General features: G+C 51.9%; 3 protein-coding genes and 1 pseudogene across 4 annotated transcripts in view; 3 read left to right on the forward strand and 1 right to left on the reverse strand.

The window, feature by feature from the left end:
* The first annotated feature begins 2,807 nt into the window (after positions 1–2,807).
* LOC139226285 (pinopsin-like) lies at positions 2,808–20,230 on the forward strand. The gene is made up of 5 exons (XM_070856929.1): positions 2,808–3,039; positions 5,373–5,555; positions 9,937–10,082; positions 17,727–17,966; positions 19,752–20,230. The coding sequence occupies exons 1-5, from the start codon at positions 2,808–2,810 to the stop codon at positions 19,896–19,898; spliced, it is 948 nt and encodes a 315-aa protein (XP_070713030.1). The 3' UTR covers positions 19,899–20,230.
* A 6,543-nt stretch (positions 20,231–26,773) lies between these two features.
* Positions 26,774–58,406, forward strand: ppm1da (protein phosphatase, Mg2+/Mn2+ dependent, 1Da). Its single transcript, XM_070856930.1, has 6 exons — positions 26,774–27,287; positions 44,062–44,293; positions 44,466–44,590; positions 47,636–47,826; positions 50,823–51,062; positions 54,530–58,406. The coding sequence occupies exons 1-6, from the start codon at positions 26,921–26,923 to the stop codon at positions 55,046–55,048; spliced, it is 1,674 nt and encodes a 557-aa protein (XP_070713031.1). The 5' UTR covers positions 26,774–26,920; the 3' UTR covers positions 55,049–58,406.
* LOC139226881 (heterogeneous nuclear ribonucleoprotein A3 homolog 1-like) lies at positions 32,922–33,603 on the reverse strand (annotated as a pseudogene).
* Positions 58,407–66,868: 8,462 nt separating the features above from the next.
* The window catches only part of bcas3 (BCAS3 microtubule associated cell migration factor), a 936,691-nt gene continuing 933,010 nt past the window's right edge, over positions 66,869–70,549 (forward strand). For both annotated transcript variants that reach the window (XM_070856931.1, XM_070856932.1), the window contains exon 1: positions 66,869–66,925. The gene's annotated coding sequence lies outside the window, so the exon portion shown is untranslated. The remainder of the gene's footprint in view (positions 66,926–70,549) is intronic.

Here is a 70,549-nt window from a genome sequence, read left to right on the forward strand (position 1 = left end):
CAGGAAGCGGCTTTGCTTCAAGCTCTCGAATCTTCCAACAGAGCATCACTGCAGCTCCAAGGTTTACGGAAACGACACCGAGGCTGAGGGAATTCACCTCGTCATGAAAATCATCGACCACCCCCCAGCACTGAACCCCCCCCCCCACATCCTCATCCTCCCGCCCCCATCCTCCCATTCTAATCTACAGAAAGCCCCGTCTGTACGGGGGAAACAGGTCACAGCTGGGACAGAGGGTCGGGCTCAGTGCAATGGTCATCAGCGCCCTGGTTAGAGAGAGGGGATCAAATTAGTCTGAGCTCCTGATCACCATCAGTGATCCCCATTGGAGTATGTGTGTGTGTGTGTGTGTGAGCCTATTTGTGTGAGCATGCATATTCATGTGAATGTGCGTATGTATCTGTGAGTGTGAGTGAGTGAGTGTGTCTGTGAGCATGTGAGTGTGTCAGTGAGTGTGTCAGTGAGTGTGTCCGTGGTGTGTCAGGGAGTGTGTACAGTGTGTGCCTGAGTGTGAGTGCATGTTGATGTCAGTGAGCATGTGAGTGAGTGTGTCAGTGAGTGAGTGAGTGTGTCAGTGAGCGTGTGAGTCAGTGTGTGTGTCAGTGAGTGAGTCAGTGAGTGTGTCAGTGAGTGAGTGAACGTGTCAGTGAGTCAGTGAGTGAGTCAGTGAGTGAGTGAACATGTCAGTGAGTGTGTGAGTCAGTGAGTGAACGTGTCAGTGAGTATGTGAGTGTGTCAGTGAGTGTGTAAGTCAGTGAGTGAGTGAACGTGTCAGTGAGTGTGTCAGTGAGTGTGTGAGTCAGTGAGTGGGTCAGTGAGTGTGTGTGTCAGTGAGTGAGTGAACGTGTCAGTGAGTACATGAGTGTGTCAGTGAGCGTGTCAGTGAGTGAGTGAATGTATTAGTGAGTGTGTGTGTGGGGTGAGGACAGGACTGAGCTGAGCCACGACACCCCTCGCTGTTAACACTCCATGTCCCGGATCACCTGTGAACAAAGGCCTTTTAGAAAAAAACAGAAAATGCTGGAAATACTCAGCGGGTCGGGCAACATCTGTGAAGAGAGAAACAGAGTTAACGTTTCAGGTCTGTGACCTGTCGGCAGAACATTTGTCAGAATTTTGTCAGACCAGTTCTGAGGAAAGGTCATCGACCTGAAGTGTGGTCAGTCACTGTTGTAATGTGTGAAACACGGCAGCCAATTTGCGCACAGCAAGCTCCCACAAACAGCAATGTGATAATGATCAGATAATCTGTTTTTGTTATTTCATTGAGGGATAAATATTGGCCCCAGGACACTGGGGAGAACTGCTCTGCTCTTCTTCACAATAGTACCATGGGATCTTTTACATCCTCCTGAGAGCAGACAGGGCCTTGGTTTAACGTCTCATCCGGAAGATAGCACCTCCGACAGTGCAGCACTCCCTCAGTACTGCCCTTCCGACGGTGCAGCGCTCCCTCAGTACTGCCCCTCCGACAGTGCGGCACTCCCTCAGTACTGCCCCTCCGACAGTGCGGCACTCCCTCAGTACTGCCCCTCTGACAGTGCGCCGCTCCCTCAGTACTGCCCCTCCGACAGTGCGGCGCTCCTTCAGTACTGCCCCTCCGACAGTGCAGTGCTCCCCCACTACTGCCCCTCTGACAGTGCAGAACTCCCTCAGTACTGCCCCTCCGACAGTGCGGCGCTCCCTCAGTACCACCCCTCCGACAGTGTGGCGCTCCCTCAGTACTGTCCCTCCGACAGTCCGGGGCTCCCTCAGTACTGCCCCTCCGACAGTGCGGCGTTCCCTCAGTACTGCCCCTCCGACAGTGCGGAGCTCCCTCAGTACTGTCCCTCCGACAGTGCGGCGCTCCCTCAGTACTGTCCCTCCGACAGTGCGGCGCTCCCTCAGTACTGTCCCTCCGACAGTGCGGGGCTCCCTCAGCACTGCCCCTCCGACAGTGTGGCACTCCCTCAGCACTGTCCCTCCGACAGTGCGGGGCTCCCTCAGTACTGTCCCTCCGACAGTGCGGCGCTCCCTCAGTACTGTCCCTCCGACAGTGCGGGGCTCCCTCAGTACTGTCCCTCCGACAGTACGGCGCTCCCTCAGTACTGTCCCTCCGACAGTGCGGGGCTCCCTCAGTACTGTCCCTCCGACAGTACGGCGCTCCCTCAGTACTGTCCCTCCGACAGTGCGGGGCTCCCTCAGTACTGTCCCTCCGACAGTGCGGGGCTCCCTCAGTACTGTCCCTCCGACAGTACGGCGCTCCCTCAGTACTGTCCCTCCAACAGTGCGGCGCTCCCTCAGTACTGTCCCTCCGACAGTGCGGGGCTCCTTCAGCACTGCACTGGAGTGTCAGCCTAGAATTTGTGCTCAAGTCTCTGGATTGGGACTTGAACCCACGACCTACTGACTCAGAGACGAGGGTACTAGCCACTGAGCCACAGAGTCTAAGATTCCTGATTAATGAAAGCACTTTAACAAAAACAAATCCTCTTGAAGCTGACGATTATTTTAAATAGATGTTAAGAAAGATTACAACAGGGTCGTGAGAGAGATGCATTGGGTGATGTCCCTAAGCCGTTTGGGCTTTATAATAAGGTTTACCAATCCTTACTGAGCGCACGCTGTGGGACTATGACCAGCTAGCTCGACTCCCCAGAGACAGAAGGTGAATCACTGCACTCGGGTCCTGTGAATCTCCCTCTCAAGCATCGATGGATTTTTCCACGGTCCCCATCACCACTTCCAACGGGACAATCGGGGCTTTTGATGGCCCCCAGTGGCCGCACCTTGCCCCGAAGAGCACCTACATGGCCGTGGCCACTCTCATGGGCACCGTGGTCTTCTTGGCCACCTTTGTCAACGGGCTGGTCATCCTGGTGTCGGTCAAGTACAAGAAGCTCCGCTCGCCGCTCAACTACATCCTGGTGAACCTGGCCATTGCCGATCTGATAGTCACCTTCTGCGGCAGCACCATCAGCTTCTCCAACAACATCAACGGCTACTTCACCCTGGGGGAGACCGTGTGTCAGTTCGAAGGTTTCATGGTGTCTCTGACAGGTGGGTGATCCTGGGACGTCTCCAGTTCTCGAGGGAGGGGGTTCTTGCCCCCACCTTCCGTGACCCCATTTCTTGGCCATCACCGTCCCCACATTCGGTGAGTTTCCAAGTCAGACACATCCGGTTTGATCCCAGTTCTGTGCTGGGAACATTAGGAACGGGAGCAGACCATTCAGCCGCACGAGCCTGTTCCGTCATTCAGTCAGATTGTGGCTGATTTGTGTCTTCGCTCCGTTTGCTCCACCTCCTTTGATACTCTTACCTTACAAAGGTAAGCCATGGCTCAGTGGGCAGCACCCTCACCTTGGAGCTTGGAGTCAGAAGGTTGTGGGTTCCAGTCCCACTGCAGGAACTTGAGTACAAAAATCTAAGCTGACACCCAAGTGCAGTGCTGAGGGAGCGCCGCACTGTCGGAGGTGCTGTCTTTCGGATGAGATGTTAAACCAAGGCCCCATCTGCCCTCTCAGGTGGATGTAAAAGATCCCATGGCACTATTTCGAAGAAGAGCAGGGGAGATATCCCCGGTGTCCTGGGGCCAATATTTATCCCTCAATCAACATCACAAAAACAGATTATCTGGTCATTATCACATTGTTGTTTGTGGGAGCTTGCTGTGTGCAAATTGGCTGCTGCGTTTCCCACATTACAACAGTGACTACACTCTGAAAAGTTCTTCATTGGCTGTAAAGCACTTTGAGATGTCCGGTGGTCATGAAAGGCGCTATATAAATGCAAGTCCTTTCTTTCTATTTACAAAACTCCAGTCTTGAAAAATTCAATTGACCCTCGACCTCAACAGCTTTTTAGGGGAGAGAATTCCCGATTCCCACGGCCCTTTGTGTGAAGAAGTGCTTCCTGACATCACCCTGAACGGCCGGGCTCTAATTTTAAGGTCCTGCCCCTTGTTCTGGACTCCCCCCACCAGAGGGAATAGTTTCTCTCGCTCTACCTCATCGAATCCTTTAATCATCTTAAACCCCTCGATCAGATCCCCCCCTTAACCTTCTACACTCGGGGGGAATACAAGCGAGGTTTATGCAAACTTTCCTCCAAATTTAACCCTTTGAGGTACATCGCAATGATACGCCGATATCACTCTGGTGAATCTGTGCTGCTCCCTCTTCGAGGCCGAAATGTCCCTCCTGAGGGGCACGGCCCAGAACTGAGCGCAGTGACTCCAGGCGGTGTTTGCCCAGAGCTCTGTACAGCTGAATATTCCCCCCCATTGAATTCCAGACCCTGAGATAAAGGGCATTTTTTGATTGCTGTTCGTGTCTGTTTGCTCGGTTTAGATGATTTAGATGCTTGGACTCTCAGGTCAGCTGATGTGATTCTGGGCCATTATAGTCTTGCCGTAATTGACCTCAGTGCCGCTGTTTGCTATTCAATTAACCCCCCACCCCCCCACCCCGGGGGAAGTCCATGAATAAGGACGTCGGGGGAGGGTGGGTTTAGGTTCAGCCATGATAATGACGAGATATTGGCATCGATAAATGGCTCCTTGGGTGGAGCCCGGGGAGTGCCCAACACCTTCAGGAGCGGAGAAAACTGACGGGAGGGAAAAGGAATCGAGGCCCATTGGAGAACCACTGGCTGGGGGGTTGTGACCAGCGGGCACAAATTGATGATCATTGGCAAAACTGGCAAGCTGGAGATGAGGAGAAGTGTTCCAACGCAGCGAGTTGTTGCAACCTGAAAGGTCAGTGGAATTAGATTCACAGTAACTTTCAAAAAGGAATTGGATAAATATTTGAAGAGGAAAAACTGTGCAGTGCTACGGGCAAAGAGCCAGGGGGCACAGATTTAAAGTAAGTGGGCGGGGGTGGGAGGTTTAGAGGGGATTTGAGGGGAAATGTCTTCACCCAGAGGGTGGTGGGGGTCTGGAACTCACGGCCTGAAAGGGTGGTAGAGACAGAAACCCTCACCACATTTGGATGTGCACCTGAAGTGCCGTAACCTGCAGGGCTACGGACCGAGAGCGGGAAAGTGGGATTAGGCCGGGTAGCTCTTTGTCGGCCGGCGCAGACAGAATGGGCTTGAAATGGTCTCATTCTGTGCTGAAATTTTCGATGATTCTATGACTGGGACTAATTGGATAGCTCAACCAAAGAGCCAGCACAGGCACGATGGGCCAAATGGCCTCTTTCTGTGCGGAGATTTCTGCAAATCTCAACGGGGGTAGCGGGGAGGGGGGGGGGGTGTGGGGGCGGGAACAGGAAGAGTCGGGCAAACTGCGCCCTCCCGCCCAGGAGATGGTTTCAGACAGACACCACTGGAGTCCGCGGGAATAGAACGTGAGAGAAGCTGAGTTGTCGTGTCTCCTTCCCAAGCAGGTATTGTAGGGCTGTGGTCTCTGGCGATCCTGGCCTTTGAGAGATACATCGTCATCTGCAAACCCATGGGCGATTTCCGCTTCCAGCAGAGGCACGCGGTGTGGGGCTGCCTCTTCACCTGGATCTGGTCATTCGCCTGGACAGTGCCACCTCTCGTTGGCTGGTGCAGCTATGTGCCTGAGGGTAAGGAGGCGAGTGAGGCCGAGGCTCCAGTCCCCACCCTCCTACAACACGAATTACAGAGTATTACACAAGAACACAGGAGCAGGAGTCGGCCATTCAGCCCCTCGAGCCTGCTCCGCCATTCAATAAGATCATGGCTGATCTTCAACATCAACTCCACTTTCCCGCCCGATCCCCATATTCCTTAGTATCCAAAAATCTATTGCTCTCTGTCTTGAATATACTCAACAACTGAACATCCACAGCCCTCTGGGGTAGAGAATTCCAAAGTATTTACAGCACAGAAACAGGCCATTGGGCCCCCCCGCTCCGTGCCCAGTGTCCGGCCCCCCCGCTCTGTGTCGAGTGTCCGCCCCCCCGCTCCGTGCCCAGTGTCCGCCCCCCCCCCTGCTCCGTGCCCAGTGTCCGCCCCCCCCCCCGCTCCGTGCCGAGTGTCCGGCTCCCCCCCCGCTCCGTGTCGAGTGTCCGCCCCCCCCCCCTGCTCCGTGCCCAGTGTCCGGCCCCCCCCCCCGCTCCGTGCCGAGTGTCCGGCCCCCCCCGCTCCGTGCCGAGTGTCCGGCCCCCCCCGCTCCGTGCCGAGTGTCCGGCCCCCCCCGCTCCGTGCCGAGTGTCCGGCCCCCCCGCTCCGTGCCGAGTGTCCGGCCCCCCCCGCTCCGTGCCGAGTGTCCGGCCCCCCCCGCTCCGTGTCGAGTGTCCGGCCCCCCCGCTCCGTGCCGAGTGTCCGGCCCCCCCGCTCCGTGCTGAGTGTCCGGCCCCCCCGCTCCGTGCCGAGTGTCCGGCCCCCCCGCTCCGTGCCGAGTGTCCGGCCCCCCCGCTCCGTGCCGAGTGTCCGGCCCCCCCGCTCCGTGCCGAGTGTCCGGCCCCCCCCCGCTCCGTGCCGAGTGTCCGGCCCCCCTGCTCCGTGCCGAGTGTCCGGCCCCCCCGCTCCGTGCCGGGGTTTATGCTCCACACCAGCTCCCTCCCACCCTCTCCATCTCCCCCCATCACCATATCCTTCTATTCCTTTCTCCCCCATGTGTTTATCCAGCCTCCCCTTAAATACATCGATACTATTCACCTCAACCCCTCCCTGTGGCAGCGAGTTCCACATTCTCACCCCTCTCTGGGTAAAGAAGTTTCTCCTGAATTCCCGACTGGATTTATTAGTGACTGTCTGATATTGATGGCCCCGAGTTCTGGTCTTCCCACAAGTGGAAACAACTTATCTACGTTTACCCGATCGAATTCCCACATAATTTTAAAGCCCTCTATCAGGTCACCCCTCGGTCTTTTTTCTAGAGAAGAGCACCCCAGCCTGTTCAATCTTTCCTGATAGCAGAACCAAGAGGTTATACCCATCATTCTAGTAAATCCTTTTGACACCTTTCCCAGTGCCTCCAATTCTCTCACTCATTTCTGTAGCCGACCCAGTCACAGCACTTACACGATGTGACTTTTCTTCGAAAGAAAATCTGCGTATGGAGGTGTTTGTGTGGTCTCGTTCCCTTTAACTTTGGGCTCAGTGGGTAGCACCCTCGCCTCGGAGTCACAAGTTTGGTGGTTCAAGTCCCACTCCAGGGACTTGAGCACATATATCCAGGCTGACACTCCCAGTACAGTGCTGAGGGAGTGCTGCACTGTTGGAGGTACCGTCTTTCAGATGAGACGTTAAACCGAGGCCCCGTCTGCCCTCTCAGCTGGACATAAAAGATCCCATGGCCCTATTTCGAATAGGAGGGGAGTTCCTCCGGTGAACTGGGTCCAATATTTATCGTTCAATAAACATCACTAAAGACAGATAGGAATATAAGAACATAAGAAATAGGAGCAGGAGTACGCCACCTGGCCCCTCGAGCCTGCTCCGCCATTTAATAAGATCATGGCTGATCTGATCACGGACTCGGCTCCACTTCCCTGCCCACTCCCCATAACCCTTTATTCCATTATTGCTCAAGAATCTGTCTATCTCCGCTTAAAATATATTGAATCACCCAGCCTCCACAGCTCTCTGGGGCAGGGAATTCCACAGATTTACAACCCTCTGAGAAAAAAACTTCCTTCTCATCTCAGTTTTAAATGGGTGGCTCCTTATTCTGAGACTATGCCCCCTAGTTTTAGTTTCCCCTACAAGTGGAAATATGCTCTCTGCATCCACCTTGTCGAGCCCCCTCATTATCTTATATGTTTCGATAAGTTCACCTCTCGTTCATCTGAACTCCAATGTGTATAGACCCAACCTACTCAACTATCTTCATAAGTAAGCCCCCTCGTCTCCGGAATCAACCTAGTAAACCTTCTTTGAACAGCCTCCAATGCAAATATATCCTTCCTTAAATATGGAGACCAAAACTGTACACAGTACTCCAGGTGTGGCCTCACCAATACCCTGTACAGTTGTAGCAGGACTTCTCTGCTTTTATACTCTATCCCCCTTGCAATAAAAGCCAACATTCCATTTGCCTTCCTAATTACTTGCTGTACCTGCATACTAACTTTTTGTGTTTCATTTACAAGGACCCCCAGGTCCCTCTGTACTGCAGCACTTTGCAATTTTTCTCCATTTAAATTATAATTTGCTTTTCTATTTTTTCTGCCAAAGTGGATAACCTCACATTTTCCCACATTATACTCCATCTGCCAAATTTTTGCCACTCACTTAGCCTGTCTATATCCCTTTGCAAATTTTTTGTGTCCTCCTCACAATTTGCTTTCCCGCCCATCTTTGTATCATCAGTAAACTTGTCTACATTACACTCGGTCCCTTCATCCAAGTCATTAATATAGATTGTAAATAGTTGAGGCCCCAGCACCGATCCCTGCGGCACCCCACTGGTCACTGTTTGCCAACTGGAAAATGACCCATTTATCCCGACTCTCTGTTTTCTGTTAGTTAGCCAATCCTCTACCCATGCTAATATATTACCACCAACCTCGGGAACTTTTATCTTGTGCAGTAACCTTTTATGTGGCACTTTATCGAATGCCTTCTGAAAATCCAAATACACCACATCCACTGGTTCCCTCTTATCCACCCTGTTCATTACATCCTCAAAGAACTACAGCAAATTTGCCAAACATGATTTCCTTTTCATAAAACCATGCTGACTCTGCCTGACTGAATTATGCTTTTCCAAATGTCCTGCTACTGCTTCCTTAATAATGGACTCCAGCATTTTCCCAATGACAGATGTTAGGCTAACTGGTCTATAGTTTCCTGCTTTCTGTCTGCCTCCTTTTTTAAATAGGGACGTTACATTTGCAATTTTCCAATCTGCTGGGACCTCCCCAGAAGCCAGGGAATTTTGGTAGATTACAACCAATGCATCCACTATCTCTGCAGCCATTTCTTTTAAGACCCTAGGATGCAAGCCATCAGGTCCAGGGGACTTGTCTGCCTTTAGTCCCATTATTTTACTGAGTACTACTTCTTTAGTAACAGTTATTGTATTAAATTCCTCTCTCCCGATAGACCTTTGATTATCCACTATTGGGATGTTTCTAGTGTTTTCTACCGTGAAGACCGATACAAAATATTTGTTCAATGTCTCTGCCATTTCCCTGTTCCCCATTATTACTTCCCCAGTCTCATCCTCCAGGGGACCAACATTTACTTTAGCCACTTTTTTCGTTTTTATGTACCTGCAGAAACTCTTACTGTCTGTTTTTATATTTTGTGCTAGTTTACTTTCATAAGTAAAATATATCTTCCCTCTCTTTCTTATTTTTTTAGTCGTTCTTTGCTGGCTTTTAAAAGTTTCCCAATCCTCTGGCCTCCCACTAGTCTTGGTCACATTGTATGCCCTTGTTTTCAATTTGATGCAATCCCTTATTTCCTTAGTTATCCACAGATGGTTATCCCTTCTCTTACAGTCTTTCCTTCTCATTGTGATATATTTTTGTTGAGAGTTATAACGTATCTCCTTAAATGTCTGCCACTGCTCATCAACCGTCCCACACTTTAATCTATTTTCCCAGTCCACTTTAACCAACTCTGCCTTCATACCTTTGTAGTCTCCTTTATTTAAGCTTAGGACACTGGTCCAACTTTCTCACCCTCCAACTGAACTTGAAATTCAACCATGTTATGGTCACTCATTTCAAGAGGATCCTTTACGAGGAGATTGTTTATTAATCCTGTCTTATTACACAGTACGAGATATGGTCATTATCACATTGCTGTTCGTGGGAGCTTGCTGTGCGCAACTTGTTGGATATGTTGCTCACCCTTTCCCCCTGTGCCCCCTGCCCCCGCCGCCAAGATAGTTGGATTGTTCTTTATGCTTAATATACTGCACTATGTGCTCGCACTGTGTCCCTGTAGAGCGGGATCGCACTGTGCGGGGCAGTGTGGTGTGGGATCGCCCTGTGCGGTTATTCAGCACGATCTGTTTTGCGGCTCTAGGATTACGGACGTCCTGCGGACCCAACTGGTACACGGGCGGCACCAACAACAACAGCTACGTGGTGGCGTTCTTTGTCAGCTGTTTCATGACGCCCCTGAGCCTCATCATCTTCTCCTACGTCAGTCTCCTGGTGGTCCTGCGAGCCGTGAGTACAACAACAACTTGTATTTATATAGCGCCTTTAATGTAGTGAAACACCACAAGGCGCTTCACCGGAGTATTGAGATAAAAATTTGTCCGAGCCACATAAGTAGAAATTAGCGCAGGTGACCAAAAGCTTGGTCAAAGAGGTATATTTTAAGGAGCATCTTGAAGGAGGAAAGAGAGGGGGAGAGGTTAAGGGAGGGAGTTCCAGAGCTTGGGGCCTAGGCAACAGAAGGCACGGCCACCTATGGTTGAGTGGTTATCATCAGGGATGCTCAAGAGGCCAGAATTAGAGGAGCACAGACATCTCGGGGGTTGTGGGGCTGGAGGAGATTACAGAGATAGGGAGGGGCGAGGGCCATGGAGGGATTTGGAAATAAGGATGAGAATTTTGAAATCGAGGCGTTGCTTAACCGGGAGCCAATGTAGGTCAGCGAGCACAGGGGTGGTGGGTGAGCGGGACTCGGTGCGAGTTAGGACACGGGGCAGTGGGCACAGGGGGTGATGAGTGAGCGGGACTCGGTGCGAGTTAGGACACGGGGCAGCCGAGTTTTGGATCACCTCTAGTTTAGGGTAGAATGTGGGAGGCCAGCCAGGAGAGCGTTGGAATAGTCGAGCCTAGAGGTAACAAAGGCATGGATGAGGGCTTCAGCAGCGGATGAGCTGAGGCAGGGGCAAAATGGAGAACCTCACTGCTCCAATTCTGTGCCTTCTCTCCAAACGTTCCTGGCCCATTCAATGGGCACCATCAGCCCTCTGGTACCGAACTCGCAAACCTCGACAGTGGGTGTTGGCAGGCTATTCCACTATGGAGGTATCATTGACAGGTGCCCTCCCTCTCCCCCACCATCATGCCCAAGCCCAAGCCCACAGATCCTTTATCGGGAGAGTTGGTTGGTCATCAGGAGTAAGATTTTCCATACCTACTCCCGAGCCCAGGGTTACTGACACAACGGGTTGCTATTGCTCAGTGGGCAGCACTCTCGCCTCTGAGTCAGAAGGTCGTGGGTTCACGTCCCACTCGAGGGATTGAGCACAAAATCCACGCTGACACTCCAGTGCACTACTGAGGGAGCGGCGCACTGTCGGAGGGGCACTACTGAGGGAGCGGCGCACTGTCGCAGGGAGCAGTACTGAGGGAGTACTGCACTATCGGAGGGACAGTAGTGCAGCGCTCCCTCAGTACTGCTCCTCCGACAGTGCGGGGCTCCCTCGGTACTGCCCCTCCGACAGTGCGGCGCGCCCTCAGTGTCGGAGGGGCGGTACCGAGGGAGCCCTGCGTTGTCGGAGGGGCAGTACTGAGGGAGCGCCGCACTGTCGGAGGGGCAGTACTGAGGGAGTGCCGCACTGTTGGAGGGGGAGTACTGAGGGAGCGCTGCACTGTTGGAAGGACGGTACTGAGGGAGCGTCGCACTGTCGGAGGGGCAGTACTGAGGGAGCACCGCACTGTCGAAGGGGCAGTACTGAGGGAGCGCTGCACTGTCGGAGGGGCAGTACTGAGGGAGCGTCGCACTGTCGGAGGGGCAGTACTGAGGGAGCGCTGCACTGTCGGAGGGGCAGTACTGAGGGAGCGCTGATCCTATGACACTGGTCTGCGGTGTCCTGGGGCTAATATTTATCCCTCAATTAGCATCACTAAAACAGATTATCTGGTCATTATCACAGTGCTGTTTGTGGGAGCTTGCTGAGCAGAAATTAGCTGTCGCGTTTCCTACCTTACAACAGTGACTGCACTTCAAAAATATTTCATTGGTTGTAAAGCGCTTTGGAACATCCTGAGGTTGTGAAAGGCGCTATAGAAATGCAAGTCTTTCTTTTAACTATAAAGAGCCAAACAGCACCTCCGATCAGATGCAAACCTGGCCTTAATTTGGCACCGAATTGGCAATCTCACTCTGATTGGTTCCAGTCCTGGACCAGCAAACCCAGAGATCGGGAGTCCGAATCCCATCAGGGCAACATATGAATTAGAATTTGATAAATCTGCTAATCTGTGATCCGGCCCCGACATAAAATAATCATCAAAGTTACGGCATTGTCCTGACAATCCCAACTGGTTCACCAATGACCTTCAGGTGAAGGGACTGACCCAGCCTGGTCCCCACGTGTCTCCTGTCCCGCACTGACCGCTCCAGCCTCAATGTCCGCAGAACAACTGGACATGGGCAGTGAGTGCAACATTCTCAGTGTCACCCACATCCCGAGGATCAATAACAAAACACGGATAACTGGATTGGGAAATTGAAAATCTCACATTGGTGGAGTAAGAGGCACTTGTCTCAGCTCAGGGACAGTGTAGAGGGAGCTTTACTCTGTATCTAACCCCCTGTACCTGCCCTGGGAGTGTTTGATGGGACAATGTAGAGGGAGCTTTACTCTGTATCTAACCCCCTGTACCTGCCCTGGGAGTGTTTGATGGGACAGTGTAGAGGGAGCTTTACTCTGTATCTAACCCGTGCTGTACCTGCCCTGGGAGTGTTTGATGGGACAGTGTAGAGGGAGCTTTACTCTGTATCTAACCCCCTGTACCTGCCCTGGGAGTGTTTGATGGGACAGTGTAGAGGGAGCTTTACTCTGTATCTAACCCATGCTGTACCTGCCCTGGGAGTGTTTGATGGGGACAGTGTAGAGGGGGCTTTACTCTGTATCTAACCCATGCTGTACCTGCCCTGGGAGTGTTTGATGGGACAGTGCAGTGGGAGCTTTACTCTGTATCTAACCCCCTGTACCTGCCCTGGGAGTGTTTGATGGGACAGTGTAGAGGGAGCTTTACTCTGTATCTAACCCCCTGTACCTGCCCTGGGAGTGTTTGATGGGACAATGTAGAGGGAGCTTTACTCTGTATCTAACCCGTGCTGTACCTGCCCTGGGAGTGTTTGATGGGACAGTGTAGAGGGAGCTTTACTCTGTATCTAACCCCCTGTACCTGCCCTGGGAGTGTTTGATGGGACAGTGTAGAGGGAGCTTTACTCTGTATCTAACCCCCTGTACCTGCCCTGGGAGTGTTTGATGGGACAGGGTAGAGGGAGCTTTACTCTGTATCTAACCCCCTGTACCTGCCCTGGGAGTGTTTGATGGGGACAGTGTAGAGGGAGCTTTACTCTGTATCTAACCCGTGCTGTACCTGCCCTGGGAGTGTTTGATGGGACAGTGTAGAGGGAGCTTTACTCTGTATCTAACCCTCTGTACCAGCCCTGGGAGTGTTTGATAGGACAGTGTAGAGGGAGCTTTACTCTGTATCTAACCCCGTGCTGTACCTGCCCTGGGAGTGTTTGATGGGACAATGTAGAGGGAGCTTTACTCTGTATCTAACCCCCTGTACCTGCCCTGGGAGTGTTTGATGGGACAGTGTAGAGGGAGCTTTACTCTGTATCTAAACCGTGCTGAACCTGCCCTGGGAGTGTTTGATGGGACAGTGTAGAGGGTGCTTTATTCTGTATCTAACCCCGTGCTGTACTGTCATGTATGTAACCTTCATGTTACTGTAACCTTCATGTAACAACACTGTACACTGTATACACCTAAGTAATGCACACCTTGACCACAGGGGGTGAACTTCTGGGAGACACTCCTCACCTGGTCATCCAGGTATATAAAGGGAGGTCCCACGCAGGATCTGGACTTCTTTGTCCTGTGAATAAAGGTACAGGTCACAGAGTGACCTTGTCTCCGGTATGTGCCTCGTGTTGATTTACAGTAGAGTGTAAGGACAGAACATTTGGCGATGAAGATGGGATCCGGCCTACCGAATCCAAAATGGAGGCGATCCGTCGCCCGCCCAGGCCCGGCAACACATCGGAGTTGCGTTCATTTCTGGGACTATTCAACTATTTTGGGAACTTTCTGCCGAACTTAAGCACATTGTTGGAGCCGCTACACGTGCTCCTGTGTAAGGGTTGCAATTGGTTTTGCGGGGACTGTCAGGAACCTGCTTTGTTCTAACAAGTTGTTGACTCTGTACAACCCCTGTAAGAAATTGGTTTTGACATGCGATGCATCATCCTATGGGGTTGGGTGCGTGTTGCAGCAGAGTAATGATGAGGGCCAAATCCAACCTGTGGCTTAGGCTTCCAGGTCGTTCTCCCAAGCAGAAAGGGGATATGGGATGGTTGAAAAGGAAGCACTCGCATGTGTCTACAGGTGAAAAAGATGCACCAGTACCTTTTTGGCAGAAGGTTTGAGTTAGAAACGGACCACAAGCCGTTAACATCCCTGTTGTCCGACAGCAAGGCTGTCAATGCCAATGCGTCAGCTCCCATACAGCGATGGGCTCTCACGCTGGCTGCGTATGACTACACCATACGACACCGGCCAGGCACCGAAAATTACGCTGACGCGCTCAGCAGGCTTCCACTGGCCACCACTGAGGGGGCAGCAGAGCAAAGCGCTGAGATGGTCATGGCTGTCGATGCTTTCGACAGCGCAGGCTCCCCCATCACAGCCCACCAGATCAAAATCTGGACCAAAAGAGATCCCCTCCTATCCCTGATTAAGAAATGTGTCCTGACTGGGGATTGGGCGCCCGCACACGGAGCATGCCCTGAAGAGGTCAGACCGTTTCACAGATGGCTGGATGAACTCTTCATCCAAGTCGACTGCCTACTATGGGGTAGCCGGGTAGTCATGCCCCAGAAGGGAAGGGAAGCATTCATCAGGGATCTCCAGAGCGAGCACCCAGGCATTGTGCTGATGAAGGCCATTGCCCGGTCACACATATGGTGGCCGGGAATTGATGCAGACCTGGAACACTGTGTTCGCAGGTGCACGACGTGTGCCCAGCTGGGTAATGTCCCCAGGGAGGCCCCACTCAGCCCGTGGCCCTGGCCCACCAAGCCATGGTCACGTATTCACGTAGACTACGCGGGCCCGTTCATGGGCAAAATGTTCCTCATTGTTGTTGATGCGTACTCGAAATGGATCGAGTGCATCATATTGAATTCGTGCACGATATCCAGCACTGTGGAGAGTCTGTGTGCGGTCTTTGCGACCCACGGCTTGCCGGACATCCTGGTTAGTGACAACGGCCTGTGTTTCACTAGCTATGAATTCCGGGAGTTCATGTCAGGTAATGGCATCAAACATGTCAGGACAGCACCGTTCAAGCCGGCTTCCAATGGCCAGGTGGAACGTGCGGTCCAAATCATAAAACAGGGCATGCTCAGGATTCAAACACCCTCCCTTCAATGCCGCCTATCGCGCCTCCTGCTGACCTACAGGTCCCGACCGCATTCGCTCACGGGAGTCCCGCCCGTGGAACTACTCATGAAACGTACACTTAAAACTCGGCTGTCCCTCATTCACCCAGTCCTGCCAGACATTGTTGAGGGCAAGCGCCAGTCCCAAAATGAGTGCCATAACCGTAACTCAAAGGGGAGATGGATAGAAATCGATGACCCTGTATTTGTTCTTAATCACGCTTTTGGGGCCCAAGTGGCTTGAGGGTACTGTAATTGGTAAAGAGGGGAATAGGGTCATAGTGGTCAGACTCAACAATGGGCAGATATGCCGTAAGCATCTGGACCAAGTAAAGAAAAGGTTCAGCATGGACACTGAGGAACCTGAGGAAGATCAGGAGATGTTGCCCACACCACCGCCAGTGAACGAGCAACAAGAACCGCCAGCAGCATGCACAGTCCCTGCGGCCAGCCCGGACAGGTCGGAATCACCACAGGTGACAGAGACGCATGCCAAGGCTCAACAACCAGAGCCCCAACTGCGGCGCTCCACGAGAGAGCGTCGACCGCCTGAAAGACTCAATCTTTGATCCAAAGACATTGGGGGGAGGTGATGTCATGTATGTAACCTTCATGTAACTGTAACCTTTATGTAACAACACCGTATACACCTGAGTAATGCACACCTTGACCACAGGGGGTGAACTTGTGGGAGACACTCCTCACCTGGTCATCCAGGTATATAAAGGGAGGTCCCACGCAGGTTCATCACTTCTTGGTCCTGTGAATAAAGGTTCAGGTCACAGAGTAACCTTGTCTTCAGTATGTGCCTCATGTTGATTTACAGTAGAGTGTAAGGACACAACACTGTACCTGCCCTGGGAGTGTTTGATGGGACAGTGTAGAGGGAGCATTACTCTGTATCTAACCATGCTGTACCTGCCTGGGAGTGTTTGGTGGGACAGTGTAGAGTGAGCTTTATCTGTATCTAACCCCGTGCTGTACCTGCCCTGGGAGTGTTTGATGGGACAGTGTAGAGGGAGCTTTACTCTGTATCTAACCCCCTGTACCTGCCCTGGGAATGTTTGATGGGACAGTGTAGAGGGAGCTTTACTCTGTATCTAACCCGTGCTGTACCTGCCCTGGGAGTGTTTGATGGGACAGTGTAGAGGGAGCTTTACTCTGTATCTAACCCCGTGCTGTACCTGCCCTGGGAGTGTTTGATGGGACAGTGTAGAGGGAGCTTTACTCTGTAACTAACCCCCTGTACCTGCCCTGGGAGTGTTTGATGGGACAGTGTAGAGGGAGCTTTACTCTGTATCTAACCCTGTGCTGTACCTGCCTGGGAGTGTTTGATGGGACAGTGTAGAGGGAGCTTTACTCTGTATCTAAGCCCCTGTACCAGCCCTGGGAGTGTTTGATAGGACAGTGTAGAGGGAGCTTTACTCTGTATCTAACCCCGTGCTGTACCTGCCCTGGGAGTGTTTGATGGGACAATGTAGAGGGAGTTTACTCTGTATCTATCCCCCTGTACCTGCCCTGGGAGTGTTTGATGGGACAGTGTCGAGGGAGCTTTACTCTGTATCTAACCCCGTGCTGTACTTGCCCTGGGAGTGTTTGATGGGACAGTGTAGAGGGAGCGTTACTCTGTATCTAACCCGTGCTGTACCTGCCCTGGGAGTGTTTGATGGGGATAGTGTACAGGGAGCATTACTCTGTATCTAACCGTGCTGTACCTGCCTGGGAGTGTTTGATGGGACAGTGTAGAGGGAGCTTTACTCTGTATCTAACCCCGTGCTGTACCTGCCCTGGGAGTGTTTGATGGGACAGTGTAGAGGGAGCTTTACTCTGTATCTAACCCCGTGCTGTACCTGCCCTGGGAGTGTTTGATGGGACAGTGTAGAGGGAGCTTTACTCTGTATCTAACCCGTGCTGTACCTGCCCTGGGAGTGTTTGATGGGACAGTGTAGAGGGAGCTTTACTCTGTATCTAACCCCCTGTACCTGCCCTGGGAGTATTTGATGGGACAGTGTAGAGGGAGCTTTACTCTGTATCTAACCCTGTGCTGTACCTGCCCTGGGAGTGTTTGATGGGGATAGTGTACAGGGAGCATTACTCTGTATCTAACCGTGCTGTACCTGCCTGGGAGTGTTTGATGGGACAGTGTAGAGGGAGCTTTACTCTGTATCTAACCCCGTGCTGTACCTGCCCTGGGAGTGTTTGATGGGACAGTGTAGAGGGAGCTTTACTCTGTATCTAACCCCGTGCTGTACCTGCCCTGGGAGTGTTTGATGGGACAGTGTAGAGGGAGCTTTACTCTGTATCTAACCCCGTGCTGTACCTGCCCTGGGAGTGTTTGACGGGGCACTGCGCCAATCCCCAGCGCTGATCTCCCTCACGTTGATGAGCGCCATTTTCTTTAAGGAGAAAGCAGAAGATGCAAATGAGCAGTGCATTCCCTCCCTCCACAGGTTGCCCAGCAACAGAAAGAGTGCCAGACGACGCAGCGAGCAGAGCGGGAGGTGACCCGCATGGTGGTTGCCATGGTGATGGCCTTTCTGGTCTGCTGGCTGCCTTATGCCACTTTTGCCATGGTCGTTGCCGTGAATAAGGACATCAAGATTCACCCCACCTTGGCCTCCATGCCTTCCTATTTCTCAAAGACTGCCACTGTCTACAACCCCGTCATTTATGTCTTCATGAACAAACAGGTACGTCCAGTTCTGTATTCTGTTTTCTTCATCCACGGGATGTGGGTGTTATTGTCCATACCTAATCACCCTTAACTGAGTGGCTTGCTGAGCCACCTCAGAGGGCATTTAAGCGTCAACTGCTGTAATGTATTTGCTTCATGAGTTCTTTGCTTAAGAATTTATTGCAACACATTGCTATTAAGAACGAGTTGGTTTATTAACAAAGGTTTAACAATCACACTACACATTACCAGTTGATCCACTAGACTCATAACTGCATACCTCATCGTGGATGAGCTAGACCCTACTGGCTGGGGTTTTATTGAGTCTTGTGAACATCACGTGACTGGCTAAGCCACTCACAATGCAACAGCTCTACAACTATTTTGTAAAACCCATAAATCAAGTGTCCCCTTATTGAAGGGGGCCACTATAAACGACAATTGAACAAATTAACTTTTTACCATAACTTAAATCAAATTAAAATTTGGTTGCCGGGGGTGATGATGCACTCCAGTCCCTCCGGTGCCTACCTCTCGCGCAAGACCATCGCGTGCTCCATCTCCAGGGACACCCTGGCTTGAACGTAACCGCGGAAGAAAGGCAGGCAGTCGGGCTGAACGACCCCCTCGACCGCCCGCTGCCTGGACCGGTTGATGGCCCCCTTGGCCAGGCCCAGGAGCAGTCCTACGAGGAGGTCTTCCGACCTGCCCGCTCCCCTCTGCACAGGGTGCCCAAAGATCAGGAGTGTGGGACTGAAGTGCAACCAGAATTTGAGGAACAGCCCCTTCAAATAATGGAACAGGGGCTGCAACCTCGCACATCCAACATAAACGTAGAACACGGACTCTTCCAGAACGCAGAAATTGCAGGCGGCCTGGGAGTCCGTGAACCGACTTAAAAACCGATTGCACGGGACTGCTCCGTGCAACACCCTCCAAGCCAAGTCCCCAATAAATAGAGGGAGGACTCCTGCGTGGAGAGCACCCCAATGGGGACCCCTGCCTCATCCGGACGGCAAGATGGTGCGCCATGGCGTGTCCGGACGGAAGATGAGGATGGCAAAATGGAGAGTGTGTAAGAGCAGCCCGTACAGGAATCCCCTCCGTGCAGAACTGAAAGGCACAGAGGAGATTTCCCTCCAACTATTTTGTAAAACCCTTAAATCAAAGGCCCCCTTTTATATATTCAAAAAGGAGTTAGATGAGGTCCTTACTGCTAGGGGGATCAAGGGGTATGGCGAGAAAGCAGGAATGGGGTACTGAAGTTGAATGTTCAGCCATGAACTCATTGAATGGCGGTGCAGGCTAGAAGGGCCGAATGGCCTACTCCTGCACCTATTTTCTATGTTTCTATGTTTCTAAACGGGGGGGGGGGGGGGCACTAAAACTGACAATCGAACAAATCAACTTTTTCCCATAACTTAAATCAAATTAAAATTTGGTTGCCGGGGGTGATGATGCACCCCAGTCCCTCCGGCACCCACCTCTCGCGGAAGGCCGCGAGCGTACCGGTGGACACCGCGTGCTCCATCTCCAGGGACACCCCGGCTCGGATGTAACCGCGGAAGAGAGGCAGGCAGTCGGGCTAAACGACCTCCTCGACCGCCCGCTGCCTGGACCCTTTGGCCGTGCCCAGGAGCAGTCCTACGAGGAGGCCTTCCGACCTGCCCGCTGCCCTCCGCACAGGGTGCCCAGCAACAGCTCTACAAACCTGGGAGCATGTGCATACATTAACCCCCTTCCCTCCCTCTCTCCTTCTTCCTGACTTTAACTGGCTTTCCTATTTCTCCTCCCGGTCCAGTTCCGGAACTGCCTGCTGACCACGGTATGCTGCGGGCGGAACCCACTGTCCGTGGACGAGGAGACCTCCTCCAGCTCGGCCAGCGGGAGTCGCACCGATGCCAGCACCGTGTCCGAGGGAGGAGGCAACAGAGTGACGCCGGCTTGACCCCCTTCTCGGGTTCCAGCACCAGCCCCCTGGCCGAGCCTCGGGGAGAGGACTCTGGTCGATGGACTCCGAATTCCCGCCGCGATATCTCTGCACACGGCTTCACCTCATCTGTCGACAGCGAGCACTTGCATCTGATTTACCAGGACCCAGTGAACAGGACTCACTGAGCTCAGTGTCAATGTCAGGCCCTGGGAACACTTGCCCCACTTCCAGCCACCCGCTCACTGCCTCAGTCTCCATTCAGCCATGTTCATTGTTGCAACACCGCTGTTATCATGTAATTTATTGCCTGCCCCCCCAACACTCGCCACTTTAACAAGATCCCACTCCAGCCTAGCCTGCCCCCTCACACCCAGCTCCAACTCTGCACCATGTCTTGCTCCAGGGCTCCTGGTGATGTCCCCACCCCCCCCCCCCCCCCCCCCCCCCCACTCTCCTTCCCTCCCAAAGACTCCTGTACCTCCCAATACTTCCTGTCTCCCTCCAGCATCTGCCTGTGAAAATACCTCGTGTCATTCCGAATATGGCCACGTAATACTATGAGCCGGAGAGTGGGATTAGACTGGGTGGGATATTAAAGGGTACGGGGAGTGAGTGGGAGAGTGGGATTAGACTGGGTGGAATATTAAAGGGTACGGGGAGTGAGTGGGAGAGTGGGATTAGACTGGGTGGGATATTAAAGGGTACGGGGAGTGAGGGGGAGAGTGGGATTAGACTGGGTGGGATATTAACGGGGAGTGAGGGGAGAGTGGGATTAGACTGGGTGGGATATTAAAGGGTGCGGGGAGTGAGTGGGAGAGTGGGATTCGACTGGGTGGGATATTAAAGGGTACGGGGAGTGAGGGAGAGAGTGGGATTAGACTGGGTGGGATATTAAAGGGTGCGGGGAGTGAGTGGGAGAGTGGGATTAGACTGGGTGGGATATTAAAGGGTACGGGGAGTGAGGGAGAGAGTGGGATTAGACTGGGTGGGATATTAAAGGGTGCGGGGAGTGAGTGGGAGAGTGGGATTAGACTGGGTGGGATATTAAAGGGTGCGGGGAGTGAGGGGGAGAGTGGGATTAGACTGGGTGGGATATTAAAGGGTGCGGGAAGTGAGCAAGTGGGCGGGATTAGACTGGGTGGGATATTAAAGGGTGCGGGGAGTGAGCAGGAGAGCGGGATTAGACTGGGTGGGATATTAAAGGGTACGAGGAGTGAGGGGGAGAGTGGGACTAGACTGAGTGGGATATTAAAGGGTGCGGGGAGTGAGCAGGAGAGCGGGATTAGACTGGGTGGGATATTAACGGGGAGTGAGGGGAGAGTGAGATTAGACTAGGTGGGATATTAAAGGGTACAGGGAGTGAGGGGGAGAGTGGGATTAGACTGTGTGGGATATTAAAGGGTGCGGGGAGTGAGCAGGAGAGCGGGATTAGACTGGGTGGGATATTAAAGGGTGAGGTGAGTGAGGGGGAGAGTGGCATTAGATTCAATGGGCCGAATGGCCTGTTTCTGTGTGGACGATTCTGTGGACATTTTGTTGCATCGATCCATTTCCCAACACATTTGCCATTGTTAATGTTTGTCGATTCTCACGTGTTGTGATGAGGACCATCCTGTTTAGTGTTTGTGTGTTCCTTGAGCCAGACTGTACATTCTATGACTGACTCATTGTAATGCCTGATTCCTGTACATTGTCCAGTATTAGTGTGAGCAGCTGTTGCAGTAAACATCATGGGAATGAATGGGGCTTCTTTGTTGTCCTTTACTTCTCTGTCGCTCGTTATTGGTCCTGCATGAAACCGATCTCAGTGCGTCTGAAGTTTTTCAGTTGCCAGAGTCCATTGCACAATAATTTTGACATGGCCCAGTGCTCAAAAGTTGGAGTCCGTCATTTGCAACAACTTTAACGTAGTAAAACATCCCAAGACGCTTCACAGGAGCGCTGTCAAACAAAATTTGACACCGAGCCAGATCAGGAGGTATTAGGACAAAAGCTTGGTGAAAGAGGCAGATTTTAAGGAGTGACTTAAAGGAGGAGAGAGAGATAGAGAGGTGGGGAGGTTTAGGGAGGGAATTCCAGAGCCCAAGGCCCAGGCAGCTGAAGGCACGGCCACCGATGGTTGAGCGATTAAAATCATGGATAAGCAAGAGGCCAGAATTGGAGGAGCGCAGAGATCTCGGAGGATTGGAAGAAAAGGGTGGGTGGGGAGTCTGGTTTGCCGCACGCTCCTTCCGCTGCCTGCGCTTGTTTTCTGCATGCTCTCAGCAACGAGACTCGAGGTGCTCAGCGCCCTCCCGGATGCTCTTCATCCACTTCGGGTGATCTTTGGCCAGGGACTCCCAGGTGTCGGTGGGGATGTTGCACTTTATCAGGAAGGCTTTGAGGGTGTCCTTGAAACGTTTCCTCTGCCCACCTGAGGCTCACTTGCCGTGTCGAAGCTGCGAATAGAGCGCTTGCTTAGGGAGTCTCGTGTCGGGCATGCGGACAATGTGGCCCGCCCAATGGAGCTGGTCGAGTGTGGTCAGTGCTTCAATGCTGGGGATGTTGGCCTGAGCGAGAACACTGACGTTGGTGTGTCTATCCTGCCAATGGATTTGCAGGATCTTGTGGATTTCTCCAGCGCTTTGAGATGTCCGCTGTATATGTGGACTGTTTAATATCTTAGCCACCGCTCACTGTAGAAATACAGGAACGGGAGGCGGTTATTCAGCCCCTTAAGCCTGTTCTGCCATTCAGTCAGATCATGACTGATCTGTATATTAACTGCATCCACCCACCTTGGTTCCGTATCCCTTAAACCCTTTGCCGAACAGAAATCTATCAATCTCACTTTTGAAATTTGCAATTGACCCTCAGCCTCAACAGCTTTTTGGGGAAGAGAGTTACAGATTTGCACTGCCCTTTGTGTTTAAAAATGCTTCCGAATTTCATTCCTAATTGGTCCAGCTTTAATTTTATATATGGCACCAAAACAGGCCATTCGGCCCAACCATTTCATGCCAGATTTTACGCTTCAGTGCAGTACTGAGGGAGCGCTGCACTGTCGGAGGGGCAATACTGAGGGAGCGCCGCACTGTCGGAGGGGCAATACTGAGGGAGCGCTGCACTGTCGGAGGGAAAGTACTGAGGGAACGCTGCACTGTCGGAGGGACAATACTGAGGGAACGCTGCACTGTCTGAGGGGCAGTACTGAGGGAACGCTGCACTGTCGGAGGGGCAGTACTGAGGGAGCCCCGCACTGTCGGAGGGGCAGTACTGAGGGAGCCCCGCACTGTCGGAGGGGCAGTACTGAGGGAGCGCTGCACTGTTGGAGGGGCAGTATTGAGGGAACGCTGCACTGTCGGAGAGGCAGTACTGAGGGAGCGCTGCACTGTCGGAGGGGCAGTACTGAGGGAGCGCCGCACTGTCGGAGGGGCAGTACTGAGGGAACGCTGCACTGTCGGAGGGGCAGTACTGAGGGAGCGCTGCACTGTCGGAGGGGCAGTACTGAGGGAGTGCCGCACTGTCGGAGGGGCAGTATTGAGGGAGCGCTGCACTGTCGGAGGGACAGTACTGAGGGAGCGCCGCATTGTCGGAGGGACAGTACTGAGGGAGTGCCGCATTGTCGGAGGTGTCGTCTTTCGGATGAGACATTAAACCGAGGCCCTGTCTGCTCTCTCATGTGGGCGTAAAAGATGCCAAGGCCACTAATTTGAAGAAGAGCAGGAGAGTTCTCCAGGTGTCCTGGGGCCAATATTTATCCCTCAACCAACATCACTGAAACAGATTATCTGGTCATTATCACATTGTTGTTTGTGGGAGCTTGCTCATTATCATCATAGGTGGTCTTGCTCATTATCATCATAGGTGGTCCCTCGAATCGAGGATGTCTTGCCTCCACACCAAAAGGTTCACAGGTGTTTCAATGAAGGACCTGATATTCCAGGTCCCGAACTATATGTTGAAGGGTGCGTGGATTTTTTTTAACGTGTGGTGACCATTGAATTAATTGTGGGATATTGCTGTGCATTAATTGGCTGCCACGTTTCATACTTTGCAACAGTGACTACACTTGAAAAGTACTTCATTGGCTGTAAAGCTCTTTGGGACGTCCTGAGGTTGTGAAAGGCGCTATAGAATTGCAAATTATTTCTTTTTATACTCATCATCATAGGCAGTCCCTCGAAATCAAGGAAGACTTGCTTCCACTCTAAAAGTGAGTTCTCAGGTGACTGTACTCTCCAATACGGGAATTACAGTCTCTGTCGCAGGTGGGACAGACAGTGGTTGAGGGAAAGGGTGGGTGGGGAGTCTGGTTTGCCGCACGCTCCTTCCGCTGCCTGCGCTTGATTTCTGCATACTAGTTTGATGAAGTGAGTGAGTAGAGTTAGTGTTGTGGGCTTGTGAGCATGTATTCCCCCAATTCAGTGTTTGTAGCATGGATCTGTCCTCCCCTCCGGCCACTCCAAACCCTGGAGCTGCCTCTAATGTTCTCCCTTCTACATGTTATGTTTGAATGTGCATTGAAGATATTCAGCATATCCAGAAACACAGCGTCAGTTTCCACCATCATCAGCAGAGGCAGTCCCTCGGAATCGAGGAAGACTTGCTTCCACTCTTAACATGAATTCTGAGGTGGCTGAACAGTCCAATACGGGAATTACAGTCCTTGTCACAGGTGGGACAGACAGTGGTGGAAGGAAAGGTTGGGTGGGACAGGTTTGCCGCATGCTCCTTCCGCTTTTGACACTTTATTTCTGCATGCTCTTCGCGACGAGACTCAAGGTGCTCAGCACCCTTCCGGATGCACCCTCCATTTAGGGCGATCTTTGGCCAGGCACTCCCAGGTGTCAGTGGGGATGTTGCACTTGATCAAGGAGTCTTTGATGGTGTCCTTGTAACGTTTCTGCTGCTCACCTTTGGCTCGTTTGCCGTGAAGGAGTTCCAAGTAGAGTGCCTGGCATGCGAACAATGTGGCCTGCCCAGCGGAGCTGATCAGTTTCCACATGTACGCTGACAACACTCAGCTCTACCTCACCAGCATCTCTCTCGACCCCTCCACTGTCTCTTAATTATCAAATTGCTTGTCTGTCATCCAGTACTGGATGAGCAGAAATTTTTTCCAACTAAATATTGGGAAGACCGAAGCCATTGCCTTCGTTCCCCGACACAAACTCTGTCTCCTAGCCGCTGACTCCAGCCCTCTCCCTGGCCACTATCTGTTGCGGAACCAGACTGTTCGCACCTCGCTGTCGGAGTTCACCCCGAGATGAGCTTCCGGCCACACATCAGTGGCATCGTTAAAGCCACCTATTTCCACCTCCGTCACAATGGCACCCATCAGAAATCAGGTGCTGTCCTCCAAGAGGACCAATGAGAAATCAGGTCTTGTCCTCCGTGGACCAGTCAGAAATCTGGTCTTGTCCTCCAAGGGGACCAATCAGAAATCAGGTGTTGTGCTGCAAGTGATTAATGTGCAAAGTTAAAGCACATGGGATTGGGGGTAGTGTGCTGACATGGATTGAGAACTGGTTGTCAGACAGGAAGCAAAGAGTAGGAGTAAATGGGGACTTTTCAGAATGGCAGGCAGTGACTAGTGGGGTACCGCAAGGTTCTGTGCTGGGGCCCCAGCTGTTTACACTGTACATTAATGATTTAGACGAGGGGATTACATGTAGTATCTCCAAATTTGCGGATGACACTAAGTTGGGTGGCAGTGTGAGCTGCGAGGAGGATTCTATGAGGCTGCAGAGCGACTTGGATAGGTTAGGTGAGTGGGCAAATGCATGGCAGATGAAGTATAATGTGGATAAATGTGAGGTTATCCACTTTGGTGGTAAAAACAGAGAGACAGACTATTATCTGAATGGTGACAGATTAGGAAAAGGAGAGGTGCAACGAGACCTGGGTGTCATGGTACATCAGTCATTGAAGGTTGGCATGCAGGTACAGCAGGCGGTTAAGAAAGCAAATGGCATGTTGGCCTTCATAACGAGGGGATTTGAGTACAAGGGCAGGGAGGTGTTGCTACAATTGTACAGGGCCTTGGTGAGGCCACACCTGGAGTATTGTGTACAGTTTTGGTCTCCTAACCTGAGGAAGGACATTCTTGCTATTGAGGGAGTGCAGCGAAGGTTCACCAGACTGATTCCCGGGATGGCGGGACTGACCTATCAAGAAAGACTGGATCAACTGGGCTTGTATTCACTGGAGTTCAGAAGAATGAGAGGGGACCTCATAGAAACATTTAAAATTCTGACGGGGTTGGACAGGTTAGATGCAGGAAGAATGTTCCCGATGTTGGGGAAGTCCAGAACCAGGGGACACAGTCTAAGGATAAGGGGGAAGCCATTTAGGACCGAGATGAGGAGGAATTTCTTCACCCAGAGAGTGGTGAACCTGTGGAATTCTCTACCACAGAAAGTTGTTGAGGCCAATTCACTAAATATATTCAAAAGGGAGTTAGATGAAGTCCTTACTACTAGGGGGATCAAGGGTTATGGTGAGAAAGCAGGAATGGGGTACTGAAGTTGCATGTTCAGCCATGAACTCATTGAATGGCGGTGCAGGCTAGAAGGGCCGAATGGCCTACTCCTGCACCTATTTTCTATGTTTCTATGGACCAATCAGAAACCAGGTCTGGCCCTGCAAGGGGACCAATCACCATCCAGGGTGTTGCAAATAAGCTTTGAGGGGTGGTTGCGTGATGACGTAAACCGCGATGGATATGTGTGTGTGCGCGTGCGTGATGACGTAACCGCGATGGATACTTGTGTGTGTGCGCGCGCGTGCGTGATGACGTAACCGCGATGGTTACTTGTGTGCGTAATGACGTAACCGCGATGGATACTTGTGTGTGCGTGATGACGTAACCGCGATGGATACTTGTGTGTGTGCGTGCGTGACGACGCGCGGGCGCGGTGACGCAAGAGGCTTTGGCCGAGCGGCCGGGAGATCAACAATAGGCGGCGGGAGGCCCGGCCGCTACACACCGAGCGGGAGCGGCGTTAGCGGCGGCGGGACCGGGACTGGAGCCGGGGCGGTAGCGGTAGCGCAGGATGTTTGGCGCCGAGCGCAGGCTGTGGGCCGGCGGCCGCTTCTCGCTGCGGGTGAGTGTGCACTCGGACCAGGGCGGCCGGCGCTACATGGAGGACGTGACCCAGGTGGTGCTGGAGCCGCCGGCGGCGGGGCCCGGGGAGACCGACCCCACCGCCACCAGCCCCGCCGCCGGCTCCCGGCCCGGCGTGGCTTTCTTCGCCGTCTTCGACGGTCACGGCGGCCGGGAGGCGGCGGCTTTCGCCCGCGACAACCTCTGGAAAAGCATCAAGGAGCAGCGGGGCTTCCTGTCCGAGGATCCCGGAGAGTTCCGCGCCGCCATCCGCAAGGGCTTCATCGCCTGTCACTACGCCATGTGGAAAAAGCTCCGTGAGTAACCGGTCGCTGCACATACCCCCATAACCACCCCATAACCACCCCATAATAACCCCATTACCACCCCATAACAACCCCATAACCACCCCATAACCACCCCATAATAACCCCAAAACCACCCCAGTAATAACCCCAAAACCACCCCATAACCACCCCATAATAACCCCAAAACCACCCCAGTAATAACCCCAAAACCACCCCATAATCACCCCATAATCACCCCAGTAACAACCCCATAACCACCCCAGTAACAACCCCATAACCACCCCAGTAACAACCCCATCAACAACCCCATAACCCCCCCAGTAATAACCCCATAACCACCCCAGTAACAACCCCATAACCACCCCAGTAATAACCCCATAACCACCCCAGTAATAACCCCCCCAGTAACAACCCCATAACCACCCCATCAACAACCCCATAACCACCCCAGTAATAACCCCAAACCCCCACATCAACCCCAATAACCACCCCATCAACAACCCCAGTAATAACCCCAATATAACTCCAAGCTCCCAGACTAACCCCCCCAAACCCCAATATAAACCCTATAATAACCCCACTATAAACCCCAACAATAACCGAGGCCGGGTTGAGCCGGAGACATTGTTACTTCACTGGGGCAACAATCGGGGTGAGGAGGGGGGGGGGGATTGTAGCAAAGTGCCAACATTCGCAGCGCCCGTCACCCTGCGATCGGCTAATGGTGTGTGTGGGGCTCGCTTATCACAATGTGTGTGGTTACATTATTTGTATGTTCCTGGAGGGGAGGGGGGGGGGGCTTGTTTTCTCTCTTTTCCCCCCACCCCCTTAAAATGCTCCCTTTTTTTTTGCATTTCAACCCGGCGGCGATCAGCGTCAGTTTCAGCTGCTGGATTGTTTTTTGTTTGTGTCTCCTGTTCACCCCCCCACCAGTTTCACAAAAAATAATATTGAAGGTGAGCTCAGCTGATTGTGGCGGCTGCAAACACTGCCTGATTGTTGGCCAACACTTTTAACCTCTGCCTTCCAGTGCAGGAGGCAACTTGTCCGGCATATTATGTGGGGGTTCATTTATTTCATCACTTTTATGGGGCGACGTGTGTGTGTGTGTGTCTAATATTTAATGTAGTATAATCCCATTATTTAGGCAAATTGTGATCACAGGTTTTTGGCACAAGGCCATTAAATATTTGCATGGAAGTGTCTCTCTCTCTCTCTCTCGAAGTCTCTCCTTCCTTTGCCCAACTTTTGTTGCGAACTTATTTTTCTCTCTGTGTGGTTCGCATGCTGCAGTTTGCGAGTGTTTGCCCTGTCGGTGTTGAGAATTGAATCTGAAAGATGCTTTCTCGGCTCTCCCTTCAAATTCTTGCATTTTAAAGCGGCGGTTGGTTTCCAAGGCGCCAAAGTCTTCAAAGGGCGCAGTGAGTGAGTGAGATCCTCTCCCTTCATTCATTACAACAGGCACTAACATCCAAAAAAAACTGCTCCATTGGCTGCAAAGCGCTTCGGGGACGTCCCAAATCGTGAAAGTCTTTTCTTTGCATTCACCCCAAACGTTGGTCTTTCCACCAGAATTAGAATGCCACCGTTTTACATTTTAAAAAAAAAACAATCAATCGCAATCTAAGAACATAGAAACGAACTCGGACCAATTTCAGCCAAGGACCGGCGTCACATCTGGAAGGTCCAGCTGTGTGACGCTCGCCAAGTTTGGATCAATGCGATTCAACAGGGGTTGGAATAATAACACAACCAGAACTTGCATTTACATAAGCGCCTTTTGCATGGTAAAAACGTCCCAAGGCGCTTCACAGACACTGCTGGATTAATGCGAGAGACCAGTGACTTCAGTGGGGTGAATCGACTGCAGAATCTGGGGTTGATCTCCTTAGACCTGAGAGGAGGTTTGATAGTGTTCAGAATTACGACGAGTCCACAACTTGAGTATTGTGCGCAGTTTTGGTCTCCGAATCTGAGGAAGGACATTCTTGCTATTGAGGGAGTGCAGCGAAGGTTCACCAGACTGATTCCCGGGATGGCAGGACTGACCTATTAAGAAAGACTGGATCGACTCGGCTTATATTCACTGGAGTTTAGAAGAATGAGAGGGGATCTCATAGCAACATATAAAATTCTGACGGGATTGGACAGGTTAGATGCAGGAAAAATGTTCCTGATGTTGGGGAAGTCCAGAACCAGGGGTCACAGTCTAAGGATAAGGGGTAAGCCATTTAGGACTGAGATGAGGAGAAACTTATTCACTCAGAATTGTGAACCTGTGGAATTCTCTGCCGCGGAAAGTTGTTGAGGCCAGTTAGTTAGATATATTCAAAAGGGAGTTAGATGTGGCCCTTACGGCTAAAGGGATCAAGGGGTGTGGAGAGAAAGCAGGAATGGGGTACTGAAGTTGCATGATCAGCCATGATCTTATTGAATGGTGGTGCAGGCTCGAAGGGCCGAATGGCCTACTCCTGCATCTATTTTCTATGTTTCTATGAGGGATCGAGACAGAGTAGATGGAGAGAAACTGTCCATTGGTGGAAGGGTCGAGAACCAGAGGACACAGATTTAAGGCGATTGGCAGAAGCGCCAAAGGCGACATGAGGAAAAACTTTTCTACACAGCGAGTGGTTAGGATCTGGAATGCGCTGCCTGGGAGGGTGGTGGAGGCACCACGTGGCTTTCAAAAGAGAATTGGATAGGTACCTGAAGGAAAATAATTTGCAGGGCCGGAGAGCCAGCACGGGCCGAATGGCCTCCTGTGCTGCAACCGTTCTATGATTCTAGTAGCAGTTGCTAATATTGTGGGAGTGACTGTACTTTCAATATATAGAGCTCTCTTCATGCTATGGAGGCTTTACCATGGCTGTGACCCGGGGGGGGGGGGGGTGAATGGGGTGAGCATTGATTGCCTTAAGGGAGGGGTGGCTGTACCCTGAGACGGGGGGTTTAATTGCCCTGGAGGAGGGGGGGGTCATTAGGGTGAACTTAAGAACATAAGAATTAGGAACAGGAGTAGGCCATCTAGCCCCTTGAGCCTGCTCCGCCATTCAATAAGATCATGGCTGATCTGGCCGTGGACTCAGCTCCACTTACCCGCCCGCTCCCCGTAACCCTTAATTCCCTTCTTGGTTAAAAATCTATCTATCTGTGATTTGAATACATTCAATGAGCTAGCCTCAACTGCTTCCTTGGGCAGAGAATTCCACAGATTCACAACCCTCTGGGAGAAGAAATTCCTTCTCAACTCGGTTTTAAATTGGCTCCCCCCTAGTTCTAGTCTCCCCGACCAGTGGAAACAACCTCTCTGCCTCTATCTTGTCTATCCCTTTCATTATTTTAAATGTTTCTATAAGATCACCCCTCATCCTTCTGAACTCCAAGGAGTAAAGACCCAGTCTACTCAATCTATCATCATAAGGTAACCCCCTCATCTCCGGAATCAGCCTAGTGAATCGTCTCTGTACCCCCACCAAAGCTAGTGTATCCTTCCTTAAGTAAGGTGACCAAAACTGCACGCAGTACTCCAGGTGTGGCCTCACCAATACCCTGTACAGTTGCAGCAGGACCTCCCTGCTTTTGTACTCCATCCCTCTCGCAATGAAGGCCAACATTCCATTCACCTTCCTGATTACCTGCTGCACCTGCAAACTAATTTTTAGGGATTCATGCACAAGGACCCCCAGGTCCCTCTGCACCGCAGCATGTTGTTATTTCTCCCCATTCAAATAATATTCCCTTTTACTGTTTTTTCCAAGGTGGATGACCTCACATTTACCGACATTGTATTCCATCTGCCAAACCTTAGCCCATTCGCTTAACCTATCTAAATCTCTTTGCAGCCTCTCTCTGTCCTCTCCACAACCCGCTTTCCCACTAATCTTTGTGTCATCTGCAAATTTTGTTACACTACACTCTGTCCCCTCTTCCAGGTCATCTATGTATATTGTAAACAGTTGTGGTCCCAGCACCGATTCCTGTGGCACACCACTAACCACCGATTTCCAACCCGATAAGGACCCATTTATCCCGACTCTCTGCTTTCTGTTAGCCAGCCAATTCTCTATCCATGCTAATACATTTCCTCTGACTCCGCGTATCTTTATCTTCTGCAGTAACCTTTTGTGTGGCACCTTATCGAATGCCTTCTGCAAATCTAAATACACCACATCCATCGGTACACCTCTCTCCACCATGCTCGTTATATCCTTAAAGAATTCTAGTAAATTAGTTAAACATGATTTCCCCTTCATGAATCCATGTTGCGTCTGCTTGATTGCACTATTCCTATCTAGATGTCCCGCTATTTCTTCCTTAATGATAGCTTCAAGCATTTTCCCCACTACAGATGTTTAACTAACCGGCCTATAGTTACCTGCCTTTTGTCTGCCCCCTTTTTTAAACAGAGGCGTTACATTAGCTGCTTTCCAATCCGCTGGTACCTCCCCAGAGTCCAGAGAATTTTGGTAGATTATAACGAATGCATCTGCTATAACTTCCGCCATCTCTTTTAATACCCTGGGATGCATTTCATCAGGACCAGGGGACTTGTCTACCTTGAGTCCCATTAGCCTGTCCAGCACTACCCCCCTAGTGATAGTGATTGTCTCAAGGTCCTCCCTTCCCACATTCCTGTGACCAGCAATTTGTGGCATGGTTTTGTGTCTTCCACTGTGAAGACCGAAGCAAAATAATTGTTTAAGATCTCAGCCATTTCCACATTTCCCATTATTAAATCACCCTTCTCATCTTCTAAGGGACCAACATTTACTTTAGTCACTCTTTTCCGTTTTATATATCGGTAAAAGCTTTTACTATCTGTTTTTATGTTTTGCGCAAGTTTACTTTCGTAATCTATCTTTCCTTTCTTTATTGCTTTCTTAGTCATTCTTTGCTGTCATTTAAAATTTTCCCAATCTTCTAATTTCCCACTAACCTTGGCCACCTTATACGCACTGGTTTTTAATTTGATACTCTCCTTTATTTCCTTGGTTATCCACGGCTGGTTATCCCTTCTCTTACCACCCTTATTTTTCACTGGAATATATTTTTGTTGAGCACTATGAAAGAGCTCCTTAAAAGTCCTCCACTGTTCCTCAATTGTGCCACCGTTTAGTCTGTGTTTCCAGTCTACTTTAGCCAACTCTGCCCTCATTCCACTGTAGTCCCCTTTGTTTAAGCATAGTACGCTCGTTTGAGACACTACTTCCTCAACCTCAATCTGTATTACAAATTCAACCATACTGTGATCACTCATTCCAAGAGGATCTTTTACTAGGAGATCATTTATTATTCCTGTCTCATTACACAGGACCAGATCTAAGATAAGAACATAATAAGAACATAAGAATTAGGAACAGGAGTAGGCCATCTAGTCCCTCGAGCCTGCTCCGCCATTCAACAAGATCATGGCTGATCTGGCCGTGGACTCGGCTCCACTTACCCGCCCGCTCCCCGTAACCCTTAATTCCCTTATTGGTTAAAAATCTATCTATCTGTGACTTGAATACATTCAATGAGCCAGCCTCAACTGCTTCCTTGGGCAGAGAATTCCACAGATTCACAACCCTCTGGGAGAAGGAATTCTTTCTCAACTCAGTTTTAAATTGGCTCCCCCGTATTTTGAGGCTGTGCCCCCTAGTTCTAGTCTCCCCGACCAGTGGAAACAACCTCTCTGCCTCTTCCATAGCCGCCTCCCCCACCACCACCACTGCCGTCACCGCTCTTCATCGGTCCATAGTTAGAGGACTGCTGGTTGGGATAGTTTCCAAAGTCATTGTAGCCGCCACCTCCGCCACTGCCACCGTATCCGCCGCCGCCTCCCTGGTTGCCGTAGGTCGGGCTGCCTCCATAGCCGGGGCCGCCCCGGCTACCACCGCCATAGCTGCTGCCCCCGCCGTAGCCACCGTCAAATGCGTTGTATCCGTCACCGCACCCTCCGTAATTACCACCTCCTCCGCCACCACCACCACCTCGTGAGCCACCTCCAATGGTACCTCTGTTTCCGAAGTTTCCTCCTCCACCACCACGACCGCCAAAGTTACCGCTTCCGGCATTAAAGCTGCCTCGGCCAAAGTTGCCAGAGCTCCCTCTCCCTCTCTGGTTCATGTCAGAATTCTGCATCTCTTCGGGACAGTGCCTTCCTGACTTCACAGTTGTGCCCATTGACGGTGTGGTACTTTTGAACAACAATCTTATCGACTGCATCATGGTCATCAAATGTCCCCTCATAATGGCCAAGTTGTGCAGCATGCAGCACATGACAGTGAACTGAACGATGTGGTGAGCGGAGTAGTGCAGGTAGCCTGCAGAGTGGTCCAGGCATCGGGAACACTGCTTTAAAACGCCAATTGTCTGCTCTATGATGCTCCATGTTATGTGGGACATATTGTACTGATGCTCTGTCTCAGTGCGGGGATTGCGGGGGGGGGCCGGGGGGGGTCATAAGTCAGGTGGCGAGCCCGTAACCTTTGTCTCCGAGCAACCAGCTCTGCCCTTCTGGCAGCTCCTGAAACATCGCAGATATAACGCTCTCACAGAGGGTGAAAGCATCGTGGATGCTACCGGGATATTTGTCATCCATTGCCATGATCCGCTGCAGATTGTCGCACACCAGCTGCACATTTTAGGGAGTGGGGCCCTTTCCTGTTGCGGTAAACTTTGGAATCTTGCACGGGTGCTCTGAAGACGATGTGGATACAGTCAATGGCACCCTGTACCCAGGGGAAGACAGCAATTCTGGAGAACCCCACAGCCATTTCTCTCATTGCCTGCGTGGTCATGGGAAAAGTGAAGAAGTGCTCCCTTTTGGCATACAGTGCAGCAGTCACCTGGAGCATGCAGCAATGGGCGGCGTGTTGCGAGATCAAGCATACGTCCCCAGTTGAAGCTTGAAATGATCCCGTAGCATAGAAGGCAAGTGCCGCTGTTACCTTTACTTCTACCGGTCGGGTGGTCCTCCTTCCACTTCTTGGCCGTGTGTCTGCACTGGTTAGTTGGCACATTTCTGTGATGACCTCCTTTTCTGAATCGCAGCCTGCAAACGCAGTCTGCCTCACTTAATTGCAGGTATGAGCGCCTCTCCCTATAGACTCGCTGAGGGTAAAGCCTCCTCCCCCATCAAACTGTCTCCCCGATATCTGCATCAAATTATGCGTCGCCTCTGCATGTGCATGCCATGTATGGCCAACACCCTTATCACCTCAGGCATGCGAAAAATTGCACCCATTATTATTGTTATTAGGCAGATAAATCACCGATACCTCTCCATTCTTCTGTACAAGACTGGGTGACGCCCTAGATTGGACTACGTAGCCGTAGATAGCTGGCTTTCTTGTAGGTTCTGTAACATACTGTTCTAAGAAACAATCCCGTATGCATTCTCTGAATTTCTTCTCCAGGCTACCCCGTGCGATTTGAGTTGACCAATCGATATGTAGGTTAAAATCCCCCATGACTACTGCCATTCCTTTTTCACATGCCTCCATTATTCCCTTGATTATTGTCCGCCCCACCGTGAAGTTGTTATTTGGGGCCCTATAAACTACGCCCACCAGTGACTTTTTCCCCTTACTATCTCGAATCTCCACCCACAATGATTCAACATTTTGTTCATTAGAGCCAATATCGTCTCTCACAACTGCCCTGATATCCTTTATTAACAGAGCTACCCTACCTCCTTTCCCTTCTTGTCTATCTGTGAGCATTGACTGCCCTGGGGCGGCGGGGTGGGGGGGGGGGTTAATGGAGTGAGCGTTGACTGCCCTGAGGGGGTGGGGCTTATTGGGATGAGCATGGACTGCCCTGAGGGGATGGGGTTTATTGGGGTGAGCATTGATTGCCCTGGGGGTGGGGAGGGGGTTTAATGGGGTGATCATTGATTGCCCTGGGGGAGGGGGTTATTGGGGTGAGAATGGACTGCCCTGAGGAGGGAGGGGGGTATAATGGGGTGAGCACTGATTGCCCTGGGGGTGGAAGGGGGGCTTATTGGGGTGATTATTGATTGCCCTGGGGGGGGGGGGGGGTTAAATGGGGTGAGCATGGACTGCCCTGATGGATGGGGGGGGGGTTTATTGGGGTTTTTAGCTGTCGGAGTTGGTTACATTGCCCGTGGAACGTTCAGAAACTTTTTCTTTGAAACAAACGCGGTGGGGGTGGAGCGTCCTAGTCAGACTGACTGCTTTCTCGGCCAATCAGCGGGGCTAGGCTGCTCGAGCCGGCCAATGGGAGCGCGCGGAGGGCGGGGCGGCTGTAACACTTTTGGGCGGTGATGTCATGGTGCGTGCGTGGGTTGCCAAGGCCGCTGCTAGGAGACGGTAAGTTGCTACAGGGGCCGCTGGGGAGGGAATCCTTTCAGTCCGGGGAATCCCACTGACCATGCAATGTCCTGTGGGCATGGAAACTGCTGGGCCTGCCACTTGACCTTCTCTGGAGAAAATGGGATTGTGCTCCTTGCAGCAGAGAAGGTTAAGAGGAGATTCAAGAGGTGTTTAAAATGATATAACAACAAATTCTATTTAGTCACATTTTAAGGTAGTAAAACGTCCTAAGGCGCTTCACAGGAGTATTATAAGACACAACATTTGACACCGAGCCACACAAGGAGAAATCATAACAGGTGCCCAAAAGCTTGTTTAAAAAGGTAAATTTTAATGAGCCTCTTAAAGGAGGAAAGAGAGGTAGTGAGGCGGAGAGGTTCAGGGAGGGAATTTGAGCTTGGAGCCGAGGCAGCTGAAAGCACGGCCGCCAATGATGAGGGAGCACACAAGAAAACCAAATACCAGAGAAAAACACACACAAGACTTGCATTTCTATAACGCCTTTTACGACCTCAGGATGAATCAAAGCGTCTTGCAGCCAATGAAGTACGTTTGGAGTGTCATTATCATAGGCAGTTCCTCAAATCGAGGGGGACTTGTTTCCACGTTAAAAAGTTCACGGGTGTTTCAATGAAGGACCTAAAATTCCAGATCCGAACTAAATCTTGGAGGGTGGAAGATGCCTGTGTGTGGATTTTTTTAATGTGGGGTGGCTGTTGCACACCAGCCACCACACGGGCTTGACAGAGCTAGGTCTTGGTCCAGTGGCAAGGATTACCCAAGACGACCGGAGACCAGCTCTGCTGCACGGACCTAGTGCGCGCACATATCGCAGTGTGGGGTGGCCCGTGCTGCCCCCGGGCCCTCGCTGTTGAGTGTAGTCATTGTTGTAATGTAGGGTACCCGGCAGCCAATTTGCGCACAGCAAGCTCCCACAAACACCAATGTGATAATGACCAGATTATCTGTTCCTGTGATGTTAATTGAGGGATAAATATTGACCAAGTCACCGGGAATAACTCCCCTGCTCTTCTTCGAAATCGTGCCCACGGGATCTTTTACGTCCACCTGAGAGAGCAGACGGGGCCTCGGTCTAACGTCTCATTCGAAAGACAGCACCTCCGACAGTGCAGCACTCCCTCAGTACTGCACTGGAGTGTCAACTTAGATTTTATGCTCAAATCACGAGTTAAACTGGAGCCCACAATATTTAGACTCTGATGAGAGGGTGACACCAACTGAGCCACAGCTGACTCACGATATGCTGTATCTTAACCGATCTGTTTATAAACTCACCCAGTGCTTACTTAACATCACTTAGACTTTGCAGCCTTGAAGGAGCGCACCTGCATTTTAGCAGCGACACGTCTATAAATCACTTGTTCGGCCTCTATAGGTTTTCAAGCTCCACTTGTTTGTAGTGAGCAGGCTTGTAAGGACATGACATCAAAGCATGGTGGCTTGAAAACAGACTTCAGAAAAGAGTAAGGGGATACAGGTTAATCCCTCCATGCCCTCGTCCCTCCCTATCTCAGTAACCTCCTCCAGCCCTACAACCCTCCGAGATCTCTGCACTCCTCCAATTCTGGCCTCTTGAGCATCCCCGATTGTAATCGCTCCACCATTGGTGGCCGTGGCCTTCTGTTGCCGAGGCCCCAAACTCTGGAATTCCCTCCCTCAACCTCTCCGCCTCTCGACCTCTCTTTCCTCCTTTTTAAGACGCTCCTTAAACCTACCTCTTTGACCAAGTCACCTACCCTAATATCTCATGTTTTGTTTTGTTTGATAACGCTCCTGTGAAGCGCCTTGGGATGTTTTGCCAAGTTAAAGGCGCTATATTAATACAAATTGTTGTTTGAGGGACTGCATACAGTTTTGGTCTCATTATTTAAGGAGGGATATACTTGCATTGGAGGCAGTTCAGAGAAGGTTCAGGAGGTTGATTCCTGAGATGAAGGGGTTGTCTGATGAAGAAAGGTTGAGCAGGTTGGGCCTATACTCATTGGAGTTTAGAAGAATGAGGTGATCTTATTGAAACGTATAAGATTCCGAAGGGACTCGACAGGGTAGATGCAGGGAGGATGTTTCCCCTCGTGGGGGAATCTAGAACTAGGGGGCAAAGGTTCAGAATAAGGGTTCGCCCATTTAAAACTGAGATGAGGAGGAATTTCTTCTCTGGGTCGTGAATCTTTGGAATTCTCTACCCCAGAGAGCAGTGGAGGCTGGGTCATTGAATATATTTAAATTGGAGATAGACAGGTTTTTGAATGGTAAGTTATGGGGAGCGGGTGGGGAAGTGGAATTGACCCCGATCAGATCAGCCACAATCTTATTGAATGGCGGAGCAGGCTCGAGGGGCCTTGTGACCGACTCCTGCTCCTATTTCTTATGTGAAATCATGTCTGACACTGAGTGGTTCACTCGGCATGCTGTACAGTACAGGTCTGTCACTGTATAACTGAGGTACAGTACTGGTGGGTACAGGTCTGTCGCTGTATAACACTGGGGTACAGTACTGGTGGGTACAGGTCTGTCACTGTATAACACTGGAGTACAGTACTGGTGGGTACAGGTCTGTCACTGTATAACACTGGGGTACAGTACTGGTGGGTACAGGTCTGTCACTGTATAACACTGGGGTACAGTACTGGTGGGTACAGGTCTGTCGCTGTATAACACTGGGGTACAGTACTGGTGGGTACCGGTCTGTCACTGTATAACACTGGGGTACAGTACTGGTGGGTACCGGTCTGTCACTGTATAACTGAGGTACAGTACTGATGGGTACAGGTCTGTCTCTGTATAACACTGGGGTACAGTACTGGTGGGTACAGGTCTGTCACTGTATAACACTGGGGTACAGTACTGGTGGGTACAGGTCTGTCACTGTATAACATGGGTACAGTACTGGTGGGTACAGGTCTGTCACTATAACACTGGGGTACAGTACTGGTGGGTACAGGTCTGTCACTGTATAACACTGGGGTACAGTACTGGTGGGTACAGGTCTGTCACTGTATAACATTGGGGTACAGTACTGGTGGGTACAGGTCTGTCACTGTATAACACTGGGGTACAGTACTGGTGGGTACAGGTCTGTCACTGTATAACATGGGTACAGTACTGGTGGGTACAGGTCTGTCACTGTATAACACTGGGGTACAGTACTGGTGGGTACAGGTGTGTCACTAACACTGGGGTACAGTACTGGTGGGTACAGGTCTGTCGCTGTATAATACTGCGGTACAGTACTGGTGGGTACAGGTGTGTCACTAACACTGGGGTACAGTACTGGTGGGTACAGGTCTGTCGCTGTATAATACTGCGGTACAGTACTGGTGGGTACAGGTGTGTCACTAACACTGGGGTACAGTACTGGTGGGTACAGGTCTGTCACTGTATAACACTGGGGTACAGTACTGGTGGGTACAGGTCTGTCACTAACACTGGGGTACAGTACTGGTGGGTACAGGTCTGTCACTGTATAACACTGCGGTACAGTACTGGTGGGTACAGGTGTGTCACTGTACAACACTGGTACAGTACTGGTGGGTACAGGTCTGTCACTGTATAACACTGGGGTACAGTACTGCTGGGTACAGGTCTGTCACTGTATAACACTGGGGTACAGTACTGGTGGGTACAGGTCTGTCACTGTATAACACTGGGGTACAGTACTGGTGGGTACAGGTGTGTCACTGTATAACACTGGGATACAGTACTGGTGAGTACAGGTCTGTCACTATATAACACTGGGGTACAGTACTGGTGGGTACAGGTCTGTCACTGTATAACACTGGGGTACAGTACTGGTGGGTACAGGTCTGTCACTGTATAACACGGGTACAGTACTGGTGAGTACAGGTCTGTCACTGTAACACTGGGGTACAGTACTGGGGCTACAGGTCTGTCACTGAGGGTGGGAGCGAGTTGAGGAGCTGAATGAAGAATATTGCACTAGAAGCGTTGACTCGCTACACGGTGATGAATGGTGCTCCTGAACCCCATGATGCTGTGCTTTTCTGTGACGGACGCCAATGGTGGGTTGACAGAGGTGGAGGATACGCACGGCCGGGTTTGGACAGATCCAGAGTTCACGGTGCTGGGGGGGGGCGGGTTTAGAGATGGGGAGGAGTGAAAATTCTAGGATAGAGCTGTGTGGTCTCCTGGGAGCGACGACAAACCAGGTTTTAAAAACCCAGGGCAATACTGGAACATTCCTCTCCAACCCATTTAAGAAAGACTTGAGTTTATATATCGACTTCCACATTGTCTGGATATCCCAAAGCGCTTTACAGCCAATGAAGTACTTTTTGAAGTGTAGTCACTGTTGCAATGTAGGAAACTCGGCAGCCAATTTTCACACAGCAAGCTCCCACACAGCAATGTGATATTGACCAGATAATCTGTTTGCGGGAGAACTCCCCTGCTCTTTGAAATAGTGGCCATGGGATATTTTACATCCACCTGAGAGCAGCCTGGGGAGAGCTCCCTGCTCTTTGCACCGGGGACTTGAGCACAAAAAACAATCTAGGCTGACACCACTTGGTTTAACTTCTCATCCAAAAGACGGCACCTCCGGCAGTGCAGCACTCCCGCAGTACTGCACTGGGAATGTCCGCCTAGATTTTTGTGCTCAAGACTCTGGAGTGGGACTTGAGCCTGCTCAAGTCACTGTTTATTCTTGTGTGTGATTAACTGCAGCCTCATTCCATCCTGGAGCTGACGTCAGACAATTGATGTCTATCGTATTTGTGGGGCGGTGCCAGCCAGGAATGCAGGCAGAGGCCGGTTAGACCGGTGTTTCTAGCTCCTGCGGTTGTCGAAAGCTCAGTCATGTGCCTGGAGATTCGGTAAACCTGCCGTGGTCACGTGTAGCAAATCCCTCCATAGCCTCGCCTCGCCCCTCCCTATCTCTGTAACCTCTTCCAGACCTGAGATCTCTGCGCTCCTCCAATTCTGGCCTCTTGAGCGTCCCCGATTTTAATCGTCCCACCATTGGCGGCCGTGCCTTCAGCTGCCTGGGCCCCAAGCTCTGAAATTCCCTCCCTAAACACCTCCGCGCCTCTTTTTTAAGACGCTCCTTAAAACCCAGCTGTTTGATCAAGCCGTTGGTCACCTGTCCCAAGCACCCCGTGTGGCTCGGTGTTGGATCCTGTGCCGCTGCGGAGGGGGAAGCGAGCCCGGATTCCCGGGACAAGCCGGGTTGCCGGCCAGTGATGTCGCGGCGTCTGGGCAGCGAGTGAGAGGGAGCCAGCGGATGCGAGTTATACTGCCGCCTCCGCGCCGCTCTCTGGCCCGGGGAAACGGGCAGGTCTGTGCGGCACACCGCCGATCTGCTCGCTGTCGCAGCGCCCTCCTGACCCTGGGACCTTCGCCGGCTCGAAGCCCAGGGCGGGGTGGGGCTGTTGCCTCCCTCCGTGCTCTCGCCGCCCTGGTGCCCGCCGGGTGGCCTGACTCACCCCCTCGCCACCCCACCCCACAGTTGCATTGTGCAGTTTGCGTCGCTGGGAGTCTGAATCAGTCCCTGCCTTCGTCACAGCCCAGTCTCCGACTGTAGAACAGGGACATTACAACAGCGACCACACTTCAAAAAGTACTTCATTGGCTGTGAAGCGCTTTGGGACGACCCAGGGCGCTATAGAAATGCAAGTTTGTTTGATCTGCGAGTGACATGGGGGATGGGCAATAAATGCCGGCCTGGTCAGCAATGCTTGCCTCCCGGGAAGGAATAATATTTTTAAACCACAGTTGGGCTTGCCGGTGTTTGTGGATTGAAGGCCGGCTGGTGTGGCTCACGTCCCCGGGGGTGGGGGGGGGGCGCGCGTGGGGGAGAAAGAAAGAGAGGGAGTGTGTCACGGCACGGCTACACGCTCCGTTCTCTCCTCCTCGCCCTGCAGGGTCACACCCAACGCCTCTCGCACCCACAGCACCTCCCCACTTCCTGACTCGGTCTCTACTGCCTCTGACTGGCTTCCTCCTCGGGGTGTGTCAGCACAGGCTTCCCCACCTCCCCCCACACTCGCTTACTCTTTCTCCTCTCTTTTCCCCCCCCACACACACACACATTCCCCTTCTCTCCCCTCCAATAACACCCTATGACGAAAGAGAGACTTGCATTTATATAGCGATATCGCGCCTTTCGTGACCTCTGGTCGTCCCAAAGCGCTTTACAGCCAATGAAGTACTTTCTGAAGTGCCGTCACTGTTGTAATGTGGGAAACATGGCAGTCAATTTGCGCACAGCAAGCTCCCACAAACAGCAATGTGATAATAACCTGAGAATCTGTTTTAGTGATGTTGGTTGAGGGATAAATATTAGCCCCAGGACACCGGGGATAACTCCCCCTGCTCTTCTTCAAAATAGTGCCATGGGATCTTTTACATCCACCTGAGAGAGCAGAAGGGGCCTCGGTTTAATGTCTCATCCGAAAAACTGCCCCTCCGACGGGGCGGCGCTCCCTCAGCACTGCACTGGGAGTGTCGGCCTGGATTTTGCGCTCGAGACCCTGGGAGCGGACAGTCCAACCCACGACCTTCTGACACCGCGCAGGCTGAGAGAGCTGGCCCTGGCCCAGTCCCGGGGCACGGGACGTGGGACCCGTTGCCCAGCCGGAGAAGGGAGTGGCCGGGCCATGCTGGATCGCGGGCACTGGCTCTGCCTACAACTGCAAGCAATCTTTAAACAGCCCTCTCTCTCCCCGCCCCCTGTGTGCAGCAGGGATGTGGGTTTTCAGAGCTCTGTCGAGTGTTGGGTTTCCGAGGGTGTGGCGTTGTGTTTGCATTCTACCACCGAGAGCCTCGACAACAGTCTGAGTCAGCAACACCAACAACTTGTACTTGTATAGCGCCTTTAACGCAGTGAAATGTCCCGAGGCGCTTCACAGGAATATTATGAGATTTAAAAATTTGACACCGAGCCGCATAAGGAGAAATTAGCGCAGGTGACCAAAAGCTTGGTCACAGAGGTAGGTTTTAAGGAGCATCTTGAAGGAGGTAGAGAGGTTTAGGCAGGGAGTTCCACAGCTTGGGGCCCAGGCAACAGAAGGCACATAAGAAATAGGAGCAGGAGTAGGCCATACTGCGTGCAGTTTTGGTCTCCGTGTTTACGAAAGGATACACTTGCTTTGGAGGCAGTTCAGAGAAAGGTTCACTCGGTTGATTCCGGGGATGAGGGGGTTGACTTATGAGGAAAGGTTGAGGAGGTTGGGCCTCAACTCATTGGAGCTCAGAAGAATGAGGTGATCTTATCGAAACGTATAAGATTGAGGGGGCTTGACAAGGTGGATGCAGAGAGGATGTTTCCACTGCTGGGGGAGACTAGAACTAGAGGGCATGATCTTGGAATAAGGGGCCGCTCATTTAAAACTGAGATGAGGAGGAATTTCTTCTGAGGGTTGTGGATCTGTGGAATCACCGCCTGCTGTACCTGCATGCCAACTTTCAATGGCTGATGTACCATGACACCCAGGTCTCGTTGCACCTCCCCTTCTCCTAAGCTGTCGCCATTCAGACAATCTGCCTTCCTGTTTTTGCCACCAAAGTGGATAACCTCACGTTTATCCACATTATACTGCATCTGCCATGCATTTGCCCACTCACCTAACCTGTCCAAGTCACCCTGCAGCCTCTTGGCATCCTCCTCACAACTCACACCGCCACCCAGCTTAGTGTCATCTGCAAACTTGGAGATATTACACTCAATTCCTTCATCTAAATCATTGATGTATATTGTAAATAGCTGGGGTCCCAGCACTGAGCCCTGCGGCACCCCACTAGTCACTGCCTGCCGTTCTGAAAAGGACCCGTTTATCCAGACTCTCTGCTTCCTGTCTGCCAACCAGTTCTCTATCCACGTTAGTACATTACCCCCAATACCATGTGCTTTAATTTTGCACACCAATCTCTTGTGTGGGACCTTGTCAAAAGCCTTTTGAAGGTCCAAATACACCACATCCACTGGTTCTCCCTTGTCCACTCTGCTAGTTAAATCCTCAAAAAATTCCAGAAGATTTGTCAAGCATGATTTCCCCTTCATAAATCCATGCTGACTTGGACCGATCCTGTCACTGCTTTCCAAATGCGCTGCTATTTCATCCTTAATGATTGATTCCAACATTTTCCTCACTACTGATGTCCGGCTAACCGGTCTATAATTCCCTGTTTTCTCTCTTCCCTCCTTTTTTTTTAAAAAAACGTGGTGTTACATTAGCGACCCTCCAGAATTCGGCGATTGTGACCTCTCGTGACCTCTCGTGAAACACTGGTTTTAAAATCCTGCAATAGTTCTCTCTTCTCCCCCCCCCCACCCCGAGTATAACGGTGGGGAGGGGGGGACCCGCGGGTGGCGGGATGGTTGGATGGGGCGTGGCGCGGGTTCTTTGCCCACACAGGTCTGACGGTTCTCTCTCTTCCCCCCCCCTCCCCCTCTCTCTCCCCTCCCCCTCTCTTCCCCTCCCCCGCAGCGGACTGGCCAAAGACGATGACGGGACTGCCCAGCACGTCTGGCACCACGGCCAGCGTGGTGATCATCTGCCGCGACAAGATGTACGTGGCGCACGTGGGCGACTCTGGCGTGGTGCTGGGCGCCCAGGGCGGGGCGCGGAGCGAGGCTGGCGTGCGGGCCCTGGAGGTGACGCAGGATCACAAACCCGAGCTGCCCAAGGAGAAGGAACGGATCGAGGGGCTCGGCGGGAGGTAAATAACACGAGTGGGGCGCGCTCCCTCCTCCTCTCCCTTTCTCTCTCTCTCGCTCCCTCTCGGTGCTCTGCCACTGCGGTTGATTTGAAGTCCGTGTCTGATAGTGTCGGAGCCAGACCGGGTTTTAATTATGTTCCGTCGCTCTCTCTCTCTCCCCATCCCCTGGCAGCGTCATCAACAAGTCGGGAGTGAACCGCGTGGTGTGGAAGAGGCCGCGTCTGACCCACAATGGCCCCGTCAGGCGGAGCACTGTCATCGACCAGATCCCTTTCCTGGCCGTGGCCAGAGCGCTGGGTGAGTTATTGGGGGCGGGGGGCGAGCTGTGCCAATAATACACTGGGGGTGGGGGGGAGCTGTGCCAATAATACACGGGGGGGGGGTGGGGGGGGGGGCAAGCGAGCTGTGCCAATAATACACTGGGGGTGGGGGGGAGCTGTGCCAATAATACACTGGGGGTGGGGGGGGAGCTGTGCCAATAATACACTGGGAGAGAGAGCTGTGCCAATAATACACTGGGGGTGGGGAGGAGCTGTGCCAATAATACACTGGGGGTGGGGAGGAGCTGTGCCAATAATACACTGGGGGTGGGGGGGAGCTGTGCCAATAATACACTGGGGGTGGGGGGGAGCTGTGCCAATAATACACTGGGAGAGAGAGCTGTGCCAATAATACACTGGGGGTGGGGGGGAGCTGTGCCAATAATACACTGGGGGTGGGGGGAGAGCTGTGCCAATAATACACTGGGCGGTGGGGGGGGGGGAGAGCTGTGCCAATAATACATTGGGCGGGGGGGGGGGGGGGGAGAGCTGTGCCAATAATACACTGGGGGGGGGGGGGGGGGAGAGCTGTGCCAATAATACACTGGGCGGGGGACTGCTGCAGACCCAGCCCGATAGAGGCTGGATTATTTCCACAGTACAGTGAGTGGAAGATAGTTACAGAAAAGACAGATTTGCATTTATATAGCGCCTTTCACAACCTCGGGATGTCTCAAAGTGCTTTACAGCCAATGAAGTCCTTTTGGAGTGTAGTCACTTGTTGTAATGTGGAAAATGCAGCAGCCAATTTGTGCACAGCAAGCTCCCACAAACAGCAATGTGATAATGACCAGATAATCTGTTTGTGATATTGATTGAGGGATAAATATTGGCCCCAGGACACCGGGGAGCACTCCCCCGCTTGTCTTCGAAATAGTGCCATGGGATCTTTTACGTCTGCCTGAGAGGGCAGACGGGGCCTCGGTTTAACGTCTCATCCGAAAGACGGCCCCTCCGAAGTCACTCCGTTGTATAGAGCGGCTCACCACATTGTCTCACCACATTGTCTCGAGGGTAGTCAGAGATGGTCAATAAATGCCAGCCTTGCCGGTGACACCCACATCCCAGGAACGAATAAATAAAACATCGCTGCTCCCGACGCAGCTCGAAATCAGCTGTTCGAAGTAGTATTAAAAAAAAGTGAAGGGGGGGGGGGTGGAGAGGAACGTGGGGGGCATAGGGCCACCACCACGGGCTGTTACGGACATGAGTGCTGAGACCCCGCAGTATAACAGCCTCTCAGTGCATTGGCTTCGATGGGATAAGATCAGCCCCCCTCACCCCACCCCTGCTGAAAAGTGCGCGTGCGGAACGCTGTACGAGGCCTTCCACAGTCTAATAGTCGGGCTGCTGAGGCCATGGTATAAAAGGTGGCTGCAACCCCCCCCCCCCCCCCAACCCTGCCCCCGTCACATAGCTCGCCGTCTAGGCTGGCACGGCAGCCAAGGCTAGCCTCACGGCTGTCGCTGCCCCATCAGGGGGCTTAAGGGTTGGGGGGTGGGGGGGAAGGCAGAAGAGGGGGTGCTGGGGAGGAATGAAACCAAACTTCTCGCTTCTCAGTCTCAAAAGGAAAACATTTTTTGGTGGGAGGGAGGGAGGCTCTGTCGGAATCCGAGCTGCGGCTTGCCTTGCTGCCTGTGTGGGATGATGTTGAAGGACGGGGAGAGCCGGGAGGCCTTGTCTGTGGAACTTGTCTGGGCTTGTTGTCCCTGCCTCGGCACTGCCGTCTGGTCCGTGTGGGCTGCTACCACCTGGTGGCGGTTCACTGCATTGCGCCAGCCAGCTCCTCGGTTTCACCCTCTGCATCAGTTCCGTCGCCCTCTTGTGGCAGCAGGAGGGGAGCACCACCGTCATCAACGTCATCATCGGCAGTCCCTCGAAATCGAGGATGACTTGCTTCCATTCTGAGTTCTCAGGTGACTGAACAGTCCAATATGGGAATTACAGTCTCTGTCACAGGTGGGACAGACAGTGGTTGAGGAAAGGGGTGGGTGGGACAGGTTTGCCGCACGCTCCTTACGCTGCCTGCGCTTGGTTTCTGCACGCTCTCGGCGACGAGACTCGAGGTGCTCAGCGCCCTCCCGGATGCACTTCCTCCACTTCGGGTGGTCTTTGGCCAGGGATTCCCAGGTGTCGATGGGGATGTTGCATTTTATCAAGGAGGCTTTGAAGGTGTCCCTGTAACGTTTCCTCTGCCCACCTGGGGCTCGTTTGCCGTGAAGGAGTTCCGAGTCGAGCGCTTGCTTTGGGGAGTCTCGTGTCGGGGGACATGCGGACAATGTGGCCCTGCCCAGCGGAGCTGATCGAGTGTGGTCAGTGCTTCGATGCTGGGGATGTTGGCCTGGTCGAGGACGCTAACGTTGGTGCGTCTGTCCTCCCAGGGGATTTGCAGGATCTTGCGGAGACATCGTTGGTGGTATTTCTCCAGCGATTTGAGGTGTCTACTGTATATGATCCACGTTTCTGAGCCATACAGGAGGGCGGGTATCACTACAGCCCTGTAGACCATGAGCTTAGTGGCAGATTTGGGAGCTTGATCCTCGAACACTCTTTTCCTCAGGCGGCCGAAGGCTGCAGTGGGGACGGTGTTGAAGGCCTGTGGAACCCCACTGGAAACAGCCTTCCAGTCGCAAAAACACCCATCGGCCATTACCCTTTGCTTCCTGCCTCTGAAAGCAAGGGACCGAGTACTGAGCCCTGCAACTTGTTGTAGCTGGAGTATAAACCATAACTCGTCCTCTACACAGCCACGTGACTGGGAAGTTGTACACGGGATGGTATTACGGGGGTAAGCGCTGTACTGACTGGGCGTGTGGGGAGGGGAGGGGAGGGAGGAAGGTGGGGAGACCGAGGGGTGGCAAGTGTCTGACAACTGTTTGCGACCACTTAAAGCTCGCTCCGAGGGGTTTGAGTCGCGGCCCGCTGCTCTCTGCCGCCGGCGAGGTGGTTGTTGGCCGACCAGCAAACAGCGGGGAGCCTCTCCTGGGGTGTTTTATCATCTTGTCCGTTTTCTGTCCCGCAGGTGACCTGTGGAGTTACGATTTTTACAGCGGCGAGTTTGTGGTATCACCGGAACCGGACACCAGTGTTCACACCATCAACTGCCACGACCACAAGTACATCATCCTCGGCAGTGACGGGCTGTGGAATATGATCCCCTCCCAGGACGCTGTCACCATCTGCCACGATAATGAGGACCGGAAGCGATTGCTGGTGAGAATTTGTGGCTTTCCCCACATCCCCATAGGAATGAGGAACAGGAGCAGGCCATTCAGTCCCTCATTCAATGAGATCACGGCTGATCTGCACCTCAACTCCATATACCCACCCTTACCCCATATCCCTTAATACCGTTGTGGGTTCAAGTCCCATTCCAGGGACTTGAGCACATAAATCTAGGCTGACACTCCCAGTGCAGTACTGAGGGCGTGCTGCACTGTCGGAGGGGCGGTACTGAGGGAGTGCCGCACTGTCGGAGGGGCAGTACTGAGGGAGCGCCGCACTGTTGGAGGGGCAGTACTGAGGGAGCGCCGCACTGTCGGAGGGGCAGTACTGAGGGAGCGCCGCACTGTCGGAGGGGCAGTACTGAGGGAGTGCCGCACTGTCGGAGGGGCAGTACTGAGGGAGCGCCGCACTGTCGGAGGGGCAGTACTGAGGGCGTGCTGCACTGTCGGAGGGGTAGTACTGAGGGAGCGCCGCACTGTCGGAGGGGCAGTACTGAGGGAGCGCTGCACTGTCGGAGGGGCAGTACTGAGGGCGTGCTGCACTGTCGGAGGTGCCGTCTTTCGGACGTAAAAAATCCCAGGGCACTATTTTGAAGCAAAGCAGGGGAGTTATCCCCGGTGTCCTGGGACCAATATTTATCCCTCAATCAACATCACTAAAACAGATTATCTGGTCATTATCACATTGCTGTTTAGAAACATAGAAATTTACAACGCAGAAGGAGGCCATTCCGGCCCATCGTGTCATCGTCGGCCGACAAAGAGCCACACGGCCCTCGGTCAGCAGCCCTAAAGGTTACATATAAACCTATGAACAATGACGGAAAGGCAAAGAGCACCCGGCCCAACCAGTCCGCCCCACCACAACTGCGACACCCCTTACACTAAAACATTCTACACTCCACCCCAGTGTGGGAGCTTGTGGGGGGAGACCTAAACTAGGGAACATCAATATAAGATCGTCACCAATAAATCCAATCGGGAATTCAGAAGAAAAGAGGGGTGAGAATGTGGAACTCGCTGCCACAGGGAGTGGTTGAGGTGAATAGTATCTATGTATTTAAGGGGAGGCTGGATAAACATATGGGGGAGAAGGGAATAGAGGGTTATGCTGATAGAGTTAGATGAGGAAAGACAGGAGGAGGCTCGAGTGGAGCATATGGAACGTATATTTATATAGCGCCTTTAATGTAGTAAAATGTCCCAAGACGCTTCACAGGAGCGTTATAAAATAAAATTGACACTGAGCCACATAGGGAGATATTGGGACAGGTGTTTGGTCAGAGGTTGGTTTTACGGAGCGTCTTAAAGGAAGGAGGGAGAGAGGGGTTTAGAGAGGAGGGAGGGTGAGCGAGCGAGGCGGGAGCGACGCGGAGAGCATCGATGCATTTAAGGGGAAGTTGGATAAACGCAGGAGGGAGAAAGGAAATAGAACAAGAGTCCCTTCGAGCTGCAGCAAGTTAGGACTTGTGACCAAAACTACAGCACAGTCGCCCGATTTAAAAGCAGCATGATTTCCCCCAGCACAACGCCGTGAGTGGAGAACATAAGAAACAGGAGCAGGAGTCGGCCATTCGGCCCCTCGAGCCTGCTCCACCATTTAATACGATTATGGCTGATCTGATCCTGGCCTCAACTCCACTTAAGACTGAGAGACAGTTTATTAACTGAGAAGGGAATAAGGGGTTCTGGGGAGCGGGCAGGGAAGTGGAGCGGAGTCATGATCAGATCAGCCAAGATCGTTTGGGGCCATATGGCTTACTCCTGCTCCTATTTCTTATATCTTGTGTCTTGTGTTCCCTGCCCGTTCCCCATAAACCCTTGACTCCCCTATCATTCAGAACAACAACGTGTATTTATATAGCGCCTTTAACGTAGTGCAACGTCCCACGGTGCTTCACAGGAGTATTATGACACCGAGCCGCATAAGGAGAAATTAGCGCAGGTGACCAAAAGTTTGGTTAAAGAGGTAGGTTTTAAGGAGCATCTTTGGAGGAAAGAGAGGCGGAGAGGTTTCGGGAGGGAGTTCCAGAGCTTGGGGTCCAAGTAGCTGAAGGCACGACCGCCAACGATTGAGCGATTACAGATCATCATCATAGGCAGTCCCTCGGAATTGAGGAAGACTTGCTTCCGCTCTTAACATGAGTTCTTGGGTGACACTACAGTCCAATACGAGAACCACAGTCCCTGTCACAGGTGGGACAGATAGTCATTGAGGGAAGGGGTGGGTGTGACTGGTTTGCCGCACGCTCCTTCCGCTGCCTGCGCTTGTATTCTGCATGCTCTCGGTGATGAGACTCGAGGTGCTCAGCGCCCTCCCGGATGCCCTTCCTTCACTTCGGGCGGTCTTTGGCCAGGGACTCCCAGGTGTCAGTGGGGATGTTGCATTTTACGACGAGATTCAACACCGCCTCCAGTGCGCCAGTGCAGCCTTGGGCTGCCTGAGGAAAAGAGACCAGTCCCTCAAAACTCCCACAAAACTCGTGGTCTACAGGGCTGTAGTAATATCCACCCTCCTGTATGGCTCAGAAGCATGGACCATGTACAGTAGACACCAAGTCGCTGGAGAAACACCACCGGCGATGTCTCCGCAAGATCCGACAAATCCCCTGGGAGGACAGACGCACCAACATCAGCGTCCTCGTCCAGGCCAACATCCCCAGCATTGAAGCACTGACCACACTCGATCAGCTCCGCTGGGCGGGCCACATTGTCCGCATGCCTGACGCGAGACTCCCGAAGCAATAACTCGACCAAGAACTCCTTCATGGCAAGCGAGCCCCAGGTGGGCAGAGAAAACAGAGTTACGATGATCGTAAGATCATAACATCGATCCCAGTCGCTCACTGCAGTGTGGGTGGGGAGGGGGGGTGGGGAGGGGGGGTAATTAACCCTGTCAGCTCCGTTTCTGGACGGGAGTTGTGGTGTCCCGTCACGTGGCTGTAATATTAACCTACCTTTTGCTTCCTGTTCCCGTTGTGACAGGAGGAGGCTGGACCGACGGGTGCCAGGCTGCTGGTCACCCGCGCCCTGGGCCGGTGGCGGCAGCGGATGCTGCGCGCCGACAACACCAGCGCCGTGGTGATCTGCATCGAGCCGCCCTCGCCGGGCTGCGAGCGCCTTGGTGCCGAGGGGCTGCAGCTCAATCTGACCGACGACCTCACCCATCACGCCGAGGATTCCGGCCACTCCCCGCCGTCCCCCTGCGCCACGCCGCCACTGAAGGTAAGCGTGTCCCGCGGGCAGTGTAACACGCCTGGCGCTCGCGTCGCGTTTCGCCCTCTGAGCGTTCCGGCTGTGTCCGGATTTCCCCGTGAGCCGCACAACCCGGGCCGACGCTCCCAGTGCAGTACTGAGGGAGCGCCGCGCTGTCGGAGGGGCTGTACTGAGGGAGCGCCGCACTGTCGGAGGGGCAGTACTGAGGGAGCCCCGCACTGTCGGAGGGGCAGTACTGAGGGAGCGCCGCACTGTCGGAGGGGCAGTACTGAGGGAGCGCCGCGCTGTCGGAGGGGCAGTACTGAGGGAGTGCCGTACTGTCGGAGGGGCAGTACTGAGGGAGTGCCGTACTGTCGGAGGGGCGGTGCTGAGGGAGTGCCGTGCTGTCGGAGGGGCAGTACTGAGGGAGTGCCGCGCTGTCGGAGGGGCAGTACTGAGGGAGTGCTGCACTGTCGGAGGGGCAGTACTGAGGGAGTGCCGTGCTGTCGGAGGGGCAGTACTGAGGGAGTGCCGCGCTGTCGGAGGGGCAGTACTGAGGGAGTGCCGTGCTGTCGGAGGGGCAGTACTGAGGGAGTGCCGCGCTGTCGGAGGGGCAGTACTGAGGGAGCGCCGTACTGTCGGAGGGGCGGTACTGAGGGAGATTGCACTGTCGGAGGGGCAGTACTGAGGGAGCGCCGCGCTGTCGGAGGGGCGGTGCTGAGGGAGTGCTGCACTGTCGGAGGGGCGGTACTGAGGGAGTGCCGCACTGTCGGAGGGGCAGTACTGAGGGAGCGTCGCACTGTCGGAAGGGCGGTACTGAGGGAGCGCTCTTCTGAGGGAGTGCCGCACTGTCGGAGGGCCAGTACTGAGGGAGTGCCGCACTGTCGGAGGGGCGGTACTGAGGGAGTGCCGCACTGTCAGAGGGGCGGTACTGAGGGAGCGCCGCGCTGTCGGAGGGGCAGTACTGAGGGAGCGCCGCGCTGTCGGAGGGGCAGTACTGAGGGAGTGCTGCACTGTCGGAGAGGCAATACTGAGGGAGCGCCGCGCTGTCGGAGGGGCGGTACTGAGGGAGTGCCGCGCTGTCGGAGGGGCGGTACTGAGGGAGTGCCGCACTGTCGGAGGGGCGGTACTGAGGGAGTGCAGTACTGAGGGAGATTGCACTGTCTGAGGGGTGGTACTGAGTGAGTATTGCACTGTCTGAGGGGTGGTACTGAGGGAGTATTGCACTGTCTGAGGGGCGGTACTGAGGGAGTGCCACACTGTCGGAGGGGCAGTACTGAGGGAGATTGCACTGTCGGAGGGGCGGTACTGAGGGAGTATTGCACTGTCGGAGGGGCGGTACTGAGGGAGTATTGCACTGTCTGAGGGGCAGTACTGAGGGAGCGCAGCGCTGTCGGAGGGGCAGTACTGAGGGAGCGCTGCAATGTCAGAGGCTGTCTTTCGGGTGGGGTGTTTAATTGAGTCTGCTCTCAATCGCGATGCAAAAGATCCCACGGCCACTAATCGAAGAAGAACAAGGGAGTTATCCCCAGTGTCCTGAGGCCCAATATTTATCCCTCAACCAACATCTTCCAAAACAGATTATCTGCTCATTATCTCATTGCAGTTTGTGGGAGCTTGCTGTGCGCAAATTGGGTGCCGCGTTTCCCACATTACAAGAAGTGACTGCAATTCGAAAAGTACTTCATTGGCTGTAAGAGTGTTTTGGGATGTCCTATATAAATGCCAGTCTTCCTTTATTCTGAGGGGGCTTGACAGGGTAGGTGCAGAGAGGATGTTTCCCCTCGTGGGGGAATTGAGAACTAGGGGGCCTAGTTTCAGAATAAGGGATCGCCCATTTAAAACTGAGATGAGGAGGAATTTCTTCTCTGAGGGTTGTAAATCTGTGGAATTCTCTGCCCCAGAGAGTTGTGGAGGTTGAGTCATTGAATATATTTAAGGCAGAGATAGACAGATTTTTGAGCGATAAGGGTTATGGGGAGCGGGCAGGGAAATGGAGCTGAGTCCATGATCAGATCAGCCATGATATTGAATGGCGGAGGGGCCAAAAGGCTGACTCCTGCTCCTATTTCTTGTAGAAACATAGAAATTTACAGCGCAGAAGGAGGCCATTTCGGCCCAGCGTGTCCGTGCCGGCCGACAAAGAGCCACACGGCCCTTGGTCAGCAGCCCTAAAAGTTACTTATGAACAATGACGGAAAGGCAAAGAGCACCCAGCCCAACCAGTTCGCCTCACACAACTGCGACACCTTATACTGAGGCCACACCTGGAATACTGTGTGCAGTTTTTGCCATGTATGTAACCTTCATGTAACAACACTGCAATACTGTATATACGTAGGAAATGCACACCTTGACCACAGGGGGTGAACTTGTGGGAGACACTCCTCACCTGGTCATCCAGGTATATAAAGGGAGGTCCCACGCAGGGTCATCACTTCTTGGTCCTGTGAATAAAGGTTCAGGTCATGGAGTGACCTTGTCCACAGAATGTGCCTCGTGTGGATTTGTGGTGTTAGAAACATAGAAACATAGAAAATAGGTGCAGGAGTAGGCCATTCGGCCCTTCTAGCCTGCACCGCCATTCAATGAGTTCATGGCTGAACATGCAACTTCAGTACCCCATTGTTGTGTAAGGACTTTACATTGGCGACGAGAAACGGGAATCAACGACCCAGGAGAATGGCCACCGGCAGCACAGATGAACGGTACTGTGTTGGTGTGGACTGGGACGATTTCATTGAGAGGCTCCAGCAGAGTTTTGTCACGAGGACTGGCTGGGAGACGCAGCGGCCGTCAAGCGAAGGGCTCACCTGCTGACCAGCTGTGGACCTAAGACTTACGCGCTCATGTTAGGGGGATCAAGGGGTATGGCGAGAAAGCAGGAATGGGGTACTGAAGTTGCATGTTTAGCCATGAACTCATTGAATGGCGGTGCAGGCTAGAAGGGCCGAATGGCCTACTCCTGCACCTATTTTCTATGTTTCTATATAACCTTCTACACTCCACCCCAACCGGAGCCATGTGATCTCCTGGGAGAGGCAACAGTCGGATTTAAAAACCCAGGCCAATTGAGGGGGAAAAAAACTGGGCCCATTCAGGCGATCAAAACTAGTCTAGGAGTTAGATATAGTCCTTACTACTAGGGGGATCAAGGGGTATGGTGAGAAAGCAGGAATGGGGTACTGAAGTTGCATGTTCAGCCATGAACTCATTGAATGGCGGTGCAGGCTCGAAGGGCCGAATGGCCTGCTCCTGCACCTATTTTCTATGTTTCTATCACCCTGGCCGTATTCGATTCCCTGCAGTACTTACCATTATATCTGCGCTGGTCAACGAAAGGTCATCCAGTTTAATCCCAATTAACCAGCTCTAGGGCCGTAACCCTGCAGGTTACTGCACTTTAAGTGCCCATCCAACCATCTCTTAAAATGTTCGATAACTAACGTTGCCGTCTCTCTCTCTCTCTCTTTCCCCTTCTCCCCCGCCCCGTGCAGGTTTCGGACGACTTGTCTCCGCGCTGGTTCTGCTCCGGTTTCGTACCTGTGCTGACGAGGAGGGACGCGCGGTGCGGGAGGTGCTCGCCTCCGCTGCCCGCCATCGCCACGGAGCCGGGGGGCGGAGCAGCCGGCGAGAACCGGGAGGGGCGGTGGAGGGCGTCCTGGGCCGGCGGAGGAGGAGGAGGAGGAGGAGGAGGAAGGGCCTCGCCCCCGGGGCCGGACTGGGGGAGGGCTGGCGCCGGCGGCTTCAAGCGGACGTTGGAGGAGCTGAACGGAGCGGCGCCGGTTCCGGCCGCCAAGAGACTGAAGCCCCGCCCCGGGCGCGGGAGTGGGGCGGCGGCGGCGGGCATGGCGGTGACCGCGGGGGGGGCGGCCAAGGCCGCGGCGGGCAGCCCGGGGGCCGGCTCGAGGCGGCGTCACCCCGAGAAGCAAGTGACGCGGCGGAGTCTGAGGGGTCAGCGTAGACTGAGGAACCCCCTGCTGCTGCAGCACAGGAAGAGCGTGTGTGTGTGCTGATGGGCAGCGGGACGCACACCGCGGGGGGCTGGGGGGCGGGGGGCAAGGTCGATGGGCCCCTGACGCCAATTAATTCATTATTTTAAAATCTGTAAAGAAAAACAACAAAAAAAAAGAAAGATGCCATCGACACTCGATTCCGTGGATGTTTGTACGGTTTAGTTTTTTTTGGTTTGTAAAATAGCAATATTCCTGCACCGTTTTACCGGTATTTTATTTTTTATTACCCCCCCCCCCCCTCACCCTGTGCGTCGGCCTGAGGGAATGTAGCACGCTCTGTAACTCTCTCCTCCCACCCCACTCCTCCCTCCGACATCATCTTTAAGAATTATAAAGTTTTGGATACTTGAGTGACCCGGTTGTTTCACCCTGTCCCCTCCTCCCCTTGTGCTTGACCAGATGTCCTCTCTACCTCCCCCGCTCTCTCTTCTTCCTCTCCCCCCCCCCCCCCCCCCCCCCCCCGCCATGCCCCGGCTGAGCTGTGGGAAGACATGATCCCGAGACCCGTGGGGCTTGTCGCCAATTCTTGCCGATCCCGGAGCAAGATCCGGCCCACCGGGCGTCAAATCGCCGAATGCTTGGCGTGTGGGAACCCTGGCAACGACTGGGGGGGGTGGGGGGCGTCTGTTTGCCGCTGCCCTGTGAGATGTGGTTAATGGGCGGTTCTGGACTGGCGGGAAAGGGCCAGTGGGGGAGGGGGTACACGATCGTGTGGTTACTCCCGATTGGTGCACTTTGCGGCATGCGGTGCCCGTTAACCACGAACGTTCCGGTCCACCATTGGTCCAATCGAAATGGAAGGGCCACTCAATTTCCCCCCCCCCCCCTCCCCCCCAGTGACGGCCTGGCGCTGTGCGGCTTGTGGCGGGATCGAGATGAATGGCGAGTGGATCGAGATGAATGGCGAGTGGATCGATCGATTGATCACTGGTGCTTGAATCCAGCTCCCCTGTCCGCGGCGCGGCCCATCCCTCCCGTCAAGGGCAACCGTTTGGTTTTGCCATTGGCTCAGTTACTGCACCGAAAGTACGCTGCGCGACCCGTGGGCGCTTGAGCTGAACGATCGCTCTCTCGCGGAATGTCGTCGCGCAGGAGATTGCGGGCTGCTGTTGCCTCTCTCCGCCACCTGTACCACCTGTCGGATTAGCCGGCGAGTCTTGGAGCGGGATTCCTGCCCATGCCCACCCCCCCCCCCCCACCTCCATCCCATCCTTCGGACCCCAACACCTATTTTAATTTTTAAGTGTACAAAAATCTGTTTTAACCTGTCTCGCCCTTTTGTGGGTATTTTTTAACCAATTAATATTTTGTCCGGGAATTTCCCCAGGCAGCACATTGTCACGCTGCAAAAAAAAAAATGTATTAATTAAAAGAAAGTTTTACATGAATTACCCGAGTCACACTTGGAGCCAGTTCCGCTGTCTGGGTCAAGGCAGGGTTTAAATGCCGTGCATTCCTTTTGGTGACCAGCTTGTGCTTTTTTTTAAAAAAGACTCATTCAGCGGGTCGTTTTATCGAGTTCCGACATTCCGCGAGTCCTCGGCCTTTGTGGCCGAGGCGTCAAAACATTTGCCATTGTGTGTGTTTTTGTTTCGGTCCGCTCACGTGAGCGTGTTTTCTGTCGTCCTTCGGCCTTTCAATGCCCGGGAAGCTCGGCATGGCTCCTCTTGTCTCTGAGGTGACCAATCCGGCAAAAGGGCTGCACCTTTCACCATGCAGCAAGTTACACGGGATTACATCGGATATACGGCGCAGAGACAGGCCATTCGGCCCAACCAGTCCATGCCGGCGTTTATGCTCCACTCGAGCCGCCTCCCGTCTTTCCTCATCTAAATCTATCCGCATAACCCTCTCTTCCCGTCTCCCTCATGTACTTATCCAGCTCCCCCTTAAATGCATCGATACTATTCGCTTCAACTCCTCCCTGTGGCAGCGAGTTCCACATTCTCACCGCTCTCTGGGTAAAGAAGTTTCTCCTGAATTCCCCATAGGATTTCTTGGTGACTATCTTATACTTATATTGATGGCCTCTAGTTATGCTCTTCCCCACAAGTGGAAACATTCTCTCTGTCACAACCTTTCATCATTTTAAAGACCTCTATTAGGTCGCGCCCCTCAGCCTTCTCTTTTCAAGAGAAAAGAGACCCATCCTGTTCAATCCTGGTAGAAACATAGAAAATAGGTGCAGGAGTAGGCCATTCAGCCCTTCGAGCCTGCACCACCATTCAATACGATCATGGCTGATCATGCAACTTCAGTACTCCATTCCTGCTTTCTCTCCATACCCCTTGATCCCTTTAGCCGTAAGGACCACATCTAACTCCCATTTGAATATATCTATCGAACTGGCCTCAACAATTCTCTGCGGTAGAGAATTCCACAGGTTCATAATTCTCTGAGTGAAGAAGTTTCTCCTCATCTCGGTCCTATATGGTTTACCCCTTATTCTTAGACTGTGACCCCTGGTTCTGGACTTCCCCAACATCGGGAACATTCTTCCTGCATCTAACCTGTCCAATCCCGTCAGAATTTGATACGTTTCTATGAGATCCCCTCTCATCCTTCTAAATTCGAGTGAATATAAGCCTAGTCGATCCAGTCTTCTTATGTCAGTCCAGCCATCCCGGAATCGAGTCTGGTGAACCTTCGCTGCACTCCCTCAACAGCAAAAATGTCCTTCCTCAGCTGGGTGTGTACCTTTGCATTTCTGCGAGCATAATGTTGGTACGCTCGAGCATTGCTAAATTAGAAGCAGTTTGGCTTCCAGAGCCCCGCACTCCTCAATTCCTAAATGACCAATCGCCGGCCAGTCTGTTCATGTTGGCATTTTATTAATATAAAACGTGGCTAGAAGGGGGAAGCACTTAAAGCAGCATGTTGCTTGGCTCACGGTTGTGTGGGGAAGGCAGTGGGGAGTGAAGGAAGCGTCTGTCTGTAAACCCAGCTGTTGGCCGCGCTGGGTTACAAAATCTCGCCTCTCGGGGGGGGGGCCCCGCGATCCCACCGAATAGCGGGATGAGGGCTGGAGGGGGCCGAATGGCCTCTTCCTGATCCAGAGCTTGTTTATATATTTTTTTTAACCATGGTGGGGGGAAGAGGGCGAGAGAGGAACTGAAGATTGCGCGGTGTGTCGCCAATCTAGTCACTCGGACCGGTTGTTGGGGGAGGGAGGGAGAGGGCTCATTACTCTTCATCTTACGTACTGATGGTGCTGCTACCTTTACAAATGGGAATTTTACTAATTTTGTATTAATATATATATATGTGTGTGTATATATATATATATATATTTGAAAGCTCTGTTTCCAAATAATTAGCCTCTCGTTACTCTACTGTTTCGCTAAATAAAATGATTGCTCTCGCTTATCGGATCCAGCGTTGTCATTATCCCCCCCCCCCCCCCCCCCCCAAGCCGGATATGGGGTGCGTTTCAATCCATGTCAGCCGTAGCTCAGTGGGCAGCGCTCTCGCCTGAGTCAGAAAGTTGTGGGTTCAAATCCCACTCCAGGGACGTGAGCACAAAAATCCAGGCTGACACTCCAGTGCAATACTGAGGGAGCGCCCGCACTGTCGGAGGGTCAGTACTGAGGGAGCGCCCGCACTGTCGGAGGGGCCGTCTTTCGGATGAGACATTAAACCGAGGCCCCGTCTGCTTTCTCGGGTGGATGTAAAAGATCCCACGGCACTATTTCGAAGAAGAGCAGGGGAGTTATCCCCGGATTCCTGGCCAATATTTATCCCTCGATCAACATAAACAAAAAGAACAGGTTATCGGGACATCATCACATTTCTGTTTGTGGGAGCTTGCTGTGCACGAATTAGCTGCCGCGTGTCCTACATTACAACAGTGACGACAGTCTAAAAATGCTTCATGGGCAGTAAAGCGCTTTGAGACTTCCAGTGGTCGTGAAAAGCACTATATAAATGCAAGTCTATTTTCATTGTCAAGGTGGGCAGGAGTGTGGACTGCTAATGGTGGGGACTTTTCTCAAACAGCGCTACTTCTAATTGGCGTGCGTTTCTCTTTTCGGAAGGACGGTGCGAGAGTTGTTGAGGTTTGGCTGCTACTCACTGCCCTGAAAGTACTTATTGAGAGCCCGCTTACCAGAACTGTTTGAGTGCTGATTGTTTTAAAGAATATGGTTTGTCAATCAGAGATCATTTTGATCCCTGTATTTTAAATCCGTTTTAGTTGAACACATATCTTACTCTGGTCTTTTCACATTACTGCACCATTACCGATCCTGTGGCTCAGTGGGCAGCACTCTCGCCTCCGTGTCAGAAAGTTTAGGGTTCAAGTCCCACTCCAGAGACTTGAGCACAAAAATCTCGGCTGACATGCCAGCGCAGTACTGAGGGAGCACTGCACTATCGGAGGTACTGTCTTTCGGATGAGACGTTCAACCGAGGCCCCGTCTGCTCTCTCGGGTGGATGTAAAAGATCCCATGGCACCATTTCGAAGAGCAGGGGGAGTTCTCTCCCCAGTGTCCGGGCCCATATTTATGCCTCAAACACCATCACTAAAAACACACTTATTGTGATCACATTGCTGCTCGTGGGAGCTTGCTGTGCACAAATTAGCTATCATGTATCCTACATTGTAATAGTTACTACACCTCAAAAGTATTTCATTGGCTGTAAAGTACTGTCATATAACATTAGAATTGGGAGCAGGAGTAGGCCATACACCCCTTCCAGCCTGCTCCACCATTCAATAAGATCATGGCTGATCTTTGACCTCAACTCTACTTTCCCACCTATTCCCCCATTGGCTTATTTGACCACAAGTGGCCACACAACAACAACAACTTGCATTTATATAGCGTAATTTAACGTAACACAACATCTCAAGGAGTGTAAAGCAGGCAACATTTGACACCGAGCCACAGAAGGAGATATTAGGGCAGGTAACGAAAAGGTAGGTGTTAAGGAGTATCTTAAAGGAGAGAGAGGTTTATGGAGGGAATCCCAAAGCTTGGGGCCCAGGCAGCGGAAGGCATATAGCCGCCAATGGTGGAGCGATGAAAATCAGGGATGCACCAGAGGCCAAAGTTAGAGGAGGGCAGAGATCTTGGGGGTGGGGGGCCGGAGGACATTAGAGAGAGACGGAGGGGTGAGGCCAATGGAGGTATTTGAACGCAAGGATGAGAATTTTAAAATCGAGGCGTTGCTTAACTTGGAGCCAATGTAGATCAGCAGCACGGGATGGCGGAGGGAAGTTTCAAACCAGGATTACCGGACGGTGAGCATGCATCATTTTCCATCTTTTCAGCCCAGCCCTCGACTAATTGTAGCATAGCGCCCATAACAGGCAATGGGGATTGAACTTTGGATGTTCCTGATCATCACTGGGAGTGTCTGAGTACTCGGGAGAGCTAACACACGTCCTTTTCACGTCCCACATATGGTCGCAAAGCTAATATTAAGCGTTGATTTGGGAATGCCGTGATTATACGATGCACGAGCTCTACCTTCGAGGGAGAAGGGAGAGCTGGGAGGCATGAAAGTGCGGCATAAAGGCCCAGGTTCATATCTAAGCTGGGAAAACAGCTGAGGCAATTCAATTAGCCTCAGTACCGCTGTGTTAGGGAGGGTTCTGGCTCAATGTGTGAGGCCCCTCATGACCTCTTTGTAATATTACAAATTACTTTGCAGAAACAGGCCATAAGAACATAAGAAATAGGAGCAGGAGTAGGCTATGCGGCCCCTCGAGCCTGCTCCGCCATTCAATAAGATCATGGCTGATCTGATCATGGACTCAGCTCCACTTCCCCGCCTGCTCCCCATAACCCCTTATCCCCTTATTGTTTAAGAAACTATCTATTTCTGTCTTAAATTTATTCAATGTCCCAGCTTCCGCAGCTCTCCAAGGCAGCGAATTCCAGATTTACAACCCTCTGAGAGAAGAAACTTCTCTTCATTTCAGTTTTGAATGGGCGGCCCCTTATTCTAAGATCATGCCCTTTAATTCTAGTCTCCCCCATCAGTGAAAACATCCTCTCTGCATTCACCTTGTCAAGCCCCCTCATAATCTTATACGTTTCGATAAGATCACCTCTCATTCTTCAGAATTCCAATGAGTAGAGGCCCAACATCCTCAACCTTTCTTCATAAGTCAACCCCTCATCCCTGGAATCAACCTCGTGAACCTCTGAACTGCCTCCAAAGCAAGTATATCCTTTCGTAAATATGGAAATCATAAACTGCACGCAGTATTCCAGGTGTGGCCTCACCAATACCTTGTATAGCTGTAACAAGACTTCCCTGCTTTTATACTCCATTCCCTTTGCAATAAAGGCCAAGATACCATTGGCCTTCCTGATCACTTGCTGTACCTGCATATATCCTTTTGTGTTTCATGCAGAAGTTGCCCCAGGTCCCACTGTACTGCAGCACTTTGCAATCTTTCTCCATTTAAATAATAACTTGCTCTTTGATTTTTTTCTGCCAAAGTGCATGACCTCACACTCTCCGACATACACCAAATTTTTGCCCACTCACTTAGCCTGTCTATGTCTTTTTGCAGATTTTTTGTGTCCTCACACATTGCTTTTCCTCCCATCTTTGTATCATCAGCAAACTGGGCTACGTTACACTCAGTCCTTTCTTCCAAGTCGTTAATATAGATTGTAAATAGTTGGGGTCCCAGCACTGATCCCTGCGGCACCTCACTAGTTACTGGTTGCCAACCAGAGAATGAACCGTTTATACCGACTCTGTTTTCTGTTAGCCAATCCTCTATCCATGCTAATATCTTACCCCCCAATCCTGTGAACTTTTATCTTGTGCAGTAACCTTTTATGTGGCACCTTGTCAAATGCCTTCTGGAAGTCCAAATACACCACATCCACTGGTTCCCCTTCATCCACCCTGTTTGTTACATCCTCCAGCAAATTTGTCAAACATGACTTCCTCTTCATAAATCCATGCTGACTCTGCCTGACTGAATTTAGCTTTTCCAAATGTCCTGCTACTGCTTCTTTAATAATGGACTCCAACATTTTCCCAACCACAGATGTTAGGCTAACTGGTCTATAGTTTCCTGCTTTTTGTCTGCCTCCTTTTTTAAATAGGGGCGTTACATTTGCAGTTTTCCAATCTAGCATTCGGCCCAACAGGTCCGTGCCGGTGTTTATGCTCCACACCAACCTCCTCCCACCTTTGTTCATCCAACTCCATCACCAAATCCTTCTATTCCTTTCTCCCCCATGTGTTTATCCAGTTTCCCCTTAAATGCATCGATACTATTCGCCTCAACCCCTCCCTGTGGCAGCGAGTTCCACATTCTCACCATTCTGGGTAAAGAAGTTTCTCCTGAATTCCCGATTGGATTTATTTGCGACAATCTTATATTTAGGGCCCCTAATTCTGGTTTTGCCTGCAAGTGGGAACATCTTCTCTACGTCCACCCTATCGAAGAGCTCTAAGGGGTGTTCTAATCGAGGTGTTTAAGATGATTAAAGGAGTTGATTGGGTAGCTAGAGAGAAATTATTTCATCTGGTGGGGGGGGGGGAGTCTAGAACAAGGGGGCGTGACCTTAAAATTAGCCAGGCCGTTCAGGGGTGCTGTCAGGAAGCACTTCTTCACACAAGGAATGAGACTTCAGTTACAGTGATAGACTGGAGAAGTTGCCGTTGTTCTCCTTCGAGCAGAGAAGGTTGAGAGGAGATTTGATGGAGCTGTTCAAAATCATGAAGGGTCTGGACATGGTAGATAGAGAGAAACTGTTCCCATTGGTGGAAGGGTCGAGAACCAGAGGGCACAGATTTATGATTGGCAAAAGAACCAAAGGCGATGTAAGAAAAAGCTTTTTTACACAGCGAGTGATTAAGATCTGGAATGCGCTACTTGAAAAGGTGGTGGAGGCAGACTCAATTTTATCTTTCAAGAGGGAATTGGATAGGTATCTGAAGGAAAATAAATTGCAAGGCTACAGGGAAAGGGCGGGGAGTCGGACTAGCTGAGAGTTAGCACGAGCTCAACAGGCGCATGGCCTTCCATGCTGTAACCATTCTATGATTCTATGATAATGACCAGATAATCGTTTATTTTGTTATGTTGATCACGGGATAAATATTGGCCAGGACACCGGGGATAACTTCCCCGCTCTTTGAAATAGTGCCATGGGATCTTTTACGTCCACCTGAAAGAGCAGTTGGGGCCTCGGTTTATTATCATTATTATAGGCAGTCCCTCGAAATCAAGGAAGATTCTCTCAAAGTGAGTTCTCAAAGTTACTGAACAGTCCAATACGGGAATTACAGTCTCTGTTACAGGTGGGACAGACAGTGGTTGAAGGAAAGGGTGGGTGGGGAGTCTGGTTTGCTGCACGCTCCTTCTGCTGCCTGCGCATGATTTCTGCATGCTCTCGGCCACGAGACTCGAGGTGCTCAACGCCATCCCAGATGCACTTCCTCCACTTAGGGTGGTCTCAGACCAGGGATTTCCAGGAGTTGGTGGGGATGTTGCACTTTATCAAGGAGGCTTTGAGGGTGTCCTTGAAGCATTTCCTCTGCCCACCTGGGGCTCGCCTGCCGTGTAGGAGTTCAGAGTCATTATCATCATCATAGGCAGTCCCTCGGAATCAAGGAAGACTTGCTTCCACTCTAAAAATGAGTCCTTAGGTGGCTGAACAGTCCAATACAAGAACCACAGTCCCCGTCACAGGTGGGACAGATAGTCTTTGGGGAAAGGGGTAGGTGGGACTGGTTTGCCACACGTTCTTTTCGCTGTCTGCACTTGATTTCTGCATGCTCTCGGCAATGAGACTCGAGGTGCTCAGTGTCCTCCCCGATGCAATTCCTCCACATAGGGCGGTCTTTGGCCAGGGACTCTCAGGTGTCGGTGGAGATGTTGCATTTTATCAGGGAGGTTTTGAGGGTATCCTTGTAACGTTTCCTCTGCCCACCTTTGACTCGTTTGCCCTGAAAGAGTTCCGTGGAGAGCGCTTGCTTTGGGAGTCTCGTGTCAGCCATGATCTTATTGAATGGTGGTGCAGGCTCGAAGGGCCGAATGACCTACTCCTGCACCTATTTTCTATGTTTCTATGTTTCTATGTCTGGCATGCAAATAATGTGGCCTGCCCAGCGGAGCTAATCGAGTGTGATCAGTGCTTCAATGCTGGGGATGTTGGCCTGGTCGAGGACGCTAACGTTGGTGCATCTGTCCTCCCAGGGGTTTGCAGGATCTTGCGGAGACATCGTTGGTGGTATTTCTCCAGCAACTTGAGGTGTCTACTGTACATGGTCCATGTCTCTGAGCCGTACAGGAGGGCGGGTGTTACTACAGCCCTGTAGACCTTGAGCTTGGTGGCAGATTTGAGGGCCTTGTCTTCGAACACTCTTTTCCTCAGGCGGCCGAAGGCTGCATTGGAGGCGGTGTTGAATCTCGTCGTCAATGTCTGCTCTTGCTAATAAGAGGCTCCCGAGGTATGGGAAATGGTCCACGTTGTCCAGAGCCGTGCCGTGGATCTTGATGACTGGGGGGCAATGCTGTGTGGCGGGGACAGGTTGGTGGAGGACCTTTGTCTTGCGGATGTCTAGCGTAAGGCCCATGCTTTCGTACGTCTCAGTAAATATGTTGACTATGACTTGGAGTTCAGCCTCTATGTGCGCAGATGCAGGCGTCGTCCGCTTACTGTAGCTCGAAGACAGAGGTTGGGGTGATCTTGGACCTGGCCTGGAGACGACGAAGGTTGAACAAGTTCCCACTGGTTCTGCAGTTTAGTTCCACTCCAGCGGGGAGCTTGTTGACTGTGAGGTGGAGCATGGCAGCGAGGAAGATTGAGAAGAGGGTTTTGGGGCAATGACGCAGCCCTGTTTGACTCCGGTCTGGACGTGGATTGGGTCTGTAATGGACCCGTTTGTAAGGATCAGGGCTTGCATGTCGTCGTGGAGCAGGCGGAGGATGGTGAGGAACTTTTGGGGGCATCCGAAAGGGAGGAGGGCGCTCCATAGACCCTCGCGGTTGATGGTGTCAAAGGTCGAAGAGCTGGTGCTGTTCCCTGCATTTTTCCTGCAGCTGTCGTGCTGTAAAAATCATGTCCGTTGTACCCCGTAGGAGATGAAATCCGCACTGTAACTCCGGGAGGAGCTCCTCAGCCACAGGGAGTTCCGAGTAGAGCACTTGCTTAGGGAGTCTCGTGTCAAGCACGTGGATGATTTAACGTCTCATCTGAAAGACGGCATCTCCGACAGTGCAGCATTCCCTCAGCACCGCACTGGAGTGTTGACCTCGATTTTCTGTGCTGAAGTTCCTAGTCACAACCTTCTGACTCAGGCGAGGGTGCAACCCACTTATCATCATCATCATCATAGGCAGTCCCTCGAATCGAGGATGACTTGCTTCCACGTCAAAAAGTTCACATGATGGACCGAAAATTCCAGGTCCGAACTAAATCTTGAAGGATGGACGATGCCTGTGCTTGGATTTTTTTTTTAACGTGTGGTGGCCGTTGCACACCAGCCATCACATGGGTTGACAGAGCTAGGTGTTGGCCCAGCAGCAAGGATTACCCAGGACGACTGGAGACCAGCTTTGCTGCACGGACCTAGTCCGCGCACATATCGCAGTGTGGGCTGGTCCGTGCTGCCCCTGGGCCCTCGCCTCTCCTGGGACCCGATCACGTCCTTCGACAATCTTTCGCCGCTCCTTCGCTCCGACCTCGCCGCTCCTGCGGTACCTGCCCACGTTCCAATCACCGGCCGACCTGGACTGAGCCACGGGTGGCACCGTAATTGGCAGTGGCCGGAGCGAGGACACCTGTCACTCCCGGTGATTGGCAGTGGGCGGGGCTAGAACACCTGTCACTCCCGGTGATTGGCAGTGGGCGGGGCTAGGACACCTGTCACTGCCGGTGATTGGCAGTGGGCGGGGCTAGGACACCTGTCACTCCCGGTGATTGGCAGTGGGCGGAGCTATAACACCTGTCACTCTCGGTGATTGGCACTGGGCGGGGCTAGAACACCTGTCACTCTCGGTGATTGGCAGTGGGCGGCGCTAGAACACCTGTCACTCTCGGTGATTGGCAGTGGGCGGGGCTAGAACACATGTCACTCTCGGTGATTGGCACTGGGCGGGGCTAGAACACCTGTCACTCCCGGTGATTGGCAGTGGGCGGGGCTAGAACATCTGTCATTCCTGGTGATTGGCAGTGGGCGGGCCTAGAACACATGTCACTCCCGGTGATTGGCAGCGGGCGGGGCCAGAACACATGTCACTCCCGGTGATTGGCAGTGGGCGGGGCTAGAACACCTGTCACTCCCGGTGATTGGCAGTAGGCGGCGCCCACCTGCCAGTCAGTGGCACTGGGCGGGTCCACATACCGGTGATGTGACAGTGGACGGGGCCATATGCCGGTGATTGATAGTGGGCGGGACCAGACCCATGTGATTGACAGTTTGGCTACGCGAGATTTCGCCCAACGCTCGCGACACCGCCATGTAAACAAAACGTAGAGTCATCTCTTGCCTGACGGTCGGTTTGCCCGCGCAAACAAAAGTCCCCAACGCTGCCTGTAATTCACCCTCCGCGTTTGGGGATATGACAATGTCACATTCAAATATTGATGGCTGACAGAAAGCGACTGAAATTCTCACCTTTTGACAGATAAACCAAACGCTGTTCCGCTTTAAATCTAGGCCTCGGTCCGTGGAGGCGGTGAGCGGAAGTCCCGCACCATCGCGCGCTGATTGGCTGGTGCGTGTGATTGGCATGTGCTGGTGGGCGGGCGAAGGGCCGATCCCGGGCTGGATTGGCTGCCGTGGGTGTCAATCCAACGCGGCCCGCCTTGTTTTGCTCTCCTCTCCCCTCCCCCTTTGCCTGTTCAGTTTGTTGTCAACGTCTGCAGAGTGGAGACAGTGAGGAGGCGACTGGGGTTGGTATTAGATTTTAATTACCATTAATATCTAGAAGAGTGGGTTCGCCAGAGAAACTTCTAGCAAAGGAGGAGGAGGCCAGGCTGCCCCTGCCCCTGTGTGAGGGGCTCCCAGTAATGGCCCCTCTCACCCTGCTGGCCAGCTCAGTGTCTACACTGAGAGGCTGAGCCTTGTGGTTACCTCAGAGCAGAACACTCCCACACTACAAATCAGGACATCCCCACAAAAACAATGGCTCCTCTGGCACCTCGCTGTCTTTCCGTGCGAGGAGTTGCATTTATATAACGCCAGTGGCTCGGTGGGTAGCGCTCTCGCCTCTGGGTCAGAAGGTTTGTGGGTTCAAGTACCCGCTCCAGAGACTTGGGCACAAAAACCTGGGTTGACACTCTCAACGCAGTGCTGAGGGAGCACCGCGCTGTCGGAGGTGCCGTCTTTCAGATGCGACGTTAAACCGAGGCGCCGCCTGCCCTCGGGTGGACGGACAAAATCCCACCGTCCTTTTTCAAAGAAGAGCGAGTGAGTTATCCGCGGTGTCCTGGGGCCAATATTTACCCCTCAATCAACATAACATAAAAAACAGATTATCTGGTCATTATCACATTGTTGTTTGTGGGAGCTTGCTGTGTGCAAATTGGCTGTCGCGTATCCTACATTACAACAGTGACTCTGCTTCAAAAAGAACTTTACTGGATGTAAAGCGCTTTGGAACACCCTGAGGTTGTGAAAAGCATTGTATAAATGCAGGACTTTATTTTCTGTCACCATCTCAGGATGTCCATAATGACCAGATAATCTGTTTTAGTGATGTTTGGTTGAGGGATAAATATTGACCAGGACACCCAGAATAATTCCCCTGCTCTTCTTCGAATAGTGCCATGAGATCTTTTATGTCCACCTGAAAGAGCAGACGGGCCCTCGATTTAACATCTCGTCCGAAAGTCGGCACCTCCCACTGCACTGGAGTGTCAACCTAGATTTTGTGCTCAAGTCTCTGGAGTGGGGCTCGAACTCTCAATGTCCTGACTGAGAGGCGAGAGTGCTATCACGACTGACATACTGATAGTGATTTATTGCCCCTTCCCGCTCTCTTGTATTTGAGTTTTGTTTTGGGTCCTTATCTGAATAATTGGGAATTGTGGCCATACACCCACGTTTTGGGCAACCTTGTATTTGTTTGTAATTCATTTATTGACTGTCTTATTGTGGATAATGTATAGAAGATAATCTTCTTTTGCTTTTTGAATTATTACCATCTGTGGTCATAGTGAATTGATTATCCTAGTGTTACTAATCATGCATGGTGAACATGGGACGTGCCAAATGTAGCATTACATTGGATAGCTGGTAATGCAGTACAGGACTATGGCAAACCTATTGTCTGCTGACATAGAAGTGCGGATTGCAGAGATGAAATACTATCCAGATGTAGAGAGCAAAGATATAAGAACATAAGAATTAGGAATAGGAGTAGGCCATCTAGCCCCTCGAGCCTGCTCCGCCATTCAACAAGATCATGGCTGATCTGGCCGTGGACTCGGCTCCACTTACCCGCCCGCTCCCCGTAACCCTTAATTCCTTTATTGGTTAAAAATCTATCTATCTGTAATTTGAATACATTCAGTGAGCTAGCCTCAACTGCTTTCTTGGGCAGAGAATTCCACAGGTTCACAACCCTCTGGGAGAAGAAATTCCTTCTCAACTCGGTTTTAAATTGGCTCCCCCGTATTTTGAGGCTGTGCCCCCTAGTTCTAGTCTCCCCGACCAGTGGAAACAACCTCTCTGCCTCTATCTTGTCTATCCCTTTCATTATTTTAAATGTTTCTACAATGTTACAATCTATCCAGATTGATGGGACTGAGATAAGTTGAGGCCAAGATCAGATCAGCCATGATCTTATTAAATAGCGGAGCAGGCTCGAGGGGCCAAATGGCCAACTCCTGCTCCTATTATGTTCTTAAAGGGATTTTCATTCCGTCAAGCCAGTTCTGTCTGCAAACCATGTGAAATTTACTCTATTATGAATTCTAACCAAACCACTTAGGGCATTGAGCAAGGCAACCAGCCACAGGCAAAACCACAAACGACAAAGTCCTTCTGCATCCATCCACACACTCGTGGAGACTAAGCAAAGGTTATAAATCCAAGCGTGTAACTCGCACTGTTTAATTCTGACCTGCGTAATTCCACAGATACTGCATCTATGCTGCCGGTAGCATGGGAACTAGTAGGTTCTGTAAATTTGTTTATTTTTGGCGGCTGTTGTCCCTGCAGTTACATTTAGATAGTAACATAGGTAAGCCATTCAGCCCCTCGAGCCTGCTCCACCACCTTCAGTTAGATCGTGGTGGATCTTTACCTCAACTCCATTAACCCGCCTTAGCTACATATCACATGATACCCTTACCCAACAAAAACCTATCAACCTCAGTCTTGAAAGCTCCAGTTGTCTCAGCAACAACAGCCTTTTGGGGGAGAGAATTCCAGATTTATACTCCCCTCTGTGTGAAAAAGTGCGTCTATATTTTCCCTTCTAAATGGCCTGGCACTAATTTCAAGATTCAGGTTGTTTGTTTTTATTTAATTGTTGAGAGTCGACATCTTGAAATTGTTACATTATCTGTCTATTTAGTGAACTTTCTATTATAAATTCCTATGTCTATATTTATAATGGAAATTGGCTATGTAAACTTGTCATGCTGTAATTACACTCTCTTGCCAATGGTGACACTGTAGAGCCTCAGTTTTGCACGGCAAAGGAATCTCTATAGTCTAATTCATTCTAGTTCCCCGCTTTCTCAATTACTGGAAGTTTTAACTATATTAGTATAAAATCAAAGCATTTATTTAAAAAAAAACAGAATAGTTTTAAAATTGAGACTTAATTAGGTCAACAATAACTGATCCTGTTATCCCCAATTACATCTACACAACTTGATCAGTTATTCCCAATTACATCTACACACCCTGATCCAGTTGTTCCCCTGTCCTCTATCCATGCTTCACCTGGTGAATACATTTGGTCTTTACTCTCCATGTGCAAAGCCTCAGGAGATCAACTAGTTGTTCTATAATTGCGCAGGTATTTACAAAATATGTTTATTGCCGTAGTTGTAATGTGCAGACTTCATTAACATACCCAGATTGCGGTGCCTTTTGCTCTTTGTCTTAAGTTGTGTTTACTAATAGCTTGGTCTACATAGACTACATAGTGCCTGAGAAAAAAAGTGACGAAGGAATATTTTTGAGCTCCATACTTGTTCCGTTTAATTTTGAGTTGCAGACAGGTGCTCATTTTATTCTAATGTTCTCCCCTGGGCAGTTTGTGTCATCTTCTTCTAAATGCAAGGTTATCTGTCCATGCCGTCCAGTCAACTCCCATACACACTTACGAAAGTGATTTTTTTATTTGTAATATTGTAATTTCCTTCCTTATTTATTGTTATCTTTTGCCACATGTACCTCACTATCCTGCTTCCAGACCTCTGCGGCATTCTCCGAAGTGCATGTAAACAGCCTGGGGTGATTCATTCACTTTTCTGATTATTAATTAACTTCCGATTAGGAAGCCTATTTGGCCTAGACTCATAAACAAGGAGGAATCTGTCATGTTTGTAATTTCAGGT

This window comes from Pristiophorus japonicus, chromosome 16 (genome assembly GCF_044704955.1).
Source record: "Pristiophorus japonicus isolate sPriJap1 chromosome 16, sPriJap1.hap1, whole genome shotgun sequence".
NCBI classification, from domain to species: domain Eukaryota; kingdom Metazoa; phylum Chordata; class Chondrichthyes; family Pristiophoridae; genus Pristiophorus; species Pristiophorus japonicus.

Bases quoted from the DNA above. Each gene is read 5' to 3' on its own strand.
- ppm1da (XM_070856930.1), top strand. From the start codon at position 26,921: ATGTTTGGCGCCGAGCGCAGGCTGTGGGCCGGCGGCCGCTTCTCGCTG. The intron at 27,288-44,061 runs GTGAGTAACCGG...CCTCCCCCGCAG, and splicing joins CGCCATGTGGAAAAAGCTCC to CGGACTGGCCAAAGACGATG. The intron at 44,591-47,635 runs GTGAGTTATTGG...TCTGTCCCGCAG, and splicing joins GGCCGTGGCCAGAGCGCTGG to GTGACCTGTGGAGTTACGAT.
- LOC139226285 (XM_070856929.1), top strand. From the start codon at position 2,808: ATGGGCACCGTGGTCTTCTTGGCCACCTTTGTCAACGGGCTGGTCATC. The intron at 5,556-9,936 runs GTAAGGAGGCGA...TTGCGGCTCTAG, and splicing joins GTGCAGCTATGTGCCTGAGG to GATTACGGACGTCCTGCGGA. The intron at 17,967-19,751 runs GTACGTCCAGTT...CTCCCGGTCCAG, and splicing joins ATGTCTTCATGAACAAACAG to TTCCGGAACTGCCTGCTGAC.